The 66515-nt window shown below is 41.2% G+C and overlaps 4 protein-coding genes and 1 long non-coding RNA gene across 6 annotated transcripts in view; 3 read left to right on the forward strand and 2 right to left on the reverse strand.

Moving 5' to 3' along the window:
• The window catches only part of col7a1l (collagen type VII alpha 1-like), a gene marked incomplete at both ends in the record, with an annotated part of 47110 nt that extends 46917 nt beyond the window's left edge, over window positions 1-193 (forward strand). Inside the window, one exon of the mRNA XM_079454386.1 lies at window positions 1-193. This exon is cut by the window's left edge and continues 4 nt beyond it. Within this exon, the coding sequence (XP_079310512.1) occupies window positions 1-193 (193 nt within the window).
• Window positions 194-3990: 3797 nt separating this feature from the next.
• On the forward strand, window positions 3991-10801 carry copg2 (COPI coat complex subunit gamma 2). The gene is made up of 23 exons (XM_079454437.1): window positions 3991-4149; window positions 4908-4960; window positions 5034-5114; window positions 5246-5317; window positions 5398-5477; window positions 5704-5779; window positions 5950-6042; window positions 6314-6400; window positions 6477-6634; window positions 6731-6864; window positions 6974-7041; window positions 7130-7318; window positions 7478-7573; window positions 7713-7956; window positions 8069-8144; window positions 8269-8372; window positions 8618-8743; window positions 8910-8978; window positions 9065-9376; window positions 9461-9558; window positions 9643-9781; window positions 9936-10034; window positions 10203-10801. Exons 1-23 carry the CDS (start codon window positions 4113-4115, stop codon window positions 10331-10333), a joined length of 2622 nt encoding a protein of 873 aa, XP_079310563.1. The 5' UTR covers window positions 3991-4112; the 3' UTR covers window positions 10334-10801.
• A 6378-nt stretch (window positions 10802-17179) lies between these two features.
• On the forward strand, window positions 17180-19097 carry LOC306893002. Its single transcript, XR_013786518.1, has 3 exons — window positions 17180-17287; window positions 17364-17473; window positions 17549-19097. It is a non-coding gene; the product is annotated as an uncharacterized lncRNA (long non-coding RNA).
• Window positions 19098-21651: 2554 nt separating this feature from the next.
• Window positions 21652-27548, reverse strand: LOC306893474 (uncharacterized protein). Its single transcript, XM_079455310.1, has 3 exons — window positions 27237-27548; window positions 25183-25344; window positions 21652-21902 (listed from the first exon to the last, which is right to left on the reverse strand). Exons 1-3 carry the CDS (start codon window positions 27348-27350, stop codon window positions 21780-21782), a joined length of 399 nt encoding a protein of 132 aa, XP_079311436.1. The 5' UTR covers window positions 27351-27548; the 3' UTR covers window positions 21652-21779.
• Window positions 27549-36087: 8539 nt separating this feature from the next.
• mest (mesoderm specific transcript) lies at window positions 36088-57050 on the reverse strand. Of its 2 annotated transcripts, XM_079455213.1 has the most exons (13): window positions 56893-57050; window positions 56246-56493; window positions 55983-56166; window positions 55505-55584; window positions 55220-55297; window positions 55003-55139; window positions 54747-54805; window positions 54570-54610; window positions 54410-54480; window positions 54142-54243; window positions 53509-53585; window positions 48869-48932; window positions 43478-43890 (listed from the first exon to the last, which is right to left on the reverse strand). In XM_079455213.1, exons 2-13 carry the CDS (start codon window positions 56321-56323, stop codon window positions 43773-43775), a joined length of 1089 nt encoding a protein of 362 aa, XP_079311339.1. In that variant the 5' UTR covers window positions 56324-56493; window positions 56893-57050; the 3' UTR covers window positions 43478-43772. The 2 variants fall into 2 exon arrangements, with proteins under 2 accessions (XP_079311340.1, XP_079311339.1); XM_079455214.1 differs by lacking the exons at window positions 43478-43890; window positions 48869-48932; window positions 56893-57050 and adding an exon at window positions 36088-36190 and having other exon boundaries at window positions 56246-56455.
• Between the last annotated feature and the right edge of the window lie 9465 nt (window positions 57051-66515).

Consider the following 66515-nt stretch of genomic DNA (forward strand, 5'->3'; position numbering starts at 1 on the left):
GGCCGCTGATCCGTGCCTTGAAACCATGTCTGAGGGACTCTGCACTGAATACGTCCTGCTCTGGTACTACTACGCAAATTCGGGAGAGTGTCGACCCTTTGTGTACGGCGGCTGTGGAGGAAACAGGAATCGCTTCAGCTCCAAACAGGACTGTCAGAATCGATGTGTTCTGGGCAGGAGAGGTAAAGAGTAAACAGTGTCCAATGTGGGTATTTCTAAAGATGCTGGCAGTAAAGATAATAAGCCATTCATATCTTTCAGAAGTGAAATCCTTTCTATTATAGTTCATCTTTAATTCCAATTTTCCTTATTCCTACAGATGTTGGATTCTGATAATGGAAGATGTGCTAATAACTCATTTTTACAGTCACCTAACAATTATCCTATACTAAAAATGCTATTTATGTACATTTTTGACATATGTATATTAATTCTTATCAAAATTGTATATGCCAGAAACAATTGTCTGAAACTTGTATCTTGTTTAATCTACAATATGTTTGCATTTTACTTGTATAAGAAACTGTTGCACTGTTTTAGTGATGACTACTGTTTTTATGCCTGATCTCCATGTCCTTGACTTTTTAAGAGTTTAATGCACTATTAATGTGATCATTCACCCATAAATAAAAATGGTGTCATTACTGCTCATCCTTATATGACGACGGAATATTCTGTTTTGGATTAACTGTCTCTTTAAGAAAGGGGTTCACCATTTTGCACTAATGGCGTTGTTATAAAAATTTTATGGTTACACTGACTGACTTTTAAAAATATTATATGATTCAATAAAAGTGAACGAATACACAGATTTTTGAATGGGCTGCTTGGCGCCTTCGGGGGCAGGAGGATGTGTGGTATGCATGTGGGTGTGTGCGTGAGAACATTTTAACATCGTGACCTCTGATTTTGGAAAGTGCTCTCTGAGCTTGGGCCTGTGTTGTGTATAAATGCTGCCATATTGGCTTTTCTTCAACCATGATGGTCGAGTCGTGTCTGGACAGTGTCTCCCGGGGGCAGGCAGAGAACGTGTGTGTGTTCAGAGCAGTGGAACTGACTAGCTTCATTTGTGGGTGGCTTATATGATCATTTGTTTTGTGTGTGTGTGTGTGTGTGTGTGTGCGTCTGTATCCTCCCTCGCTATTTTTACTTTTTTTTTATTTTACCTCTCTTTACACTCTTTTTTCAGTCTTCACGGCTCTACCCTCCCTGACATTTACTGTTTTCTATATTCTCTAACCAAGCTGCTCTCAGTTTGTATCCCGATGATTTTGGGTCTTTACATATGTCCCAGCTATGGGGGGCCGTTTAACAGGCTGTCGTCCAGTTTATGGCACATTGAGAAGACTGTGGTACAGAAGTCGGGGGACAGGACAGGACGCTCTTTACAGTTTGTCTTAGGGAATTCCTGAGTGAACTTTATAATGTACACTGTCAAGATTCCCTTTAAGCCAGCAGTCTTTCAACTTCATGAGAAATAAATACATTATCGTTCAATCCAACTCACAATGTTTCTATGTATAAAGGTTAATGAGGCTTAAGAGCTTTTGATGAAAGCAAATTAATCATTATGCTCATTATAAGAAAGTCAATAAACTCAAACTTAAGAGCAGTGAATGGTCACAAACTCACAATTAACAATGAATCACATTTGATATTGTTATTAACCCTGAAAGCTAATTAAACAGTATAACAGAATCAAACGTTTCTACACGTGCATTATTCGCGGCTGAGCTCTCCGTGGTGCTGAAATCCCATTGTGACGCTTGTGAGTGAGCTGAAGATTTGTTTGATATTTTCCATCTCGCTATGTCAGGTAAATTACACTCCATATTAGCTCATCACGTCCATCAAATATTAAACACAAAGTAGGCTATCTATTTAATACGGCGACAGTAAACGCGCCTCGGGAGCACGAACGCATTAATCACCGCCTCATTTTACTGGGAGGATCCCGATTAATGACAGACATATGACGTTATTGCTGGCGTACGACTGCAGCGTAATTGGACTTATACTAAATGAATCCACATCCAATGGGCAAACAGTCCACGCAGATATCAATGCTCTGTATATGAGCAGCCTGGTAGATATCAAAGCATTTCCATTATTCGTATAATTCAGTGTGACATTAAGTCGAGTTGTTAAGCTGCTCGCCTTTTTATAACATTTCGGATTCAAGATCCCAAAGTTCTGGTGGTCCTAACAGTGCTTTACTTTAGAAAACTCTCTTCAACCAAACGGTGCAGGTAAGATCTTGTGTACTTTTGCAACCGTAACATTTCCGAGCTATAATTGCGCATATGCGTGCCAACAACACAACAATAAAGTTTATTAAGGCAAGTTTTCTTTGAATCATTACGCATGTTTGTTTCTTCAAAGAACATAATATAATGTTTGTCTTCTGGTTGCTGTGTTGTGCTAAAACGAATAACGTACATATTATCCTTCGTCTCCATTCAACAGGGCACAACAATGTGGCTCGCTCGAATCCTCCTCGCTCTCGCAATTCTTTGCGCACCCGTTTCCAGTCTCTGCATACCGACATACGACACCGAGTCCAACTTTCTCTGCAACAGCGAGATCCTCTCCGGTACAACTGACGGGCAACCCACACAGTCCCTGCTGGACACTTTAAACCTCCTGTATAAGTCCGCGCACGTGCTTTCCTCCGAGGAACCGCGCGAGAGGAGGACAGTACCAGCGTCCAAATACAGATTCCTGAGCCAAACGCAGCAGAGGAGTAAACTGTACCGCAACAGTGCGAAGAGTGACAGACGCAGTCAGGTCACTCTCTCCCTAGATGTTCCTACCAATATCATGAACATCCTCTTTAATATCGCCAAAGCCAAGAACCTGCGCGCGAAGGCAGACGACAACGCGCGCCTACTGGCGCAGATCGGGAAGAGAAAATGAACTGTTGGTAGTGTCATTAACTTGACTGTGTTTTTTTGTAACCAACGGAGGCATGTTATCTCTCATTTAATATCATTATAATAAATGTATTTGAGTGGCATAGCAACTTTAGCAATATTGAAAATCAATGGGACTGGTAGGAGATATAAAAAATGTTGTGTAAATGGTTTTGGAACGCACAGCTGTTTGATAGCAGTATTGTTCAATTGGTTCAAATATATCAATTATAAATCCCTCATTTTCAAGGATAGCCAATTTTAAGCAGTTCAAAAATAAATTGTTTTAAAATGATTCTGTAGGCTGTTGCATTGAGGGTGGTGTGATTTTTGAAGGCAAAACAATGCTGAGACTTCGAATGGTCGAAACGATTGGATTATCTTGTTGAGGATCACGCCGGGATTCATGACATCCTGCAGCATGCTCATCTAATTTAACACAGACATTTATGACCCAAGTCTACAAAATAAGTCTACTTCTTGTTAGAAAACTACAGCTCTTTATCAACTAAGATATACGGAAGGGGTGAGATGTGCCTAAATTCTGAAAACTTTGGGTTGATCGGCAGTTGAATATTTTTGTACTGAAAATCATTATTTTTCGTTTAATAAATAAATGCAAATGAAAACTAAATGTCCCTTTGAATGTCTTTTAGTATTTATATAGGCAAATAGCTATATGCGAAATTAGTTTTGGGAAGTGGAACATATACAATCTTAATAGGTAGCTTGTAAGTCTTGGTATTTAAGATCATTGAAACAATGTTTAAATGACTGGTATTAGGAATACACAAAAACAATATAAAAATATAGTGTAATTATATACAGGATCACAATTTATAAAAATGATTAATACATAATATGCAATGAAATTATATAAAACTGCGTGTGTGCGTGCGTGTGCGTCTTTGAAAATTAAAATGTATGATACTGTAAACACGCACAAATAAATGTTTATGATTCAAGTTTTTTTAATAAACCTCAAAAATCGTGTTTGACTATACAAATCTCGAGTAAGAACCAAACCAACGTCATCAGTTTTACAGACTTTTAAATGTTGACTTTTATTTTGAAGTGTGATACGCTTTGCGCCATCTTTCTGTCCGCCAGCTCACGGCATACGTCACACCGGTTGACGTGGAGGAAGAGTGCGAATGACTGTGTGATCGTCTCGTCCACTGCTCTCAAACATTCCGCAAAATGATCAAGAAGTTCGACAAAAAGGACGAGGAGTCCGGTAAGATCTTCATAAAATACATATTGCTGTATTATAAACATTCCATAGTTAATGACGTATTTGCAGCGTATGTTGGCTGGCTGTTATGCTAGGGAAGAGCGTATGCAGGCCATAGCGCAACATCTTTTCACGTAACATAAAGGTTTAATTCGCGTGTCTTATTTTTGTACTCGTTTTAAAAAGGAGACATTCATCGGCACCAGTTGTATGGTTCTACAGAGACCAAATAACGTTAGAGTGGGTTTTTGTTTCAGGATTTATGGGTTTATGAAGCGCCTGCTGTATTTACATACACGTCTTAAATTCGCCGACACGTCAGTTTAGATCCGACCTTTCCCGAGTCTTTTCTCGCCACGAACGTTGATATATTGCGTTATTTTCTGATTTGATCAAAATGACGTTGATAAATTGACAGCAGTGAAAAACGACGTAACGTATGTCCTGGCATAACAACACAATACGTAAAACACACATGTGAAATGAAACTGCTGTTAAGAAGGTCCAACAATTAGCTTTTTGATTGCTTTGAAAGAATTGTATATGTTTGGTATATGCGATTGATGCTCGACTTTTTGGATAGCGTTGTGTAGATATAGCTTACACGACCTCTGTTATAACTTGGTCCCCGTGATTAGGACATCAAATGCAAGATTTAACTTCATGTTTTTGTAAGTTAATAAATTACCTTATTAAATCTGAATACAGGCACACGCCCTTTAAATGATTGACAGCTCTGTTCTGATGTTCTTGATGTTTAGGAAGTGGCTCGAACCCCTTTCAACATCTGGAGAAAAGTGCTGTACTGCAGGAGGTGAGTTTGATTCCTAAAATATATTAAACATTTCTTATTAGTGCTGTACATGACTGAGAATTTTGATTTCAAGGCTCGGATCTTCAACGAGACGCCCATCAATCCAAGAAAATGTCTGCACATCCTGACAAAGATCATCTACCTGCTCAACCAGGTCAGATCTTTAATATTAATCTTTTTCCAGCTGCATTTATGTGAAGATTACAGTTATATGTTTACTGTATAGCATTTTTGTGCTCAATGTCCACTGTTGTTAATGCCCCACTCACTTGTATCATTTGACAGGGTGAGCACTTTGGAACAACAGAGGCCACTGAAGCCTTTTTTGCCATGACAAGACTGTTCCAGTCCAATGACGTAAGAAACTTAAAATACATCTCATTAAATGTTTTTATGTAATATGCTTTGTATGATAATTTCGCTTTTTCCACATTTAGCAAACCCTGAGAAGGATGTGTTACCTGACCATAAAGGAGATGGCAAACATCTCCGAGGATGTGATCATTGTTACCAGCAGGTATATGGTTTGCAGTGTCTCTGTGTTTTTTTTCCATATCAGAGTAGTTAAATTATTTATTTTTGGTCAATTAAAATAACACAGCTTTTTTGTCCATACAACGATGTGACTTGTTTGTAAATCATAGTTTATGTGTAAAAGCTCTCATGCAAATTCTCTTATCTTCACTCATTCTGCTGATATGCTCTCTGTTAAAGATGCTGACTAATGTTGTTTTGTTTCTCAGCCTGACTAAGGACATGACCGGTAAGGAGGATGTGTACAGGGGTCCAGCTATCAGAGCTCTGTGCAGGATAACTGATGTGAGTCTTAACTGTGAGCCAACTCCTCTGTGTACAAGAGACTTAATTCACAATGAGTGAGCCTAAATCGTGTACATGTACTAAATTAGAATGGAAATGTTGTGGCTTTGTCAGCAATGGTCCTAGTATGCTAGTGTGGTAATTGGGACCTCTTCCATTCTTTCCACCAGACCACCATGCTGCAGGCTATTGAAAGATACATGAAACAAGCCATAGTGGATAAAGTGCCCAGTGTCTCCAGCTCCGCTCTGGTCTCTTCACTGGTAAGATCCTATTCTTGATTGTTTAAGGGTTGTTTTATGACCACCCGTTAATGCCTGGTACTCACATCCCCACTAAAAAACTGGCAGTCTTGCCTTTAACTTAAAAAGAGTTGTCACTGCACATTAAGCAGAGATGATACAAATTTTAGCAAGGGGAAAAATGACTTACCTTCCCCTTTATAACAGTTTATGTATTTAGAAGTGTTTCAATGCATTGTGATGGGTAATGGTTTACTCATAATAAAATAGTTGTTTGCTTTTCATACTTCAGCATATGGTGAAGATGAGCTTTGATGTGGTGAAGCGCTGGGTTAATGAAGCTCAGGAGGCAGCTTCAAGCGATAACATCATGGTTCAGGTTGGTAAGCACTGCTGTCTTCTGTATTCTGATTGTCTTTTGTGCCTATAATACAGCAACATCTTTCTCTCCATAGTACCATGCTCTGGGTCTTCTATACCATCTGAGGAAGAACGACCGTCTGGCTGTGACCAAAATGCTCAATAAATTTACCAAGTCTGGCCTCAAGTCTCCATTCGCTTACTGCATGATGATCCGTATCGCCAGTAAACTGCTGGAGGAAACTGAAGGAGGGTATGTCACGTGTGTTGACGTTCTCAGGCTTAAGCTAGCCTATATTGAAAGTTAAAAATAAATACAAAGAGTGTTAATAGTACGTTGCTTTAACAGGCATGACAGCCCACTGTTTGATTTTATCGAGAGCTGCTTGAGAAACAAACATGAGATGGTGGTTTATGAAGCTGCCTCCGCCATTGTCCACATGCCTAACTGTACCGCCCGTGAGCTGGCACCTGCTGTCTCTGGTCAGTCTCATGTCGTCCTTTCTTTAACTTTAGCTCTTTTTAACATTGTTTTTGTCACACCATAAAGAAAGTCCTATATATTTTCAACATCATCTTTGTCTTTTTGAAGTTCTCCAGCTTTTCTGCAGCTCTCCCAAGGCAGCCCTGCGATACGCAGCAGTGCGGACCCTTAACAAGGTCAGATTTCTCTTTCCGTCAGATGTTATTTACTTATTAGTATCACCTATTATAAGGGATCATGTTTTTATGTCAATTTAATGAAAAGGTGGCGATGAAGCACCCATCTGCTGTGACCGCTTGCAATCTGGACCTGGAGAACCTGATTACTGACTCCAACCGCAGCATCGCCACCCTGGCCATCACCACTCTCTTGAAGACTGGCAGTGAGAGCAGCGTGGACCGCCTCATGAAGCAGATCTCCTCCTTCGTCTCTGAGATCTCTGATGAATTTAAGGTGACTGAATCTCTCTTACAGTGAATCTTAACAAACACCTGTTCTTTTTGTCTGATTTTGTCTAGTCAAAGAAATGTTAAGTTGCACATAACGTAATGTTTCAGACACATGATCCAAGTGCACTTAAAATACATTACTTCTTATCTTTCTGTTTCCTAGGTGGTTGTGGTCCAAGCGATAAGTGCCCTTTGCCAAAAGTATCCCAGAAAGCACGGTGTGATGATGAACTTCTTGTCCAACATGCTGAGAGATGATGTAAGTTCATTCATAGGAATTCGTTCTTCTGTGGAAATCCTGTAAATCCACAGTATTGTACTTGGATTTAGACGTAGTGTTCATTTTATCCTTAAAATATGTGTAGATCAAATTGTTTAAATAGTTTTTCTTTCTATAGGGTGGTTTTGAGTACAAGCGAGCCATCGTGGACTGTATCATCAGCATCATAGAAGACAACCTGGAGACTAAGGAGACAGGCTTGGCCCATCTATGTGAATTTATCGAGGACTGTGAGCACACGGTCCTGGCCACCAAGATTCTCCACCTGCTGGGGAAGGAGGGTCCACGCACCCCCACCCCCTCCAAATACATCCGCTTCATCTTCAACCGAGTGGTGCTGGAGAGCGAGGCTGTGCGTGCAGGTGAGTTTTTGTTGCACAGTATGTTTATTCAGATTTTATATAGACTGGCCTGAGCTTAGCTGTGTTAAAAAGCGTAATCTGATCGGACTCTCTTCTTACATTTTCCTCAAAGCCGCCATCAGCGCTTTGGCCAAGTTTGGGGCTCAGAATGATGACTTGTTGCCCAGCGTGTTGGTCCTGATGCAGAGGTAGGCCTTTAATGACAAAAAAAGAATGTGTTAAATGCATATCTCATTAAACTGAGCATTAAACCAGTTAGGAGCGCATTAATTGATAGGTTCAAGAACACAGCATGTCTTTTGTATATGGTAGGTGTATGATGGACAGTGATGATGAGGTTAGAGACAGAGCTACGTTCTACGTGAATGTTCTCCAACAGAAGCAGAAGGCCCTGAATGCAGGTTACATCTTAAATGGTAAGAGTTTGTGCTGCAAAAGCTGCTTTATGTGTATTTCTGATTTAGTTGACATGAGTGATTTGTACTATTATGGTCATTTAAAAGGAGACATACTCATACTGTAACTTTTTTTGCACGCCCAAAAAGAGTGTTGCATTAAATGAAGCCGTAAAACATATTAAAGTAAGAATGTTGGGAGACCCCTTTACAGCAATTGTATTGTTTAATACATGAAAAAGATTATTGGATCTGTTTGTTCTCAGGTCTGTCTGTATCTGTTCCTGGACTGGAGAAATCTCTCCACCATTACACGCTTGAACCGTCTGAGAAAGGGTTTGACATGAAGACTGTTCCCTTGGCAACCGCACCCATCTCTGAGCAGAAAACAGGTATAGATGTGTGTGAATACTACCTGAACTCCCCAAAAACTGAGCATGATCCAGTGCAAGATATTTTCGTATTTGTATGTTCTTATGGAAATGTATGATTTTCCGTGCAATCATTATTTGTCCTGTGATCGGATATTCATCTTAACGTCAATTTCTGGTTTGCCAGAAATCACACCTGTTGCAACAAGCAAGTTACCTGAAAAGCTTGCACCTTCACGCCAAGTTATTTATCAAGGTAAGAAGAATAGACCTAGCAAAATCATGTGTGGGGGATATATACCATGTGTTTCATCCACCATACATTGTTTTTTGCCCCTTTAGAGCAACTTGCAGCCATTCCAGAATTCAAAGGCCTGGGACCACTGTTCAAATCTTCCGAGCCGGTTCAGCTCACAGAAGCAGAGACCGAGTATGTGGTCCGTTGCATCAAACACACTTTTACAAATCACATGGTCTTCCAGTTCGACTGCACAAACACGCTCAACGACCAGCTGCTGCAGCGGGTTTTGGTTCAGATGGAGCCTTCGGAAGCCTACGAGGTGCTGCATTCCGTACCGGCGGCCAGCCTCTTCTACAGTCAGCCCGGCTCTTGTTATTGCCTGGTGCGGTTACCTGAGGACGACCCCACAGCAGGTCAGACACTCGAATAAAAGTGTGATTTACCTTGTGAAGTACATTTAGCTTGGTACAATGTAAACATTTATTTTTTTCTCTTAGTCTCTTGCACGTTCAGCTGTACGATGAAATATCTGGTCAGGGACTGTGATCCTAACACAGGAGAGCCTGACGATGATGGTTATGACGACGAATATGTGGTATGTGATGTGAAAGTGCCATCAGATAAAAACAAATACAAGAATCTTGATTTATTGACTCAATCTTTTGATTTTATTTGTCAGCTGGAAGATTTAGAGGTGACAGTAGCTGACCACATACAGAAGGTATTAAAGCCAAACTTCGGCGCAGCTTGGGAGGAGGTCGGAGACGAGTTTGAGAAAGAAGAAACATTTGCTCTGGCTACGGTCAGAACTCTAGAAGGTGAGTTGATGTTATTAATGTCAGTTACCTTTAAAAGGATCTATCAAAAGAAGAATATCAGAAATGTTTGTATTGATATGACATATGGATAAGTTTTGCATTTGGAGTTGCTGTTCTTTGTGTATTAAAGCATTGAATGTTTACATCTTAACAGAGGCAGTAAATAACATCATCAGCTTCTTGGGCATGCAGCCCTGCGAACGGTCCGACAAAGTTCCTGAAAGCAAGAACTCTCATGTTCTGTTCCTAGCTGGTACACACAGTTTATCAGTATTTCAATTCTAAGTTGTCTTGTAATATAAATGCTGTACATATTTGGATCACTAACTTTTTTTTAACTTCCTCCGCACATAGTTTGAATGACTTAGACTTGATATGTGGGTGATTTGAACTGATATTATGGTCGTATGTCTTTCTTAAGGTGTTTTCAGGGGAAGTCACGATGTGCTGGTGAGGTCGCGACTGGCCCTGGCCGACGGGGTCACTATGCAGGTGACGGTTAGGAGCACGGATGAGAACGTGGTCGATGTCATTCTGGCATCTGTCGGCTAAATGAGCGACCTGGTCACATGCCAATCGGTCTTGGTCAATGTACTTTTATATGTCTCTTTATTAGCTGCGCTCCCCTAATACATGGAGTATATGTGATTTAACATTTAAACTTTCTCACTACCATCTCTCTGTGGCTCAAGACAGTTTGAGAAAATAAAATGAAAGTAATGGCACTCTTGAAAGACCATGTTTATAAACTTGACCTGTTGTTGGTTCTGCATCGGAGAGATTTTTTTGAATATTGTGCCACTTTCAATTGTGGAAAGATATCTTGACGTGATTTTTGTTTCTCTTGCATTCAAGTTTGTTTGGCATAATGACCGCAGTTGTGGGAAACGAATATTACAATGCATTACAATAACTTGTTTATCAATAAAACGGTGCAAAGCAGGATGACGTCTTTTTTTTTTTCCAAACAAGACGGTTCATAAACACATCTTTCATTAAACAACATTTGAGATTTAAAGTAAAAGTGAGTTATTGACAATTTAATCATTAATATTGAATCTAAATGAACTCTCTTCGTGATGATTATCATGGTCATTTGATACAATACTTGAATAATACGCATGACTGATGAATGATAGCATGTCCATGTCTACACAGACAGAAAGAGGAGAACAAGATATGGAAAGAGAGAGTTTGCTGCAGAGCGTAAGAGACGGTCAATGAGCTGTCTGTCACATGCAGACTCCTACAAAATAAGCTTAATACTGTACAAATAATTGTATAAAGCTATATACAAAGTAATGTTAGTAGAGAAGAGATTCATAAATATATTCTTCACATTAGGGTACGGTAGGTGGCGGTATGGCCCTGTTAAGCTCACAAAACTGAATCTAGAAGCTTAAGCGACCAAGTGACTTTTAGACGCAGCAGTTCATATACTTTAACTTATATTGTTACCAAAAAGTGAAGTCGACGCTCCAATGCCGCAGTGGCTTAGTGGTAGCGCTTTGGTGCTTTGAACGTGAAACTTGAAGTTTGAACCCAAAAGCATTTTATTTTTTTTACCAATATTAAACCGGGATTGTTACCAAAGATTTACATTATCACATCACTTTTGCAGTGGCTTAGTGCTAGAACTTTCATGCTTTGAACGTGAAACTTGAAGTTTGAACCCAAAAGCATTTTAGCTTTTTTTACCAATATTAAACAGTGATTGTTACCAATGATTTACGTCATCACATCACTTATGCAGTGGCTTAGTGATAGAACTTTCGTGCACTACACGTGAAAGTATTGGTTCGAACCCCCTACATTTAAGGTTCTTTAGGAATATGAGACAATGCAGGGATTGTTACCAAAAAGTAAGCACGACACTACAATGCCGCAGTGGCTTAGTGGTAGAACTTTCGTGCTTTGAACGTGAAACTTGAAGTTTGAACCCAAAAGCATTTTAGTTTTTTTTACCAATATTAAACAGGGATTGTTACCAAAGATTTACGTCATCACATCACTTTTGCAGTGGCTTAGTGCTAGAACTTTCGTGCACTACACGTGAAAGTATTGGTTCGAACCCCCTACATTTAAGGTTCTTTAGGAATATGAGACAATCCAGGGATTGTTACCAAAAAGTAAGCACGACGCTACAATGCCGCAGTGGCTTAGTGATAGAACTTTCGTGCACTACACATGAAAGTACTGGTTCGAACCCCCTACATTTAAGGTTCTTTAGGAATATGAGACAATCCAGGGATTGTTACCAAAAAGTAAGCACGACACTACAATGCCGCAGTGGCTTAGTGGTAGAACTTTCGCGCTTTGAACGTGAAATTTGAAGTTTGAACCCAAAAGCATTTTAGTTTTTTTTACCAATATTATACAGGGATTGTTACCAAAGATTTACGTCGTCACATCACTTTTGCAGTGGCTTAGTGCTAGAACTTTCGTGCACTACACGTGAAAGTCTTGGTTCGAACCCCCTACATTTAAGGTTCTTCAGGAATATGAGACAATGCAGGGATTGTTACCAAAAAGTAAGGTTGACGCTACAATGCCGCAGTGGCTTAGTGATAGAACTTTCGTGCACTACACATGAAAGTACTGGTTCGAACCCCCTACATTTAAGGTTCTTTAGGAATATGAGACAATGCAGGGATTGTTACCAAAAAGTAAGATTGACGCTACAATGCCGCAGTGGCTTAGTGGTAGAACTTTTGTGCATTGCACGTGAAAGTATTGGTTCGAACCCCGCTACATTTAAGGTTCTTTAGGAATATGAGACAATGAAGGAATTGTTACCAAAAAGTAAAGTCGATGCTACAATTCCAATGTATCTAAAACGTAAAGCACAAGACGAACACGCCTGGAGAACTGTCTTAAGTGTGCAGGTCACAGTGGCTCAGTGGTAAGAGCACTGACAGAGGACCAGGTGGTTCAGGGTTCAAGTCCAGGCTGTTAAGAGTTTGTATGCTTCTGCATTTTCCCCATGTATCTAAAACGTAAAGCACAAGACTAACACGACTGGAGAACTGTCTCAAGTGTGCAGGGCTCAGTGGTAAGAGCACTGACAGAGAACCAGGTGGTTCAGTGTTCACGGCCAGGCTGTTAAGAGTTTGCATGCTTCTGCATTTTCCCCATGTATCTAAAACGTAAAGCGCAAGACGAACACGCCTGGAGAACTGTCTCAAGTGTGCAGGTCACAGTGGCTCAGTTGTAAGAGCACTGACAGAGGACCAGGTGGTTCAGGGTTCAAGGCCAGGTTGTTAAGAGTTTGCATTCTTCTGCATTTTCCCCATGTCTCTAAAACGTAAAGCGCAAGACGAACACGCCTGGAGAACTGTCTCAAGTGTGCAGGTCACAGTGGCTCAGTTGTAAGAGCACTGACAGAGGACCAGGTGGTTCAGGGTTCAAGGCCAGGTTGTTAAGAGTTTGCATTCTTCTGCATTTTCTCCATGTCTCTAAAACGTAAAGCGCAAGACGAACACGCCTGGAGAACTGTCTCAAGTGTGCAGGTCACAGTGGCTCAGTTGTAAGAGCACTGACAGAGGACCAGGTGGTTCAGGGTTCAAGGCCAGGTTGTTAAGAGTTTGCATTCTTCTGCATTTTCCCCATGTCTCTAAAACGTAAAGCGCAAGACGAACACGCCTGGAGAACTGTCTCAAGTGTGCAGGACACAGTGGCTCAGTGATAAGAGCATTGACAGAGGACCAGGTGGTTCAGGGTTCAAGGCCAGGTTGTTAAGAGTTTGCATTCTTCTGCATTTTCCCCATGTCTCTAAAACGTAAAGCGCAAGACGAACACGCCTGGAGAACTGTCTCAAGTGTGCAGGACACAGTGGCTCAGTGGTAAGAGCGCTGACAGAGGACCAGGTGGTTCAGGGTTCAAGGCCAGGTTGTTAAGAGTTTGCATTCTTCTGCATTTTCCCCATGTCTCTAAAACGTAAAGCGCAAGACGAACACGCCTGGAGAACTGTCTCAAGTGTGCAGGTCACAGTGGCTCAGTTGTAAGAGCACTGACAGAGGACCAGGTGGTTCAGGGTTCAAGGCCAGGTTGTTAAGAGTTTGCATTCTTCTGCATTTTCCCCATGTCTCTGAAACGTAAAGCGCAAGACTAACACGCCTGGAGAACTGTCTTAAGTGTGCAGATCCCAGTGGCTCAGTGGTAAGAGCACTAACAGAGGACCAGGTGGTTAAGGGTTCAAGGCCAGGTTGTTAAGAGTTTGCATTCTTCTGCATTTTCTCCATGTCTCTAAAACGTAAAGCGCAAGACTAACACGCCTGGAGAAGTGTCTCAAGTGTCTAGGTCCCAGTGGCTCAGTTGTAAGAGCACTGACAGAGGACCAGGTGGTTCAGGTTTCAAGGCCAGGTTGTTAAGAGTTTGCATCCTTCTGCATTTTCCCCATGTCTCTACAACGTAAAGCGCAAGACTAACACGCCTGGAGAACTGACTCAAATGTCCAGGACACAGTGGCTCAGTGATAAGAGCATTGACAGAGGACCAGGTGGTTCAGGGTTCAAGGCCAGGTTGTTAAGAGTTTGCATTCTTCTGCATTTTCACCATGTATCTAAAACGTAAAGCGCAAGACGAACACGCCTGGAGAACTGTCTTAAGTGTGCAGATCCCAGTGGCTCAGTGGTAAGAGCGCTAACAGAGGACCAGGTGGTTCAGGGTTCAAGGCCAGGTTGGTAAGAGTTTGCATTCTTCTGCATTTTCACCATGTATCTAAAACGTAAAGCGCAAGACGAACACGCCTGGAGAACTGTCTTAAGAGTGCAGATCCTAGTGGCTCAGTGGTAAGAGCGCTAACAGAGGACCAGGTGGTTCAGGGTTCAAGGCCAGGTTGTTAAGAGTTTGCATTCTTCTGCATTTTCCCCATGTATCTAAAACGTAAAGCGCAAGACGAACACGCCTGGAGAACTGTCTTAAGAGTGCAGATCCTAGTGGCTCAGTGGTAAGAGCGCTAACAGAGGACCAGGTGGTTCAGGGTTCAAGGCCAGGTTGTTAAGAGTTTGCATTCTTCTGCATTTTCACCATGTATCTAAAACGTAAAGCGCAAGACGAACACGCCTGGAGAACTGTCTTAAGTGTGCAGATCCCAGTGGCTCAGTGGTACGAGCGCTGACAGAGGATCAGGTGGTTCAGGGTTCAAGGCCAGGTTGTTAAGAGTTTGCATTCTTCTGCATTTTCCTCATGTATCTAAAACGTAAAGCGCAAGACGAATACGCCTGGAGAACTGTCTCAAGTGTGCAGGTCTCAGTGGCTCAGTGGTAAGAGCGCTGACAGAGGATCAGGTGGTTCAGGGTTCAAGGCCAGGTTGTTAAGAGGTTCCATGCCTCTTCATTTTCCCCATGTATCTAAAACGTAAAAAGCAAGACGAATACGCCTGGAGAACTGTCTCAAGTGTGCAGGTCTCAGTGGCTCATAGGGTATGAGCACAGACCCAGAACCAGAAGGTTCAGGGTTCAAGGCCAGATGGCTGACCTGCACATCTTCACCGCAATCCGTAACATGCAGGGTGGCTCACCCATGTGTGAAGTACGTACTCCATAAAAGGGTACCCATAGAAGGGGGGAAACACCGGAGCGTGTGTCTCCCCGAGATTCCGGAATGTGTAAACAAGGGGTTATGCGGCAAATCTCAATATTGTTTGCGAAGAAAAAAAAATAATGACCCTAAAAAAATATTTTACCAAACCACCCCCCTCCATTCTTCATGCGGCGCCGCTCGAACCGATCAGCGAATGACATATCAGTACCGCGAGAGAAATTAAAAAACCTCTCTTGCGGTAATGTGATGTCATCTGCCAATCGGTTCTTGCGAAGCCGCATGAAGTCAAACACACCTGATGACTATACTTACCTCCTCCAAGGTGCTGTTCCTCCTCCCTGGTGTCAGGCTCCTCCTCTTGGTGCAACAACAACTCCTTGGCTCCGGCAGGCTGCTGCTCCTCCTCCAATCTTTACCACCACTCGCATGCAGGTCAACACCCTGGGCTCTTGATCTAGGGCCAGTGCAGATCTCCTGCAACACATAAGAAATGTCAGAACACTCAAACAAGTTAGGCTTCAGTGCCACTTCTCATACATCTGAGCCACTTGAGTCAGCATTTAATATTTTTCTTAATACCTTCATAAGAAATGTTAAAAAGCCCTCAAATTTATTATACAGACACCAGATGAAAGCTGCAGATGGCACTGCATTGATTTAGTGGCGAAAATTTCAGTCATTTGTGTCAATAGATGGCTGAACAAAACAGATTCTAATATTCATTAAAAAAATTATTACTCGGGGGGATAAGAAATACGTATTCCTCAGTGGGATGGCCAACATAAATTCCATTTATTTTTATTCGTGACTGGGTTTTGCAGTGGGGTGTTTGGCAAAAAACTGGATCCTTTCTGACACAGGTTTATCAAACAGTCAAACCACCTGTATGCCAGCAGACAAATACTGAATTTATATATAAATCTGTACTTATAAGACTTTGAAATAGTACAAAAACGCCTTCTTGTTCTTTTGCGTCACGTTATTGCCGTTTCTTTCCGCTACAGACGGATAGCTTCGTTTTGAACCCATGGCCATATGTAAAGATGCACCATCAAACATCATCACCTGCACGCACTGCATGATGTCCGAGTATGTCACACAGTAATTAAATAAATTAAGTATTAAAAAGGAAATTTCCAAATGATTCCTGTAAAGTTTGTGACTGAACAATCTGCGTCTACATCAAATCTGTTTACATTAGTGTTTACAATAGTGTTTTTTGATTCAGTAATCAAATCAAGGGGTTCAGGGGCCCTTGACAACTTGCTTTGTTTGAAGGTGAGTAAATGAGTTTTCATTTTGCATGAATTATCCCTTTAAGCAAGAGTTTAGCTTTTTCTATAATTCAATCAAATTGCTTATCATAACAATGAGGATACATCTGTCTTATGCTATTTTAGATTATGGACGTAACATTATGAAATTTTATGCATCTCACTGAACTTCAAACTAAAGCAAGGACCCACGCGTACCTGACGTTACGTTGGATACAAACATCTGGTTACACTGATAGATCTGACAGTTCTTCACGCTTTTTTAACCTCTCTCATCATTAGCCAAAAGCTGATGAGAAAGAGGCTCACCTCCTCAACAGCCAATGTTGTCATGGCCTCTAGGTTTCTGATGCTGGGCATTCTTCCAAAGCCTGCTCTTTCTTTTCACCTCTAATGCCAGTGCCAGCAGAGGCGATTAACAGCACGACTACATGTTTGTTCGATTCAACTGCGATTCACGAATAAACATAAATCGATTTTAAAGTTATAAATAAATGTAGCGGGTACGACCGAAGGCGTTAACCAAGAGAAGGGGCGTGGCTGGAGGGATAAAGGCAGCCGGTAGGAAGGAGTTGTGAGTGTGTCTGTTGCTGGCCGGCAAGAATAGCGGGTGACACACCGACTCTCAGGTGGATGTTGTTGCGTGGTAGACGGGTCTTGTGCAACACTCAAGTGGAACTTCGAAAAGGTAACCCGTCTGATTATGGTGGTGTATAGGATGGTGGTTTTAATAGGATAAAGTTTTAACGTGTTGTATATTGTAGTTTGGTGACGTCGGAAGTAGGTGGATGTGCATGCCGGAATCGTGGAAGTGTTTGTGCGAGACCGTGTGCGAGGGCGCACATGGGCGGGGCTCATTGGACTAGTTATACGGGTATGGAGGGTTGTATGATTAGGGAATGTGGAACAAGGTTTTAATATAATAAAGTGGTTTGTTTTTCCTTTGCAGTGTGGCAACAGCTATTTGGACTCAGTGTGGCCTAATCGTTGCTCTTGTTATTCCTTTATTTTTGGGGTTGTTTTTCAGTTTTGATGTATGATGATGTTTCCTCTAGTCCGCCAGTAAAGCAGGGTATTTCGGCCTAGTATGGTGGCCCAGGCGGACTAGTTATTTCTTTGTTTGTTTGTTTGTTCTTTTGTTTCCTGTCAAACTCCTCTCACTGTGTGAGTACCACAGGGATGGACGGTAAGGTGCTGTAGGCAGAGATGAGCCATCTATTAACCGTATGCAGAGTGTTTCACTATGGTGTTCCTTTGAAGTTATTTTATGATTTGTTTGTATCTCTTTTCTTCAATTTGGTTTGCTGTGCTGTGGATGTATGTGAACGCTCATCTCTGCTGAGGTAATTTGGGGACCATCCTTGTGTGTAGCCTTTGTGTGAGTGCCACCAATAAACTCTGGCAACTTTTACCTGAACCGGTTGGGTGTGCGAGTATTCATTGTAACATAAATACAATAACGTGATGTCATCGGAACAAAAAAGGCGTAACCGCGCGAGAGAGCTGCAGCACCCGGTCCAGTTAGAGAGCGCACACATCGGACATACACGATCAGTAGAGAAAGAGAAAAACTTTCAGCCACGTTGTACTAAACTTCAATATAACGAAATAAATGTCAGGACGGTCTTTCTCTACATCTACACTGTGCAGTGAGCGGCAGAGAGAAACAGCGTGTTCAATTCACCATACCGCAGCTGCATTGTCAATGAATGCAATCAAACTTTTCCCAAAACCTGTCACTGTTTAGACTTAACAACATGATCATACTTCTGTAAATATGCAGTTTGTTAGCCAGCTCACATGCGCTGATCGAGACAAATACAGTAATATTGCCAAAACCACTTCTCTTGTGTGTATGACAGAGGATGTGTCAATTCGTGAGTGACTGGCGTTTAGCATGTGGCACTAACGAACCGCGTGTATTTACTATTATACACTTGCTTTAAAGGGGTCATGTGACACGGCTTAAACGAATATTATCGTTTGTTTGAGATGTAATGCAGTGTTTACAAACGATTCAAGGTTCATTAATGCTGTGTTGTCCACATACCTTGCATGTTTGTATCTCCTCTTTGCCCCGCCTGTTTTTTTGAATAGACCCAGACAGAGTGCAGTCTGGACGATGGGGCGGGGCAACACATTTCCCGCCCACTTCACTTTTCATTGGTTCATGATCAGAAAGAGCTTATAGGTGTAAAGCTTTTACAGCTTATTACATTTATTGACAACACTGTGACCCTATGCTATGCCTATTTATATGTGTTGTTATAAAATGGAAACATGTACATTATTTACATTTATGCATTAGCAGAATCCATAGCGTCCAAGCTGTACGTTTTTACCAATGTGTGTGTTCCCTTGTTCCCATCTACCACTGAGCCACAGGAATACATAAATCCTGTTAACTATGCATGTACAGTATGAACAACTTATCCTGCAATATCAGTGTTCTCAATTATGTAAAGCGCAAGTAATATAATAAACGACTAAACTATTTCGATTCTGCATCTCTTTTTGTGTGTGTCATAAAGTATTGAGCTGTGTGGCTAGGCATATAAATTGCTGTCAAATGCAGATTCCTACATACAGTATACAATATACAAATACATACAGTAGGCCTATATCCACACTGCTCGAATATCACTTTCGTTGCGGTAGCTTTTTGATGTAACCAGAACACTGTTTGTATTTGTGCGTATGAATTTCTTTAATGTTTGCTAGGAACCCCAAAATTGCTTTATTGTTTACATTTTTACTAAATGAAACATTCCATATATTATCGTTGGTTCTATGATTGTCGCTGTTGTCTTCTTCCTCATTCAACTTGTCCAAAGCGACACATCGTCGACACATCGTCCAAACTGCACTCTGGGGTACTTGAATTTTATACCAAGCTCATCCATCTGAAATGCGAGGTGTGCTATAATTGTAATCCAGTTAACCAGTGCGTAGTGATTGGTCGAAAAACGCAAGCGTGTGACAGAAATGTAACTCCTCTTACCATATTTGGAACATCGGGTTCTTGCGTATACATTTGTGCGGTCTTAGTCAAATCAAACCACGAACTGACGCAGATTTGTGGGGGTGTGGTTACATGAGGCATTTCAGGCAGGTCTGGGTGAGCATTCGCTTTTAGATAGAATGCTTCTTTTGTTCCGACACTTTAATTTAAAATGTCTAATACATGCATCGGCAACTTATAACACCAAAGACAGAAAAACACATATTCACGCCATATGACACATTCAATGAATGGCTTCCGAGATAGAAGCTTCTAATTATTAGCAGACTGTGATTCTTTTTTAGAACTAGAAGGTTCATATTATTTATTTATAATAATCATTTTAAGTTTATAAGAGACTAAGAGTTCATAAGCAAAAGCCTCTGAGTGCCATCGGACATCCTCTGAAATTATTTTCTTAGGCTCTGATGTTTATATTAAAATATTTTTTAATTTTAATCGGGAAGAGGACCTATTCCTTGCAATTTAAGTGAAATCTGAATCTGAACCTTAAACCAGATGAAAACACGATTTTAGAAGAATTGAAGAAATAAATTGCACCCTAAGGGCTCTTTACTTGTTCCCCATATTATTTCTGTTACATGAAATGTTCTTGAAATGTAAAGATTTTAAAACCGACTGTTTTAAAAAGGATCTAAAAACACAACTTTTAAAAAAGTTTTATAATGTCTAGTTTGTTATTGTTCAAATTTGATTTTGTATTTTCTTGTAGCACTTTGAGATTTTCTTAAAATGTAAAGTGCATTACAAATAAAATGAATTATTATTATTATTATTATTATTAAAGAGATTCAGTATCTTAAAACGGCTCAGAATGAAGATAGAACCTTATATTTCCAAGGTGACATTTTTTTACATCTTAAGTGTGTAAAAGGATTTCTATGACACCAAAAGAAATTGCAATGTTTTGACACATTTCAAAACATCTATTAGCCTTCTGGACAGAATAATGTACAGCATTGAGTCACTCAAGTGTTGAGACACTCTTAAAGTAATTGAAATTAACTATTTTTCACTATTTCTATTGAGCTTTCATTGTCAGATTATTTGTGCTGTGTGCTCGTGTCAGACAATCAAGAGACGTTACGATAACCATGGCAACAGCAATTACAGCATTCACCACACCTGTGACTTTCAGCCTCGCTGTGCAGCATCATGTTCTACTCCACAAACTTTGATAGTTTTTAAAGACGTTTATAGTGTTGAGAAATAATTGTTGAACTACAATGTACACGCTCGCGCATCAAAAAAAATGTTTCATGCGCGCACGTCATAACGGAACACAAACGCGTGCCAACACGAAGTAGTGGCAGTAACGACGCGGCACAGTTTAACAGTTTACAGAAAAGTATGTTTTGTTTATGTACTTGAAGAACCGAGCTTTATTTGACAATGTCACGTTTTCCCCCCTTTACGTTATGTGTGTTACAGTAAATGTTGAATGAGTTATTTACAATCGGCATGCGCATTTTTTCTCCTACACTTACGCTAACCGTAACTCAAGCAAAACGGTGATACATCAAAAATGACACGTAGGACCTAACTAAACAGGTAAGTATCTGTATACGAAAAGGTATTTTACCTACCGCTCCCAACTGTTTTTGTAGCTTATGTTCTTATTTTCGCATAGATTTAGGTGACTCATGTACAATATCTCAAAATGCAAAATCTATCATTTTTATGTAGTTATTATTTGCATTGTGCTTTCTATTTCTATACTAGGTGTAATATTTGCGTAGTGTTCATAATATCTACATAATCAATATCTGTTCATTTTTAAACAAACACACAAACTATTACTTTCGATGTAAAATATACTTCATTCTGTCAGAATTCAAAATTTTACTTGCTGTTCATAATTCATATCTAAATAATCAATATCTGTTCAGTTTGTATAGACGTTTAATGGCAAATATACATTATTTTTCAGAACTAATATAAATAGAAAATAAAGTCCTGAATTTCTTATATGAACAAACATTTCAACAAAACACACTCAAACAGAACAAATTTTAAACATTTTAATAGATGTATAGTATATTCATAATTGCAACAGAAATAAGAAACACTTTGAAATTAAGCTTCTTAAAAAGAAGAAATGCTTCATGTCTTCCTGGAATGAAAAAACTAAAATGTAAAGGGCTTTCTGGAACCTTCCTCAAGAACACAGGAGGGATTGAGAAAGAGGAAAACTGTCACAAATGTGTAGGACACAGTGGCTCAGTGGTATGAGCACTAACACCAGCTCAGAAGGTCCTGTGTTCAAAGCCCCGTAGTTGACCTGCCGAAAGAACACAGCACGATGTGATGAAGAGCTTTCTTATGCAGCAACGAAGAAAACAAGAGATAAAATAACCAGGAAAACTGTCAGACATGTGCAGGACTCAGTGGCTCAGTGGTATGAGCACTAACACCAGACCAGAAGGTCGAGTGTTCAAAGCCTGGTGGCTACCCTGCACATGTACGCTGGAGGGTGGAGCAGAAGCAAGAGGAGGAGACTGATGACAAGGAGGTGGAGTATGAAGACAGGGTGAAGAGAAGGGAGGTAGAGAGAAGAGAATGTAGAGAGGTACAGGTACAGACAGGGCGGTAGGGAGAGAGAAAGAGACAGGTAGAGAGAGAGAAAGAGACATGGCCAGGCAGAGGGACAGGTAGGGAGAGAAAACGAGAGGGAGAGAGAAAGAGACAGGGCCAGACAGAGAGGTAGGCCCAGACAGGCGTAGGGAGAGAGAAAGAGACAGGGCCAGACAGAGAGGTAGGGAGAGAGAAAGAGACAGGGCCAGACAGAGAGGTATGCCCAGACAGGCAGAGGGACAGGTAGGGAGAGGGAGAGGGAGAGAGAAAGAGACAGGGCCAGACAGAGAGGTAGGCCCAGACAGGCAGAGGGACAGGGACAGGGACAGGTAGGGAGAGGGAGAGAGAAAGAGACAGGGCCAGACAGAGAGGTAGGGAGAGAGAAAGAGACAGGGCCAGACGGAGAGGTATGCCCAGACAGGCAGAGGGACAGGTAGGGAGAGGGAGAGAGAAAGAGACAGGGCCAGACAGAGAGGTAGGCCCAGACAGGCAGAGGGACAGGGCCAGGTAGGGAGAGAGAAAGAGACAGGGCCAGACAGAGAGGTAGGCCCAGACAGGCAGATGGACGGGGACAGAGAGAAAGAGACAGGGCCAGGTAGGGAAAGAGACAGGGCCAGACAGAGAGGTAGGCCCAGACATGCAGAGGGACGGGGACAGGTAGGGAAAGAGACAGAGGGCCAGACAGAGAGAAAAAGTCCTTTCTAGTTCTCCTCTGTCTGGCCCTGTCTCTCTCCCTCCACCTCCTCTTCTCTCTCCCTAGCCCTGTCACTCTGCCTGCGTCTCTTTCCCTACCTCTCTGGTCCTGTCTCTCTCCCTGTCTCGTTCCCTACTTCTCTTCTCTCAGCCTACCTCTTTCCCTTCTTCTCTTGCCAGCCCTGTCTCTCTCCCTCCACCTCCTCTTCTCTCTCCCTACCTCTCTGTCTAGCCCTGTCACTCTGCCTGCGTCTCTTTCCCTACCTCTCTGGTCCTGTCTCTCTCCACCTCCTCTTCTCTCCCTACCTCTCTGTCTGGCCCTGTCTCGTTCCCTCCTTCTCTTCTCTCACCCTACCTCTTTCCCTCCTTCTCTCTTCCCCTCCTTCTCTCTTCCTCCAACTCCTCTTCTATCTCCCTACCCCGTCACTCTGCCTGCGTCTCTTTGCCTACCCCTATCTCTCTCCCTCCACCTCCTCTTCTCTCTCCCTACCTCCTTCTAGTTCTCCACCTTCTCCTCTGTCTGGCCCTGTCTCTTTCCCTCCTCTCGCCAGCCCTGTCTCTCTCCCTCCACCTACTATTCTCTCTCCCTCCACCTACTATTCTCTCTCCCTCCACCTACTATTCTCTCTCCCTACCCCTGTCATTCTGCCTGCGTCTCTTTCCCTACCTCTCTGTCTGGCCCTTTCTTGATTCTCCACCTTCTTGTCATCAGGCTCCTCCTCTTGTTTCTGCTCCACCCTCCAGCATACATGTGCAGGGTAGCCTCCAGGCTTTGAACACTGGACCTTCTGGTCTAGTGTTAGTGCTCATGCCACTGAGCCACTGAGTCCTGCACATGATTGACAATTCTCTTGGTAATTTTATCTTTATACATTAAAGGTTCTTTAGGAATATGAGACAATGAAGGGATTGTTGGCAATGGCTTAGTGGTAGAACTCTCATGCTTTGTCCATGAAAGTTCATGTTCAAATCCTAGAGCTTCCATTCGGAATTTTCCCCATGAATCTAAAACGTAAAGCACAAGACGAACACGCCTAGAGAACTGACTCAAATGTCCAGGACACAGTGGCTCAGTGATAAGAGCATTGACAGAGGACCAGGTGGTTCAGGGTTCAAGGCCAGGTTGTTAAGAGTTTGCATTCTTCTGCATTTTCACCATGTATCTAAAACGTAAAGCGCAAGACGAACACGCCTGGAGAACTGTCTTAAGTGTGCAGATCCCAGTGGCTCAGTGGTAAGAGCGCTAACAGAGGACCAGGTGGTTCAGGGTTCAAGGCCAGGTTGGTAAGAGTTTGCATTCTTCTGCATTTTCACCATGTATCTAAAACGTAAAGCGCAAGACGAACACGCCTGGAGAACTGTCTTAAGAGTGCAGATCCTAGTGGCTCAGTGGTAAGAGCGCTAACAGAGGACCAGGTGGTTCAGGGTTCAAGGCCAGGTTGTTAAGAGTTTGCATTCTTCTGCATTTTCACCATGTATCTAAAACGTAAAGCGCAAGACGAACACGCCTGGAGAACTGTCTTAAGTGTGCAGATCCCAGTGGCTCAGTGGTACGAGCGCTGACAGAGGATCAGGTGGTTCAGGGTTCAAGGCCAGGTTGTTAAGAGTTTGCATTCTTCTGCATTTTCCTCATGTATCTAAAACGTAAAGCGCAAGACGAATACGCCTGGAGAACTGTCTCAAGTGTGCAGGTCTCAGTGGCTCAGTGGTAAGAGCGCTGACAGAGGATCAGGTGGTTCAGGGTTCAAGGCCAGGTTGTTAAGAGGTTCCATGCCTCTTCATTTTCCCCATGTATCTAAAACGTAAAAAGCAAGACGAATACGCCTGGAGAACTGTCTCAAATGTGCAGGTCTCAGTGGCTCATAGGGTATGAGCACAGACCCAGAACCAGAAGGTTCAGGGTTCAAGGCCAGATGGCTGACCTGCACATCTTCACCGCAATCCGTAACATGCAGGGTGGCTCACCCATGTGTGAAGTACGTACTCCATAAAAGGGTACCCATAGAAGGGGGGAAACACCGGAGCGTGTGTCTCCCCGAGATTCCGGAATGTGTAAACAAGGGGTTATGCGGCAAATCTCAATATTGTTTGCGAAGAAAAAAAAAATAATGACCCTAAAAAAATATTTTACCAAACCACCCCCCTCCATTCGGCGCCGCTCGAACCGATCAGCGAATGACATATCAGTACCGCGAGAGAAATTAAAAAACCTCTCTTGCGGTAATGTGATGTCATCTGCCAATCGGTTCTTGCGAAGCCGCATGAAGTCAAACACACCTGATGACTATACTTACCTCCTCCAAGGTGCTGTTCCTCCTCCCTGGTGTCAGGCTCCTCCTCTTGGTGCAACAACAACTCCTTGGCTCCGGCAGGCTGCTGCTCCTCCTCCAATCTTTACCACCACTCGCATGCAGGTCAACACCCTGGGCTCTTGATCTAGGGCCAGTGCAGATCTCCTGCAACACATAAGAAATGTCAGAACACTCAAACAAGTTAGGCTTCAGTGCCACTTCTCATACATCTGAGCCACTTGAGTCAGCATTTAATATTTTTCTTAATACCTTCATAAGAAATGTTAAAAAGCCCTCAAATTTATTATACAGACACCAGATGAAAGCTGCAGATGGCACTGCATTGATTTAGTGGCGAAAATTTCAGTCATTTGTGTCAATAGATGGCTGAACAAAACAGATTCTAATATTCATTAAAAAAATTATTACTCGGGGGGATAAGAAATACGTATTCCTCAGTGGGATGGCCAACATAAATTCCATTTATTTTTATTCGTGACTGGGTTTTGCAGTGGGGTGTTTGGCAAAAAACTGGATCCTTTCTGACACAGGTTTATCAAACAGTCAAACTACCTGTATGCCAGCAGACAAATACTGAATTTATATATAAATCTGTACTTATAAGACTTTGAAATAGTACAAAAACGCCTTCTTGTTCTTTTGCGTCACGTTATTGCCGTTTCTTTCCGCTACAGACGGATAGCTTCGTTTTGAACCCATGGCCATATGTAAAGATGCACCATCAAACATCATCACCTGCACGCACTGCATGATGTCCGAGTATGTCACACAGTAATTAAATAAATTAAGTATTAAAAAGGAAATTTCCAAATGATTCCTGTAAAGTTTGTGACTGAACAATCTGCGTCTACATCAAATCTGTTTACATTAGTGTTTACAATAGTGTTTTTGATTCAGTAATCAAATCAAGGGGTTCAGGGGCCCTTGACAACTTGCTTTGTTTGAAGGTGAGTAAATGAGTTTTCATTTTGCATGAATTATCCCTTTAAGCAAGAGTTTAGCTTTTTCTATAATTCAATCAAATTGCTTATCATAACAATGAGGATACATCTGTCTTATGCTATTTTAGATTATGGACGTAACATTATGAAATTTTATGCATCTCACTGAACTTCAAACTAAAGCAAGGACCCACGCGTACCTGACGTTACGTTGGACACAAACATCTGGTAACACTGATAGATCTGACAGTTCTTCACGCTTTTTTAACCTCTCTCATCATTAGCCAAAAGCTGATGAGAAAGAGGCTCACCTCCTCAACAGCCAATGTTGTCATGGCCTCTAGGTTTCTGATGCTGGGCATTCTTCCAAAGCCTGCTCTTTCTTTTCACCTCTAATGCCAGTGCCAGCAGAGGCGATTAACAGCACGACTACATGTTTGTTCGATTCAACTGCGATTCACGAATAAACATAAATCGATTTTAAAGTTATAAATAAATACAATAACGTGATGTCATCGGAACAAAAAAGGCGTAACCGCGCGAGAGAGCTGCAGCACCCGGTCCAGTTAGAGAGCGCACACATCGGACATACACGATCAGTAGAGAAAGAGAAAAACTTTCAGCCACGTTGTACTAAACTTCAATATAACGAAATAAATGTCAGGACGGTCTTTCTCTACATCTACACTGTGCAGTGAGCGGCAGAGAGAAACAGCGTGTTCAATTCACCATACCGCAGCTGCATTGTCAATGAATGCAATCAAACTTTTCCCAAAACCTGTCACTGTTTAGACTTAACAACATGATCATACTTCTGTAAATATGCAGTTTGTTAGCCAGCTCACATGCGCTGATCGAGACAAATACAGTAATATTGCCAAAACCACTTCTCTTGTGTGTATGACAGAGGATGTGTCAATTCGTGAGTGACTGGCGTTTAGCATGTGGCACTAACGAACCGCGTGTATTTACTATTATACACTTGCTTTAAAGGGGTCATGTGACACGGCTTAAACGAATATTATCGTTTGTTTGAGATGTAATGCAGTGTTTACAAACGATTCAAGGTTCATTAATGCTGTGTTGTCCACATACCTTGCATGTTTGTATCTCCTCTTTGCCCCGCCTGTTTTTTTGAATAGACCCAGACAGAGTGCAGTCTGGACGATGGGGCGGGGCAACACATTTCCCGCCCACTTCACTTTTCATTGGTTCATGATCAGAAAGAGCTTATAGGTGTAAAGCTTTTACAGCTTATTACATTTATTGACAACACTGTGACCCTATGCTATGCCTATTTATATGTGTTGTTATAAAATGGAAACATGTACATTATTTACATTTATGCATTAGCAGAATCCATAGCGTCCAAGCTGTACGTTTTTACCAATGTGTGTGTTCCCTTGTTCCCATCTACCACTGAGCCACAGGAATACATAAATCCTGTTAACTATGCATGTACAGTATGAACAACTTATCCTGCAATATCAGTGTTCTCAATTATGTAAAGCGCAAGTAATATAATAAACGACTAAACTATTTCGATTCTGCATCTCTTTTTGTGTGTGTCATAAAGTATTGAGCTGTGTGGCTAGGCATATTAATTGCTGTCAAATGCAGATTCCTACATACAGTATACAATATACAAATACATCGAGTAGGCCTTTATCCACACTGCTCGAATATCACTTTCGTTGCGGTAGCTTTTTGATGTAACCAGAACACTGTTTGTATTTGTGCGTATGAATTTCTTTAATGTTTTCTAGGAACCCCAAAATTGCTTCATTGTTTACATTTGTACTAAATAAAACATTCCATATATTATCGTTGGTTCTATGATTGTCGCTGTTGTCTTCTTCCTCATTCAACTTGTCCAAAGCGTCACACTTGTCTAAACCAATAAGCTGTTCCAATGAACCAATGCAAGTTGAAGTTGGCGGGGCGACACATGTCGTTCCGCCTAATGTGTCGTACCGCCCCATCGTCCAAACTGCACTCTGGGGTACTTGAATTTTATACCAAGCTCATCCATCTGAAATGCGAGGTGTGCTTTAATTGTAAACCAGTTAACCAGTGCGTAGGGATTGGTCGAAAACCGCAAGCGTGTGACAGAAATGTAACTCCTCTTACCATATTTGGAACATCGGGTTCTTGCGTATACATTTGTGCGGTCTTAGTCAAATCAAACCACGAACTGACGCAGATTTGTGGGGGTTTGGTTACATGAGGCATTTCAGGCAGGTCTGGGTGAGCATTCGCTTTTAGATAGAATGCTTCTTTTGTTCCGACACTTTAATTTAAAATGTCTAATACATGCATCGGCAACTTATAACACCAGAGACAGAAAAACACATATTCGCGCCATATGACACATTCAATGAATGGCTTCCGAGATAGAAGCTTCTAATTATTAGCAGACTGTGATTCTTTTTAAGAACTAGAAGGTTCATATTATTTATTTATAATAATCATTTTAAGTTTATAAGAGACTAACAGTTCATAAGCAAAAGCCTCTGAGTGCCATCGGACATCCTCTGAAATTATTTTTATTAGGCTCTGATGTTTATATTAAAATATTTTTTAATTTTAATCGGGAAGAGGACCTATTCCTTGCAATTTAAGTGAAATCTGAATCTGAACCTTAAACCAGATGGAAACACGATTTTAGACGAATTGAAGAATTAAATTGCACCCTAAGGGCTCTTTACTTGTTCCCCATATTATTTTTGTTACATGAAATGTTCTTGAAATGTAAAGATTTTAAAACCGACTGTTTTAAAAAGGATCTAAAAACACAACTTTTAAAAAAGTTTTATAATGTCTAGTTTGTTATTGTTCAAATTTGATTTTGTATTTTCTTGTAGCACTTTGAGATTTTCTTAAAATGTAAAGTGCATTACAAATAAAATGAATTATTATTATTATTATTATTATTAAAGAGATTCAGTATCTTAAAACGGCTCAGAATGAAGATAGAACCTTATATTTCCAAGGGGACATTTTTTTACATCTTAAGTGTGTAAAAGGATTTCTATGACACCAAAAGAAATTGCAATGTTTTGACACATTTCAAAACATCTATTAGCCTTCTGGACAGAATAATGTACAGCATTGAGTCACTCAAGTGTTGAGACACTCTTAAAGTAATTGAAATTAACTATTTTTCACTATTTCTATTGAGCTTTCATTGTCAGATTATTTGTGCTGTGTGCTCGTGTCAGAAAATCAAGAGACGTTACGATCAGGGGCGATTTTAGGGTCAGAGCTTTAGGGGTGCTGAGCACCCAATGAGCCCCACTGCAAAGCCCCCCCCCCTCCTTTCACACAAAAACAAAAAATGTGTCTATTGAAAAATAACTTAATCATTTTAACATTGATTCGACTAACTCCAAAATCCAGATTTTTTTTAACACCTTTTTTTGCACAACAGAACTCCTTGCATGGCAATCCCTTTAAAGTAAGAACGATAGAACGGAGCTGTTTTAACTAACTAAACCTAAAATACTGAATGAGTGGTCGCTAACACATTCAAACAAGGTTTGAGACCTTTTCAGGACAGCAGCTTAATTGTGAGAGTTCACACAGACAGCCCCCTGTAACAAACACAAAACCTTCTTCACACAGCTTTTCCTGACCCTTAACTCCATATTCCTCCTTCTGTATCAACAGTCATCAGATTGGTTAGATTAGATCTTTATTGTCATTGAACAAAGTAACAGGTACTTGGACAACAAAATGTAATTCACCTTCTGTAAATTATTTACAAATGGCCATCTATATCTGGTCGCACGCCAGTCTGAACTTTCATAAACCAATATAAGTCATCAATAAATAAAAAAATTAAGAAAAGAAGGTAAAGTCCAAAATATCCGGATAATTTACAGAGGTCTTGAAAATACTAAGAAAGAAAAGATATAAAAAAAAGAAATAGAGGGAAATCTTTAAAGTACTTCCCCTGAATCCCCATTTTTGCTCTACTTTGGGAGAGTTAATCTATGTCGCCGCACTTTGAGGCTGGCAAACCTGTCAATGACCCTTTGGGGCGATCACGTTTCCATGACGACTGACCAGAAAAGACGCACGTGACGTCATGTTTACATGACTCCAGACTGTTAAAATGAGTATCAAATGAACGATAAACTTTAACAACAGAGACACGGGTCCGCAGTTTAGTTGTTTTTGTTTCACGCGCTAGCAGTTAATAAACAGAACTGAATGCGTCTTGCGGAAGAACATATTAACCGGCGCTACTTCTCTCCGTTTATGACCATGGACGAGTCACCCAGGTCCTGTGCTACTCCACAGCGGCGGCGACCCGCTGGACTAAAATAGTCCGAAAATAAACACTTGTTTTAGGTGTACCATGGTGATTCAGGATACTGACTCCAGTACTCACCGACATGGTTTCGCAATCGGAACAACTCTTTGTAAAAGGAAAGAAGTGTGAGACAGCTTTGGAGCAACTTAGTTGATTCACAACACTACATAACGTGTTCTCACTCCGCGTGTGTCTCGCGCTGAGCGGTGCAGGTACAGAGGAGGAAGAGAAGAGTAGACACCATTTGTAAAGCGGGGATGTTTCATTTTCATCCTTAACACATACATTTTAATCCAAAAACTACGGAGTATGTTTTGGAAATTATTTAACCTTCTAAAAGACGATTCTTTTTAGAATAACAACACTTCTTACACCAAGTTTTAGGGGTGCCAAAAAGGGGCTAGCTTCGCCCATGGTTACGATAACCATGGCAACAGCAATTACAGCATTCACCACACCTGTGACTTTCAGCCTCGCTGTGCAGCATCATGTTCTACTCCACAAACTTTGATAGTTTTTAAAGACGTTTATAGTGTTGAGAAATAATTGTTGAACTACAATGTACACGCTCGCGCATCAAAAAAAATGTTTCATGCGCGCACGTCATAACGGAACACAAACGCGTGCCAACACGAAGTAGTGGCAGTAACGACGCGGCACAGTTTGCCAGTTTAACAGTTTACAGAAAAGTATGTTTTGTTTATGTACTTGAAGAAACGAGCTTTATTTGACAATGTCACATTTTCCCCCCTTGACGTTATGTGTGTTACAGTAAATGTTGAATGAGTTATTTACAATCGGCATGCGCATTTTTTTCTCCTACACTTACGCTAACCGTAACTCAAGCAAAACGGTGATACATCAAAAATGACACGTAGGACCTAACTAAACAGGTAAGTATCTGTATACGAAAAGGTATTTTACCTACCGCTCCCAACTGTTTTTGTAGCTTATGTTCTTATTTTCGCATAGATTTAGGTGACTTATGTATCAATATCTGTTCAGTTTGTATAGACGTTTAATGGCAAATATACATTATTTTTCAAAACTAATATAAATAGAAAATAAAGTCCTGCATTTCTTATATGAACAAACATTTCAACAAAACACACTCAAACAAAACAAATTTTAAACATTTTAATAGATGTAGCCTATAGTATATTCATAATTGCAACAGAAATAAGAAACACTTTGAAATTAAGACTCTTAAAAAGAAGAAATGCTCCATGTCTTCCTGGAATGAAAAAGCTAAAATAAGTCTTAAAATGTAAAGGGCTTTCTGGAACCTTCCGCAAGAACACAGGAGGGATTGAGAAAGAGCTTTCTTATGCAGCAACATAGAAAACAAAAGATAATGGTATGAGCACAAACACAAGACCAGAAGGTCCTGTGTTCAAAGCCCTGTAGTTGACCTGCCGAAAGAACACAGGACGGTGTGATGAAGAGCTTTCTTATGCAGCAACGTAGAAAACAAGAGATACAATTACCAAGAGAACTGTCAGACGTGTGTAGGACACAGTGGCTCAGTGGTATGAGCACTAACACCAGTTCAGAAGGTCCTGTGTTCAAAGCCCCGTAGTTGACCTGCCGAAAGAACACAGCACGATGTGATGAAGAGCTTTCTTATGCAGCAACGAAGAAAACAAGAGATAAAATTAACAAGAGAACTGTCAGACATGTGCAGGACTCAGTGGCTCAGTGGTATGAGCACTAACACCAGACCAGAAGGTCCAGTGTTCAAAGCCTGGTGGCTACCCTGCACATGTACGCTGGAGGGTGGAGCAGAAGCAAGAGGAGGAGACTGATGACAAGGAGGTGGAGTATCAAGACAGGGTGAAGAGAGGGTGAAGAGAAGGGAGGTAGAGAGAAGAGAATGTAGAGAGGTACAGGAACAGGAACAGACAGGGCGGTAGGGAGAGAGAAAGAGACATGGCCAGACAGAGAGGAAGGCCCAGACAGGCGTAGGGAGAGGGAGAGAGAAAGAGGTAGGCCCAGACAGGCAGAGGGACGGAGAGGGAGAGAGAAAGAGATATGGCCAGGCAGAGGGACAGGTAGGGAGAGAGAAAGAGACAGGGCCAGACAGAGAGGTAGGCCCAGACAGGCAGAGGGACAGGGGTAGGGAGAGGGACAGGTACGGAGAGGGAGCGAGAAAGAGACAGCGGTAGGGAGAGGGACAGGTACGGAGAGGGAGCGAGAAAGAGACAGGGGGAACGAGAAAGAGACAGGGCCGGACAGAGAGGTAGGCCCAGAGAGGGAGAGAGAAAGAGACAGGGCCAGACAGAGAGGTAGGCCCAGACAGGCAGGGAAAGGGACGCAGGCAGAATGACAGGGGTAGGGAGAGAGAATAGGAGGTGGAGGGAGAGAGACAGGGCTGGCGAGAGGAGGGAAAGAGACAGGGCCAGACAGAGGAGAAGGTGGAGAACTAGAAGGAGGTAGGGAGAGAGAAGAGGAGGTGGAGGGAGAGAGACAGGGCCAGAGAGGTAGGGAAAGAGACGCAGGCAGAGTGACAGGGCTAGAAGGTGGAGAACTAGAAGGAGACAGGGCCAGACAGAGAGGTAGGGAGAGAGAAGAGGAGGTGGAGGGAGAGAGAAGAGGAGGTGGAGGGAGAGAGAAGGAGAGGTAGGGAGAGAGGAGGTGGAGGGAGAGAGACAGGGCCAGACAGAGAGGTGAGGAGGTGGAGGGAGAGAGACAGGGCCAGACAGAGAGGTGAGGAGAAAACCAGACAGACTTCCTGGCACTCCTTCTTCCTACCAGCCCTTTTTCTCTTTCCCTCCTTCTCAGTCTGGCCCTGTCTCTCTCCCTACCTCTCTGTCTGGCCCTGTCTCTTTCCCTACCTCTCTGTCTGGCCCTGTCTCTCTCCCTACCTCTCTGTCTGGCCCTGTCTCTTTCCCTACCTCTCTGTCTGGCCCTGTCTCTCTCCCTACCTCTCTGTCTGGCCCTGTCTCTCTCCCTACCTCTCTGTCTGGCCCTGTCTCTCTCCCTACCTCTCTGTCTGGCCCTGTCTCTCTCCCTACCTCTCTGTCTGGCCCTGTCTCTCTCCCTACCTCTCTGTCTGGCCCTGTCTCTCTCCCTACCTCTCTGTCTGGCCCTGTCTCTCTCCCTACCTCTCTGTCTGGCCCTGTCTCTCTCCCTCCACCTCCTCTTCTCTCTCCCTACCTCTCTGTCTGGCCCTGTCTCCTTCTAGTTCTCCACCTTCTCCTCTGTCTGGCCCTGTCTCTTTCCCTCCTTCTCTTCTCTCATCCTACCTCTTTCCCTCCTTCTCCCCCTACCTCTTTCCCTCCTTCTCTGTCTGGCCCTGTCTCTCTCCCTACCTCTCTGTCTGGCCCTGTCTCTCTCCCTACCTCTCTGTCTGGCCCTGTCTCTCTCCCTGGCCCTGTCTCTCTCCCTTCTCTTGCCGGCCCTGTCTCTCTCCCTTCTCTTGCCAGCCCTGTCTCTCTCCCTCCACCTCCTCTTCTCTCTCCCTACCTCTCTGTCTAACCCTGTCACTCTGCCTGCGTCTCTTTCCCTACCTCTCTGGCCCTGTCTCTCTCCCTCCACCTGCTCTTCTCTCTCCCTACCTCTCTGTCTGGCCCTGTCTCCTTCTAGTTCTCCACCTTCTCCTCTGTCTGGCCCTGTCTCTTTCCCTCCTTCTCTTCTCAGCCCTGTCTCTCTCCCTCCACCTCCTCTTCCCTCTCCCTCCACCTCCTCTTCCCTCTCCCTACCTCTCTGTCTAGCCCTGTCATTCTGCCTGCGTCTCTTTCCCTACCTCTCTGTCTGGCCCTGTCTTGATTCTCCCCCTTCTTGTCATCAGGCTCCTCCTCTTGTTTCTGCTCCACCCTCCAGCATACATGTGCAGGGTAGCCTCCAGGCTTTGAACACTGGACCTTCTGGTCTAGTGTTAGTGCTCATACCACTGAGCCACTGAGTCCTGCACATGTTCGACAATTCTCTTGGTAATTTTATCTTTATACATTTAAGGTTCTTTAGGAATATGAGACAATGAAGGGATTGTTGTCGAAGCTCCAATGCCGCAGTGGCTTAGTGGTAGAACTCTCATGCTTTGTCCATGAAAGTTCATGTTCAAATCCTAGAGCTTCCATTCGGAATTTACCCCATGAATCTAAAACGTAAAGCACAAGACGAACACACCTGGAGAACTGTCTCAAGTGTGCAGGTCCCATTGGCTCAGTGGTAAGAGCACTGACAGAGGACCAGGTGGTTCAGGTTTCAAGGCCAGGTTGTTAAAAGTTGGCATGCTTCTGCATTTTCCCCATGTCTCTAAAACGTAAAGCGCAAGACGAAAACGCCTGGAGAACTGTCTCAAAAGTGCAGGTCCCAGTGGCTCAGTGGTAAGAGCACTGACAGAGGACCAGGTGGTTCAGGGTTCAAGGCCAGGTTGTTAAGAGTTTAAATGCGTCTGCATTTTCCCCATGTATCTAAAACGTAAAGCACAAGACTAACACGCCTGGAGAACTGTTTCAAGTGTGCAGGTCACAGTGGCTTAGTGGTAAGAGCACTAGCAGAGGACCAGGTGGTTCAGGGTTCAAGGCCAGGCTGTTAAGAGTTTGCATGCTTCTGCATTTTCCCCATGTCTCTAAAACGTAAAGCGCAAGACGAACACGCCTGGAGAACTGTCTCAAGTGTGCAGGTCCCAGTGGCTCAGTGGTAAGAGCATTGACAGAGGATCAGGTGGTTCAGGGTTCAATGCCAGGTTGTTAAGAGATTGCATGCTTCAACATTTTCCCCATGTCTCTAAAACGTAAAGCGCAAGACGAACACGCCTGGAGAACTGTCTCAAGTGTGTAGGTCCTAGTGGCTCAGTGGTAAGAGCACTGACAGATGATCAGGTGGTTCGTGGTTCAAGTCCAGGTTGTTAAGAGTTTGCAAGGTTCTACATTTTCACCATGTTTCTAAATGTAAAGCGCAAGACGAACACGCCTGGAGAACTGTCTCAAGTGTGCAGGTCCTAGTGGCTCAGTGGTAAGAGCACTGACAGAGGATCAGGTGGTTCGTGGTTCAAGGCCAGGTTGTTAAGAGTTTGCAAGGTTCTACATTTTCACCATGTTTCTAAATGTAAAGCGCAAGACGAACACGCCTGGAGAATTGTCTCAAGTGTGCAGGTCTCAGTGGCTCATAGGGTATGAGCACAGACCCTGAACCAGAAGGTTCAGGGTTCAAGGCCAGATGGCTGACCTGCACATCTTCGCCGTAATCCGTAACATGCAGGGTGGCTCACCCATGTGTGAAGTACGTACTCCAAAAAAGGGTACCCATAGAAGGGGGGAAACACCGGAGCGTGTGTCTCCCCGAGATTCCGGAATGTGTAAACAGGGGGTTATGCGGCAAATATCAATATTGTTTGCGAAAAAAAAAAAATAATGAATATATTTAACTAAAAAAATATTTAACCGAACCACCCCCTCCGTGCGGCGCCGCTCGAACCGATCAGCGGATGACATATCAGTAAAGTGAGAGAAATTAAAAAACCTCTCTTGCGGTAATGTGATGTCATCTGCCAATCGGTTCTTTCGAAGCCGCATGAAGTCAAACACACCTATTGACTATACTTACACCTATTGACTATACTTACCTCCTCCAAGGTGCTGCTCCTCCTCCAAGGTGCTGCTCCTCCTCCCTGGTGTCAGGCTCCTCCTCTTGGTGCCGCAACAACTCCTTGGGTCAGGCTCTACCATTCGCATGCAGGTCAACACCCTGGGCTCAGACTTCTTGATCTAGGGCCATTGCAGGTCTCCTGCAACACATAAGAAATCTCAGAACATTAAAACAAGTTAGGCTACAGTGCCACTTCTCATACCTCTGAGCCACTGGAGTGGGCATTTAATGTTTTCCTTAATACCTTCATAAGACATGTTAAAGAGCCCTCAAACTTATGATACAGATGAAAGCTTCACTTGCGACAGCACTGCATTGATCAGTAACTACAGTTCAGTAACTATTTTGGCAGGAACAAAACAGATTCTAATAGTCATTTCAAAAAAAGAATTATACGTATTTCCCTATGTCTTGACCTCAGTGGGATGTCTGACAATACATTTCATAAATGTTATTTATTTTTATTTGTGACTGGGTTTTGAGGTGGGGTGTTCGGCAAAGTGGATCCTTTCTGCCACAGTGACAGTTATATTAAGTTCAGTTTATGATAGCGCGTAGGTCCTAAGCCGTAGCCTACACAGAGCCATGTACTTTACGCCGTAGCCTGTCGCGTATCTCTCCAAAAATGTAACAACAAGTCAACTCAATGCGGACCCTACACGGATCGCAAGCGCTGTGATTGGTCTGTTTGAACCCCTCCCTCAGGTCAAAAAACTCTGCGATACCATCATGTTTAATCAAACGCATTTCCGAATGAATTGTCTAGGTAAATTATTTGTTTTTCTGTATTTAACATCTCAAGCTGCAACAAAATTTACTTTTACGTTTACTTGCCGCTATCACTGCTAATGCTTCTCAAAACGAGCTTCGTCTTCTTCAGCTCTTGTCTTGGTTACACAAGCAACACGCATGTGAGCACTGGCGCCTAGTGGTCATTGCCTGTCGATGCCGACAACTACGCAGAAGTAAAAACTGACACAAAATAAAGGACATGTGGTCTGCCTTAATGACCACATGTCTGATGTCTACTAAAATATAATAAATTAATTTATCATTAATTTGATACTGAATTACTAAAATGTATTTTTCAATACATTTATTTGATGCTAAGCATACTGCAAATACATGCATTTACATTATTAAAGTTACAGTTTGTAAAAAACGCTGCTAGAGGGCGCACAATCAAAACAACAATAATGGCGTAGCTTGATGACGCTGTGAAGGAGCATGGAATGATGGGATCTGTTGTCTTCAACTCCACGGCTGATGGCCATCAATCAGACAGGAACGAGAAATCATTTTAGCGGATGAGGTAAACTAATAAAGTTTTATAAATTTTGCATATAATTGCGGTCCATAAATATGATAAGACATTTATAAAACTTTTTTAGTTGACCTCATCCGCTAACATGATTTCTTGTTCCTTGTCCTGACTGCTGGAAACAAGCTAGTGGCTTGCTAGATGCTAGACACTACTTCCAAATTTGTCCATGACACTGTTGTCATGCGGTTTCTACGTCGGTAAAGGCGGTAACAAAGGGTAACGCAGATATGACGCAATTGAGAGGCGAATGAACATAGCCCTGTGTCACTGTTTAGAATGGCGATTTTCTCACGATTTACAAGTAGTTGGAAACATTTGAGATATTGTAAGTAGTCAACTGAACAAAATATATAACACTGGCCTAGTGGTTTTTGGATATTTTACTGCAAAATAGTTGCAAACTGTACTTTTAATAAATACATATGCGATTGTATTTTTGGTATAATAAATCAATATACTTAAAGTGTGCTAAATTGGAACAACTAATTTTGTACTTAAAGCACTTTAATTGTGCAAAAGTAGTGCTAAGGTCCAACTAAAGATAATCCTGAAGTATATTTGATTGTGCTAAAGTGAAACTATTCCAAGTATACTTCAGGTACACATTAAATATCTCTTTGACTGATATCGTTTTCAAAAATCATACAATCCGTGTCAAACGTGACATTAAAACACATTTTAGGCTTAATATTAGGAAATGTACATTGTGTTCAAGTAGTATAATTTCAGTAAACAGCTTACTAAATTCAGTTCAAGCCATGCATTTACCGTTTTAGTTACTGGAAAATAAATCTATTTATGTATGTAAATCCGGTGCCTCCGGACAAGAACCAGCAGATTAAGAAACTGCTTTTTTTCCCAGAGCTGTTTCATTATTGAACTCTGCCCCCCACTGATTCCACTACCTCTCTTACCTTGAACTCCAAGCTGCTATAACATTGTTTACATTGCACTACAGGGCTGCATGCATGACTGAACTGTACACACCAGTACTTCATGTTATCTGTTCTACTGGACTGTTTACACACGCACAGCATCATTTGCACTCTATACTGCTCACTTGCACACCAGGAATATTTAACTGAATGCTCATTTGCACTAATGGACCACTTTCATAACTGCACTAACTTATCTACGGCACTGTAACCTAATTAACTGCATTAACTCATCTTCTGGACTGCAACCTATTATTAACTTGTATACTGCACCGTAACTTTAATAACAGCATTGCACACTTAAGTCACTTGCACTATTGTTTAGTCTAAATTATTATCTGCTCATATCCACCTGTACATTAATGTTCATAGTGTTAATGTTCATAGTATATAGTCATCTGTATATATTGTTCATAGTACATACCTACTGTCGTATTTTCATAGAACATACCTACTGTAAAATATTTTCATAACTGTATAATATTTTCTCAATATTGTATTCTGTATTTATTCTAATTGTATATCCTGCACTTGCTAACTGCACTTCTGGTTAGACCTAAACTACATTTCGTTACACTGTACTTGTATATGTGTAATGACAATAAAGTAGAATCTAATCTAATCTTATTCACAGTTAAGATCAAAAATTTATATTCCCATGCAGAATCTTAAACCTTGAAAATAATCCTTAATTTTCAGAATGTCTGAGTCTTAAGCAAAACACATAGTTGGTTAAGTTCTTCATATTTTAGCACTATCTTTTGGCCAGTCTCTCTTAAAGGGAAACTTCAGCCAAGAAACAAAAATTTCCCATATTTTACTAACCCTCAAGGCATCCTAACTGAATATGACTTTCTTCTTTAAGAATACTGCAGTTAAAATACGACATATTTTTGTTTGTACATTTTGATTCATGGCTGAAGTATCCCCCTTTAATGCGTATACATATGTCTGGCCTTCATAAACAAATAATACAATAACTCCTAAACATTTGTATATTCTACAAGTATTGTTTAGCTCTTTGACAAAATGTTAAATGCTTTCGATAAAAGCGTCTAAATAAATAAATGTAAACGTATTATTATTTATTAACAAACAGGCAGCATATATCATTGAGGTGATTAACTGCCATTACATGATCTGCCTCAGGAGATGCTTGGGGTGTGTGAATAACTGAGACGATTTCTGTCGCACATCTGACAGACCACCGTAACTGACGGAGAACACTCACCGACTAATTGTGCTGTTGACACTTTCCAGGCAAGTATTTAATTCCTCCACTTCTCATAGATACTTTCGCTTATGTTTCAGCTGCGAAACTTTCAGCGCTAGACAGGGAGGTTATCTGGATCTACCTCCGCCATTGTTTTGAATCGACTCTCTCTGCCAATCGACCCGCCTTCCTGTAACTCTGATTGGCCCTGGACCTGACAGTATTACACAAACCAATCAAATCGATGATGGCAGCGAGTATTAGCGGAATAATACATGCTACAAACATGTTGTTAATGTATTCCCTTCTCTTAATACTTGTATTTTTGCTTCAGTTAATACTTATTGTATTAATTATATTAATGAGTGCAAATTTATTTTTATCTGCATAATACAAATAAGTATAAAAAAGAGATTAAAGCATGCTATCTTTAGTTGACAAAAACATTTATACAGTCAGTAGGTTTAACTTGTGTTGCATGGGTATCAAGAAAAATCTAATATTACCAGGACAACAGTCTCTGACCAAAAGGTTGGTGGGGTTGTATGTAACTCGGGCCCTGTGTGTAGGCTGGCTTGTTTGAATGTTCCAACTTTTCTTTTCTGTTGCAGATGCCACAATTACCAGGAGAACTGACCTTGGTGTGCAGCCTCAGTGGATAAAGAGGTATGAGCAGTGGCACTGAATCTCCTGATCGTTTTTTCCAGCCTGGTTTGAATGCTCTGACATGTCTTATGTGTTGCAACACCAAGAGTGGGAGGAGGAAGAGGAGCTGCCTGACACCGGGGAGGTGAAGCAACACCAGTGAGAGGAGGTAAGTGGAAGCAATAGCTGTGTTTGGCTTCATGCGGTGCCGCAAAAAATATTGGTCTCTGGCACATAACCCCCTGTTTACACACTACAGACTCTCAGGGAGATATACTCTCCAGTGTTTCCCCCCTTCTTTGGGTATCCATTTATGGATTCTGCACTTCACACCTGGGTCAGCTACCCTGCGTTTTGGGGCTTACGGTCAACCTGTACTGGTCAGCCACCTGGCCTTGAACCCTGAACCTCCCAATTCAGCATCAGTGCTCATACCACCTGAGCCACTTAGTCCGGCACACTTGAGACAGTTCTCCAGGCGTGTCTTATTTCTCCTGGCTTTACCATTCGTACATAGGAAAGATACGTAGGAAAAGCGAACAAGCAAAGTCTAATCTGGTCTTGAACCCTGAATCAGCCGGTCCAATGTCAATGCTTTTACAATTGTGCCACAGGGTCCTGCTCACTTTCATTTTAAGATTAACGTTTTAGATACGTAGGTCAAATATAGAAGCTTGCAAAGTTTACCCTGGTGTTGAACCCTTAACCGCTTGTTCCATTGTCAGTGCTCTTACCACTGAGCCACTGTGTCCTGCTTGCCTTCAGCCTTCGGTTTACGTTTTAGATAGGTAGTTAAAATTCAGAAGCATGCAAAGTTTAATCTGGTCTTGAACCCTGAACCACCCGGTCCACTGTCAGTGCTCTTACCACTGGGTCCTGTCCGATGTCATTGCTCCGTTTACGTTTTAGATAGGTAGTTAAAATTCAGAAGCATGCAAAGTTTAATCTGGTCTTGAACCCTGAACCACCCGGTCCACTGTCAGTGCTCTTACCACTGAACCACTGGGTCCTGTCCGATGTCATTGCTCCGTTTACGTTTTAGATAGGTAGTTAAAATTCAGAAGCATGCAAAGTTTAATCTGGTCTTGAACCCTGAACCACCCGGTCCACTGTCAGTGCTCTTACCACTGAACCACTGGGTCCTGTCCGATGTCATTGCTCCGTTTACGTTTTAGATAGGTAGGTAAAATGCAGAAGCATGCAAAGTTTAACCTGGTCTTGAACCCTGAACCACCCGTTCCACTGTCAGGGCTCTTACTACTGAACCACTGGGTCCTGTTAGCTTCATAGTTCCTTTTACATTTTAGATAGGTAGGTAAAATGCAGAAGCATGCAAAGTTTAACCTGGTCTTGAACCCTGAACCACCCGGTCCACTGTCAGTGCTCTTACCACTGAACCACTGGGTCCTGTCCGATGTCATTGCTCCGTTTACGTTTTAGATAGGTAGGTAAAATGCAGAAGCATGCAAAGTTTAACTTGGTCTCGAACCCTGAACCACCCGGTCCACTGTCAATGCTCTTACCACTGAACCACTAAGATATGTTAGAAAGCACTTGTAATTCATTTTGCTAGGTTCAAACCCTGGCCCTGGCAGATACAGTTCCCTTATACTCTGGGCCACTGGGGCTTTAGAAATGAAGAACATTTTCATGGAAAATCTGATTTCAAATCTCACAGCATGTCAGATTCAAGGGCTGAAATTTTGTTTTTTCATACTTAAAAAGTATTCATTCAAATCCCAGGTTCTAGTTTTTTAATACATCTAAAGAGGAATAAACTGGGAGAATGTATTACCTGGATGTAGAGGTCTTTAAACCAGGTGCACTACAATGTTAAAAAGACACGTAATGAAACTCCTTATTAATTTTTGCTGCAGTAAATTATTGTGATTGATCCTTAGTGATAACACCTGCTGTCAATCAGCAGAGTCAGGGGGCAGAGTAAGCCTAGTTCAACAGATTTCCTTTGTGAATCTGTGGTGAACTATGGAACTGCAGTATGTCCTATTTGACTGAAGTGTTGGAAATTTGAATTCTTAGTGATTCGGATTCCATTGCTTAAAAAATTCATCCACTGATTTGTTCAGTGGCCGTTTCTTTACATTACACAAATATGCCAGCAAGTTTTTATGAATTCCACAATGTCTCCATTGTCTCAATTCCAGTGTTTGTCTTTAATTCTAGAGTTTACCTCAACATACATGATAACTAAGCAGAACTCCCTTGTACTGAAATGCTTGACTTGATCAAGCCAGATGAAATAAACTAAACTGATTTAAGTAAACATTTAAATGGTCAATGCTACATTATAAGGTTTGCATTCTGAGATACCATTATTGGCTTGTGTACTTGAAGGCTATGCATCAACACCAGAACGGCACCCTCAGGCTAAATGCCACTCACACTCTGTCTACAGTGTTTTTGCATTCAATTGATGACGCTGCGGTGATTGGACCATACATTTTAAAGCGGTTAATCAAAATCCAGCAATATGACACAGAAGCTGAATACGCGCGTGAAATTCGCGCCATGGGAGAGGCTTCTGCCAGGTGGCTCCCGTTTAATCGCCAAATGCTGGACATGGATTTTGTTGAGTGTAACTGCGCATTATGTGCCATGGAAGGTTGAAGATAGCCATATAGACTCTTTCGGCGCCGTGTCTGGTTCCATCAAATCCTTCGGAGGCGCAGTCCTTCATTGTTGTTTCAGATTTCTGCCTTCGCTCGCTATGTCATAATCACGTCACTACTAGAGCAGGCTCCTGATTGGTTAATGCGGCGCAAATTTTCGCCAAAGTTCAGATTTTTCAACTCACGCATATAACGATCAATTTGCGTCAATCGCGCAGCCTCATTCGCCCGAATCGCACCGCAAGTGCGTCTATCGAGTCTTTGCAGTGACTTAACATGTAAATCACTTGCGCTTAACGCTTCATTCGCGCTTGGTGTGAACATCCTATAACTATCTTGAAATTTCGCACGTGATTGTTGACTTCAGCCATCAAAATATTACCACTAAAACACTGCCAGATACAGTGAACTCTGGAATTTGATCAAATTGAAAATCAAAAAAGATTGCCCAAGCATCTTCAAATGGTGCAAAATAAATGCATTGTGAAATACAGTAACCTAGTATGGTTAAGATTCTCAGCTAATTCTCTAAAGCAAGATAACGAACCTTAAACAAGATGCTCCTTTACATACAAGAAGCAGGAAATCACTATTGGTTAGCTGGGCAAGCATTCAAATCGTAACAATGGTGACAATTGATGTCAAAACCCGACTGAAAAGATAAATGCTGCATTGCATGCTGGGTGCCAGCACCTTTTTTATTAGTGCAGTGCTAATACAAAACAGACACAATTCATAAAAAGACACTTTTAATGACAATTTTGCAATAAGGAATACTGATTTTTGAATAAACGCTCTTATGTTTATGGTCATTTGGACGTGATGCAATACTTGAATATTTCAGTTACATGCATTTTAACACATGACTGACATCTGTGGAGGATGTTTTTATCCCGAGCATCCTTTTTCAGACAATATTCCAAACTTCTGATTTCACCAGGCCACTCTCACTGGTCCTGGTAAAAGGCAGTTGTTCAGAATGAGTTGATAAAGCTGAGATAGGCATTTATGAAGCCTGTGGGATCCTCCAGCTGTGGATAATGACTGATATGTTCATCTAGAACCGATATTGTGGATCTTTGGACAAGTTTGCTGTTAAAAACAAACATAAGGATAAATATATACAAATACTAAGAAACCATAGCAGGTGGTTAAAGGTTCAAGCCCTGTTTGCTTGCCTGCATATTTAAAGATGTGTTCTGGGAGCTCTAACAAAAGCATGATGAAACGAATGGCTAAGAGGTATGAGCACTAACACCTCATCAAGTGGTTCAGGTTCACCCTGCTAGAGTTTAACTGCTTTGTAATATTGCTTATGCAGATAGATATATTAAATGGTATGAGCACTGATGGTGGCACAAGTTTGCGGGACCCAGTGGCTCATGGGATGTAAGCAGTGACAAGGGGTCAGGAGGTCCAGGGGTCAAAACCAGGTGGCTGACATGCACATGCAGACTAGAGGACGTAATGCAAGATGGCCGGAGGGCTTGACCAGATCAAGAAAGGTTGGCGACGGAGATGCAATTGCTATCCCACAGACGTGCCAGCAGTCCAGCAGCCAAAAGAGGAGGAAAACCCAAAGTGAAGTGTGCAGGGAGTGACCAGATACCCCACCATAAAAAAGGGGGAGGCTTTGGAGTTTGTAAACAGGGGGTTATTAAATTAGATTCAACTTTATTGTCATTACACATATACAAGTACAGTGTAACGAAATGTAGTTTAGGTCTAACCAGAAGTGCAATTAGCAAGTGCAGGATATACAGTTAGAATAAATACAGAATACAATATTGAGAAAATATTATACAGTTATGAAAATATTTTACAGTAGGTATGTTCTATGAAAATATGACTGTAGGTATGTACTATGAACAATATATTCAGATGACTATATACTATGAACATTAACACTATGAACATTAAATTATTAGCTGCTCATATCCACCTGTACATTAGACTAAACAATAGTGCAAGTGATTTAAGTGTGTATAGATTATTGACATTAGCTGTTAAAGTTGCAATGCAATAGGTGAGTATTGTTGAAGTAACAGTGTAATAGATGAGTAGATGCAGTTAATAGAGTTACAGTGCAGTAGATAAGTTAGTGCAAATGAGCATATTTCAGATGTGCAAGTGAGCAGTATAGAGTGCAAATGATGCTGTGCGTGTGTAAACAGTCCAGTAGAGCAGATAACATCAAGTACTGGCGTGTACAGTTCAGTCATGCATGCAGCCCTGTAGTGCAATGTAAACGATGTTATAGCAGCTTGGTAAGAGAGGTTCAAGGTAAGAGAGGTAGTGGAATCAGTGGGGGAGCAGAGTTCAATAATGAAACAGCTCTGGGAAAAAGCTGTTTCTTAGTCTGCTGGTTCTTGTCCGCAGGCACCGGAAGCGCCTACCGGAAGGCAGGAGAGTAAACAGTCTATGAACGGGGTGAGAGGAGTCCTTGAGAATGCTGCGAGCTCGACGCAGACAGCGTTTCTTCTGGATGTCCTCAATGGGAGAAAGTGTAGTCCCTGTGATGCGCTGGGCTGTTTTCACCACCCGCTGCAGTGCCTTGCGCTCAGCAACAGAACAGATCCCGTACCAGACTGTGAACCAGTTGGTCAGGATGCTCTCTATCGTGCAGCGATATGAGTCCCCAGGAACTTAAAACTGGAAACACGTTCAACAGCCATCCCATTAATGTGGATGGGGTCGTGTGTGCCTCCTTTCGCCTTCCTGAAGTCCACGACCATCTCCTTTGTCTTGGAGGTGTTAAGGAGCAGGTTGTTGTCTGAGCACCACGTGGCCAGGTGCCGGACCTCCTCCCTGTATGCAGTCTCATCGTTGTTGCTGATGAGACCAATCACCGTTGTATCGTGGAGTTAGATCCGTTCACAGGCCTGCAGTCGAGTGTGAAAAGGGAGTAGAGAAAGGGGCTCAGTACGCAGCCCTGTGGTACACCAGTGTTGAGGGTGGTGGTGGTGGAGCAGATGTGGCCTAACCTAACAAGCAAGGAAGTCCATAATCCAATTGCAGGGAGAGTTATTAATGCCTAGGTTTCCAAGTTTGACGATTAGCTTGGAAGGGATGACGGTATTGAAAGCAGAGCTGAAGTCTACAAACAACATCCGTGCGTAAGTGTCCTTATTGTCCAGATGTGTGAGCACAGAGTGCAGCGCCATGGACACTGCATCATCCGTGCTCCTATTGTTGCGATAGGCAAATTGGTATGGGTCCAGTGTGGGTGGTAGGGAGACCTTTAGGTGTGCCAGGACCAGCCGCTCAAAGCACTTCATAACAATGGGTGTAAGTGCTACAGGGCGGTAGTCGTTAAGGCATGTCAGGTTCGAATGTTTTGGAATGGGCACAATGGAGGTGGATTTAAGACATGCTGGAACCACTGCTTGGGCGAGGGACAGATTGAAGATGTCCGTGAAGACCCCAGCGAGCTGCTCCGCACATGCCTTGAGTACACGACCAGGGATGCCGTCTGGGCCAGCAGCCTTGCGCGCGTTGAATCGGCTTAGTGCAGTGTGAACATCAGTGGAGTTAAGTGTGATGATTGGGTGGTCAGCAGAGGGTGTGAGCTTGGTAGCTGTTTCCTTATTGTCTCTCTCAAAGCGAGCATAGAAGTCATTAAGCTCGTTAAGGAAGACAGCATCTGTGGCTATGGGGGTGGAGTGTTTGGGTTTGTAGTCACTGATGGCCTGGATGCCCTGCCACATGCGTCGAGGGTCAGAATTGGAAAAATGCTCCTCTAGCTTCAGCTTGTAGCAGTGCTTGGCCTTTTTGATGCCCCTCTTCAGATTTGCCCTAGAAGTACTATAGGCCTGAGCATCATCCGATCGGAAGGCAGTGTTGAGTGCTTTCAACAGGAGGCGCACTTCCTTGTTCATCCATGGCTTCTGATTGGGGTACGTGGTGATCTGCTTCTGGGTTGTGACACTATCAATGGTGGAATTGATGTAGTCCAATACAGAGGAGGTGTAACTGTCGATGTCCGTGTGAGAGCCACTGGTGGCCTGAGAAGCAAACATACTCCAGTCTGTGTGTAGAAACCTTTCCTGGAGTGAAAAGTCTGCCCCCGCAGGCCACACCTTGATGGTCTTCACTGATGGCTTCACACGATTAATGAGATGAATGTACTTGGGGGTGAGGAACAAAGAAAGGTGATCAGATTGACCCAGGTGGGGGGGGGGGGGTCGCGGCATAAGCTTCAGCTATGTTTGTGTAGACATGATCCAAACTTTTGTTTCCTCTTGTGTGGCAGGAAACATGCTGATGAAATTTAGGGAGCACTGTCTTTAAGTTTGAGTGATTAAAATCTCCCGCAACAATAAATGCAGCCTCAGGGTGAGCAGTCTGTTGTTTACTGATGGCTGCATGAAGTTCTTTCATAGCAAGCTTGGCATCAGCATCCGGTGGAATATAAGCTGCCGTTATAATGGTGGAAGTGAATTCCCGTGGCAGATAAAACGGTCTACATTTAACCATGAGAAACTCAAGGTTAGCCGAGCAGTGTCTCCCGACAATAACAGAGTTCATGCACCAAGCTTTGTTGATGTAAATGCACAATCCACCTTCTCTTGTCTTACCGGATTCCTCTGCCGTTCTATCCGCCCGGTGTGTGTTGTAGCCCGCTAACTCAATAGCGTTGTCCGGTATGCCGCTGTGTAGCCATGTTTCCGTGAAGATTATGACATTGCAGTTCAAAAGTCTTTTGCTGTTGATGATGCAGTCTCGAATCCCATCCATTTTGTTCACTAATGATCGAACATTTGCAAGGAAAATGCTGGGTAAAGAGAGCCGGTGTGGTGTTAGCTTTAGCCTAGCTCCTAGACCTCCGCGCTTCCCCCGCCTTTACGATCTCGACGCCGCCGACGAGCACTTACGCCCGGCCGTGTGGGGTGCGTTGCATCGGTTGTTCTGACGATCTCAGGGACGAGTTGAATGTTGCTGATGCAACTTCCGGACATGCGTAAACTGATATCCAAAAGCTCCTGCCGGGTGTACGATGTAAATGCACAACTGTTCTGGACGAACAGACCCAAGATGAGCAAGAAATACACAATATAAATGCTAAAACTGGAGAGACGCTTAGCCTCGCGATGTTCACGCGCCGCCATCTTGGTCGTACCATTGGGGACCAGACCCCAATATATTTCCCTCCAACAATTAACAAAGCACACAATACACTTTTCAGGCTGCCTCATCTGATCTCTTACCTCCTCTCACTGGTGTCACTTTACCTCCATGTTGTAAGGCTTTCCATCCAGGCACTACTACACCTTCAGGATGTCAGGCTCACCCTGATACAGCTCTTCCACCTCCAGCCACCAGGTTCTACTGCTCATCTTGGGGTTGAAACCAGACTACACCAGTCTTCACCATTCACACGCAGGTCAACACCTGGCCTCAAACCCCAGACCTCTTGATCTAGGGCTAGTTGTCCTTACCACTGAGCCACTGGAAACTTGCGACAACTCTGTGGGTAATTTTAATAAATATGAGAGCTCACCCAAAGCTGGGCTTGAACCTTGAACACCCATGCCCAAGATCGGTGCCCACTACCCCAGGCCACCAGGCAGAGGAGCCTACAGCCACTTCTTGTAATTTTATATTTTTTCTACACACCTGCTTATACAAGAAATACTTCAGAACAAAGCTGGACTTGAACCCTAAACCACCTAGCCCAGTGCTAATTACCTCTGAGCCACTGGGATCTGGAAATTATAGACAGCTACAGAGAAACATGACAACACAGCATGAAAACATGAAGTTTAGTGCCTCCCCTTATAACTCAGAGCCATCGGCCCTGCATAATGATCTTAGTTCTGGTAATTGTATACTTTGGCATACAGTACAAACCGTGCCCAGCTAAAAGATGTAAAAAAGCGTTGTTTTTTTGTGCAAGTAGTGATAATGTTATCAATATCTACGTTGCTTTTAGCGTTTTAATCTTACAACCTTTTAAAGGAAGCTCTTAACTGCAAATCTCAGTTTATAAGATACTTTAACAAAACCTTTGCTATTTCAGGGGCTGAAATTTTGTCTAGCATACTTGAAAATACTGGTTTTAAATACTTACATGTAAAGCTGGATAAACTGGGGATGTGGATTAACTGGATCTAGTGGTCCATAAATCATGTGCACTACAATGTTAAAAAGACACAGTTATGATTTTTTTTTTAATCAACATTTGCTCAATACTGAAACATGTGGTGTGACTCCATTAAAAAGCAGGAAAGCTAGGACACAACAGGGCATTGGGTCTTAATGTGTTGCAATTAATTACAAAGTGATTAACCATTATTGATTACACCTGATGCTAATAAGCAGAATGATGGGTCACAGGGAGCTGAGCTCAACAGCACCCCACATTCTACTGTGGTAATCTGTGGAACTGCTTCGTCCCCTAATTGGGTGGTGGAAAGTTTGATTAATTGTACTAATTCGGCTCTTTTGAATCTATTCACCATGAAGATTCATCCACTGTTTTGTTCAATTGCCGTTTCCTTATATTACACAAATATGCCAGCAGATGGCAAAATCAAATGTTATACGTGTTACAGAAATCGATTTATTACAAGTCTCTGTCTATGAATCTCAAGAGTTCACATCACACATGATAACAAAGAAAAACAATTGTTCTTCCATTGTGCTGAGCTGCTTGACATTTTCAAGCTGCATGAAACAAACAGATCTAGCTGCAGTGATTGAAATATACAACTCAAACTTGTTAATCATGACCATGTATGAGAAAACAATTGTATAATAATTTTTAAGAGAATTGTGCTGTTTTGTATTTTGTTACTTTATGTTTTGCTAATAAACCATGACCAAAAGTTAAATTAATTAATAATCTAGCAATATGATCCATTTAGAAAATCTAAATTTGCAGTCAGTGAAATGGTGAAATGGGTTCCCCCTGTGATCGGGTACTTAACATTTTTTAAATCTGGCATGGATTTAGTTGTTTAGTGTTCTAAGAAATTAAACTAATATCATTATTGCTGTTAAAAATAGCATCGTTTGGAGGAAGCTGATCGATATAAAAATATTATACATGTTCCTTATTCCTTCAAAACTAACCCTAGAATGGAGAGAATTTCCAGCTGACCACAGAAAGAGAATTTAGCAATAACGAGCTTGAAACAAGGTGAATTAAACCACCGCTGCGCAATGACACAAGAGCTTTCTGACACATAAAAAGCATAGACATGAGAATTTGGGCTGCAAATCCCAACAATGGTGACAATTAATAAGCACAACTACAAAAAATGCTGCAATGCATGCTGGGTGCCAGCAGCCTCAATTATACCATGAATAAACTATTCAGCTGAACTATCTTAGCTGGTACCACTTGCCTTAAATACATAATGTGGACAGTTCTGTATATCGGTAACACCATATCACTATACAGTCAGCATAACAGCAAAGACTGAGAAAAACCCAATATAATGCAGTAATAAAAACACCCATGGTGTCATCTAAAGACCCAAGTTATCCGAAAAAATAATTGGCAAAGTGCAAATTGGCAAAAATAAAAATTTAATATAAAACACCTGATGCAACTCATCAATCTCCCTGCAGTACTGTGTATTGCCAGTTGACACATTAATCAACTAATAAATTGAGTCTGGTGTTTCACCAAGCTTAAGAACTTTTACCGTTTGCAATCATACTGGTGTGTATCATTTAATCATTGCAGCATATCTAGAAAAGACTCTTGAAGGCAACTAGCTAAAGGAAACACCAAACAACACGATGGTGACTTCAAGTTTAGCTGAAATTACCATTTTAAAAGGGATAAAAATGCTATCAATGAAATATAAAGGCTTTGTTTATGGAGCTCATCTTCTTAGAGGCTTTTTTCTGTTTTATATGAAGTCAATGGACATAATGCTGTGTCATAATTGTTGTCTACTTGTATGATGTATTTGTCTTTGTCTTTTTCAGCGATTCCCCTTGTTAACAGCAGGGAAGGTACTTAAGAAAGCAAGGTTGACTTTTTGTCAGATAGCTTGTCATTTTCAGTTGATTAAACCAACATTGCTTACACCCGGTGTGCCTTTTAAAGAACCCATGTGAGGAGGGAGCATCATTTAATATAGTAAAAACAGCCTTTACATGAGAGCACTCTTTTTGTTAAAATAGGATTGTAACAGAGATCTTTCATTTGTGGAGTTGTTATTATTTTCATGGAAATGTCTGCTGTGAAAGTGATGAGATAATTGGAAAGTTCCAACTCACCCACAGTGACAAAACTGATGTGACTTTTATTTTTTGTGTGACATTTCCCCCTATACAGAATGAGAAAGGTCCATCTTATAACGGATATAAAAAATGTAATTTTGTGGTCCATGGGGAGGGGGATTCCTTGAGAAGATTTAACCATCACCTGTATCGTTCAGTTCTTCAATATTATGGTAAAGGCCTATCAGAGGACATATGCTGCTTATGTTCCAAAGTGAATATAATTTTTTTAATGACCCAGGGTATCATTATCTGTACTGTGTGTATAATTCTGTCAGCTTTATTTGAGAATCTGGCTAAATAATATAATAACTTGCAATACTTTGTGCATAATGTAAAACCTGCCCATTGCATCCACAATGATTATAAACTAGAATAAATGAAATATTACAAAGTGGAGAAGAAAAAGGAGATGCAATGCATTGCTTAACGCATGGGCCTTCAACCGGGGGTCCGCAGTGGAACTGCAAGGGGTCAGCTAATTACTGTTTACTCCAATGTTCTCTTTAAGCTGCGCATGTCCGTGGCCCGCAGACTCATTGAGGCTCCCGCACATAACAATTTTAACCTGCATGCGGACAAAACCATCCATTCAGGCACCAAAAATAACACGGAGCCTTTGTATGTTGCTCTCCTTATGATGCTCTGCCGGAAAAACTCAGACAACGGAGCTTAGAATTATAAAATAGCGGTGTGTTCTTCAACACAGATAAGTGGGAAAAGAATTATACGTATTAAACTAAAATGGCTTTTACAACAGAATGCATAATCTGCACTGATTTCTTTCGCATACAGAGACAACCTTTACTTCCTCTAGATTATTCTTTGTGCCATTAACCAGGGTCAGTCATCTCATTGGAGCCTTCATAAATAAAAACTTAGGTTTAGGACAAGTAAATGTTTAACTGTCCATCTCACAATCAAATTAAAATGTATGATGCTGCAAATCCCTTAAAACAATCAATCTATATTAACAATAAAAATAATATACAGAAAGTATGTATGTGTAATAATAACATGCATAATAGTGCTAATGTAATGTCTTAACATAATATTACTGTGACAATAAGGGTTCTTTCTTTTAAAATAGCTCTGTTTACACATTTTGTATAAGGGGGTCCCTGCTCCATGAATCTCCCATCTAAGGGGTCCTTACCCCGAAAAACGTTGAAGACTCCTGACTTAACGTGATAGTTCACCCAAAAATGAAAATTCTGTCATTATTTACTGAAGAAAGATATTCTGAAGAAAGTTTGTAGTTTACACCCATTCACTTGCATTGGTTGTGTGCCCTTACAATAGAAGGTACATGATAAAACAACGGCAATACCATCCATCCATCCATTTTCTACCGCTTATCAGGGGCCGGGTCGCGGGGGCAGCAGTCTAAGCAGAGATGCCCAGACATCCCTCACCCTAGACACTTCCTCCAGCTCTTCCGGGGGGACACCGAGGCGTTCCCAGGCCAGCCGGGAGACATAGTCCCACCAGCGTGTCCTAGGTCTTCCCCGGGGTCTCCTCCCGGTCGGACGGGCCCGGAGCACCTTCCGGGGAAGGCGTCCAGTAGGCATCCGTAACAGATGCCCAAGCCACCTCAGCTGACCCCTCTTGATGTGGAGGAGCAGCAGCTCTACTCCGAGCTCCTCCCGGGTGACCGAGCTTCTCACCCTATCTCTAAGGGATCCCACCCTGCGGAGGAAGCTCATTTCAGCCGCCTGTATCCGGGATCTTGTCCTTTCGGTCATGACCCAAAGCTCATGACCATAGGTGAGAGTAGGAACGTAGATTGACCGGTAAATTGAGAGCTTCGCCTTGCGGCTCAGCTCTTTCTTCACTACGACGGACCGGTACATCGACCGCATTATTGCAGAAGCTGCACCGATCCGTCTGACACAGCAATACATAATCAATCAAACCATATACAGCATCATACAACTGAATTAAGATAAACTCATAATTATTTTATTTTTTATATGAAATACAAAATGAAACACGGACCTCAGCATGGAAAACAACCAGAGCGCATTTTGTTTGAGTAAATGCAATGGCTACTAACATACCATGACTTTTTTTTATTACATTAACAGCTTACTCTGAGGTAACTTATCTGGGCAATTCACTTAACTTGCTTTCTGGAATACCACCCAGAAGTTCATTGTACACTGGTAGAGATAGTACTGTACACTAAGCAGAATTAAAGTAAGCATCCTTTTTGTTGTGTATGAGAACACTTAAAAACAATTAAAAACACAATGAAAACTAAAATCTGTTGTCTTTTATGTTATCTACCACACTCATTGTCTGGGGTGCAGATGGGCTAAGCAGCTTTCAATGTAATTTACCAATGGATTAACATACTTTGCCTTAATGGCGCTACAACCGTGGCCTAGATTTTAAGTAAAGCAACCGAATCAGATGGTCCTGAACCGTGTTTGGACCATGTACTGCTGACTAAATGGTGAATGTACTCACAGGGTTTTGAAGTTGAGGTTAAAGCTCCCACCCATCTGTCTCTGTGTTTCAGTCTCTGGTTAATGTACTGCAGGATACTGGGCAAGACACACAACAGATGTTTGTTGGTCCAGTGCAATATATAATATTGTAGCACTTAAAACCAGGCACTTTTCCACAAGACACGTCTCCTGAACATTGTCTAAGTATTGTTTTGGCCTATTTAGGACAATCCAATAAGGATTGTCCTAAGAAAAACACAGACCGCCACATACAATCCCTTTAAGGCATAGTTCACCTTCAAATAATAAAAAGTTATAATTTACATGACCTATTGTCATTTCAAACCTGTATAACGTTTTTCTTCTGCAGAACACAAAAGAAGATATTTAGAAAATGTTTAGTTATATAAAACTTTTGGTCCCCGTTGACTTGCACTGGTTTTGTGTCCACACAAAGTCAATTGGGAACAAAAGTTTTATATTACTAATATTTTAAAAAATATAATCTTTTGTGTTCTGCAGAAGAAAGAAAGTCATACATGTTTGAAATGACAAGAGGGTGTGTAAATAATAATTTTGAAGGTAAACTTTTCGTTTAAGAATTCAACAAACACAACAACATAGACAACTGTGAACACGTTATGAGAATAACCTGTCCATGACCAGATTTCCATCATTAAAGCGAATGCCTGTCCACATGTCCCAGAAATCTGCTTCTGTTGGTTGGGTGTAAGGTCCAAAGACATCCCCTATTCTGTGAATTGGAGTGCACACAGACACAATTCTGACTTATTGAAATTATACCTTCAAAAACAACCATTTCCATTTATATACCACTGGTAACACAACAAGGACTCATCAAACCTGCTATGTAAAATAAAGCAAGTAGATGTATTAACATGTTCATATAGACCACTTACCCTCTAGAAAAGAACTGGAAGTTCATAAACCGAGTAAGTATGGGTGAAATAAAGCCATAATCTTTTAGAACCTGTAGATGACGAAAGACTGGACATATCACATCACATTTATTATTTAAGGATGAAAAAAAACCATGTCTTTATAAAGAGTCACACTCACCGTCTGAATGAATCGTGGATAATGTGTTTCTGGGAATATTCCTTTGAAGGTTAAAAACAATAATTGGCCCTATGTAATATTTGATTTCTTAATAAAGTTTATTAATCTCTAGAATTGTATTAACATTCATCTTAAAAAAAGTTCTAATGAGAAAAATAAGAGGAAACATTATAGTACCTCCATTTGAAAGGCAGAGGCTGGTTATGGTGATATGTCCTGTCCTGTTACGGTCACTCCTGTGTGTTTAACTGTACGTGAGAACCATCCAGATCATATTGACAGGAACATTAAACTGTGTTCATCGGTCCGAACCTAGAGTTCAGTGGTTCATTGGCCCTAACTAAGAGTTCAGTGGTTCCATATAATATATTCTTGTGTGTCTTCATATCGTGAGAGGTTAAATGATTCAAAGAGACGTTAAACAGATGCTCACCTGTACAGCAACTCAAGAGCTACGGTGTCTCCATAGTCATGTGACAGGATGTTGATCCTCTGCCCTGAAAGACCCAACTGAGCAACCAGGGCCTCCACCAAACTTGCCTGCTCAAAGATGGAGTAACGGTGTGGTCTCTGGGAAAAAAAATACTATGAAGATAGATGTTTGGGGAAAAGAGGTGGTAATGTAATGACATGCACTGGCTGCATCTCACCGGTTTGTCTGAAAAACCAAAGCCCAGAAAGTCAAAGGCAATGACTCTGTTAAAGCGCTGAGTCAGAGAATCCCAGATCTATAAAACGAGAAGAAAAAAGTGAACAAACACAGAAGAACATTATGAACAATGAAAAGCAAATGCAAAGCCGAATGTCAAGTATCCAGATACTGTCTGTTAATTTCTCTCAGGCCGTATCATATTTAGTGAATGTAATGAATAGGTTTAATGTTGTTTAGATTTTTTTCATGTGTGACGTTTGCGACGGCTCTGTGTTCTTCTCACCATACACCAATCATAGCTGGATGTAGGAAAGCCATGAAGCAGCAGGACAACATCAGAGCTTCCCACAACACCGATCGACTCTATTATCAAATATGAATAGTCCATTATTTGCAGGCAACAACGACAAAAGAGAAAACAAACAAATTTTATTTTTAAATACTATTTACATTGTTTATATAATTTGGACTGTAAAGCACAGATTTTCATAAAGCTCCCATAAATCATCTTTAGTTGCGGCAATGCAACAATCAATGAACTAAGAACCAAGAAATCCAAAATGTAAACAACATACGAAATAAACCTTTAAAATAGATTACGGTGTATATCATTATTAAATAGAAGGCTATAAAATAATTGTATCTTAACATATGTGCATGTTAAGTGCAGTATGCAACTATATAACATGAAAAAATCATTTCAATATGCAGTTCATTTTAGATGTTGGTGGCATGATCAATAATCCAGGCAGAGACAATACCTTTATAGAAGATGTCATGGCCTCTGAATTTAAAGATGTGTCCGGAGGACCGCCAAGTGTTCAGTGCAGGTGAGAGCTGTGGAGACGGAATGTGTAAATACACCGCGAGCAAAGGAATGCACAACAGACCTACGTGAAGCCACCACTCCCTGCGCACGCGACGGGCCGATGCGGGTTCACTCTGCTGCAGAGAGCGAGAGAAACACAGCAGCGTTACATCGATGCTTCAACAAAGGTATTACATCCATACAGTAGTTACTTACATGAAAGTCTCGCGTCATGCTAGATTCCTGCGCTGTGTCGCGCGTGTCGGTCGTGTTTGTTGTCGTGAGGTTGAACATGTGCCGCTGAACGTGAGTCAATGAGCTGCCACATGCAGGATCTGTACTTAAATAAGATTAAGAAGTTACTGTCCAAAGGTTTTGCGGCGACTGTTATCAAGCGTCATGTTGCCAAGGATCCGGGGTGGTAGCGAAGCCCGCTAATGCCACCTAGTGGAGTGGATGGCGCACTGAAATTTGAGGGGTAAAAGAAAAGCAGTATGTGAATTATCAATATGAGAAAATAAGAAAGAATTATATACAAAGTAATGGACCTGAGTAATGACGAAAATCTCAAATATATAAAACCATAATACTTCACATTACAATACGGTAGGTGGCGGTATGGCACCGTTAACGTCACAAAACTGAAACCCCCAAAAAAGTGATCATGTGACGCAGGGACGCTGCAGTTTATATACTTTACCATTACTGATTTTAAACAAATATAAGCTTTTGTTAGAGTCCTGGCAAGCAGTGGAATATAAACCTGTTTTGTTCAATGACCCAAAACAAACCAGCTGATGAGGTAAGACTAAATTTAATATACATTTTATGCTTGATTGTCTAGGGTGACGTAGATACGTTACCTCACTTTTATTGTTGACGCTTTCCCGTTGGTATTTGCAGAAGAATGTTTAGATTTAAATCCGACGTATTTTGTGGCACTGCTTTTTGAAATATCCATCTCACTTTAAACATGTTTTTGTCACAAGTTGGGATTGCGGCGGCGCCGCCATAAAGAACCGACAGGTGGCGCACGAAGCCGCAATTATTTGTCAACTACGCCGATTGGGCAGTGCAGGGCGGGCTGGCAGGCGAATAGGCATACTGCATTTATTCTGGTTAAAAGCGCAATAATGTTTACTTTTCTCTGGGGATTTAACTGGTTTATAATATATGCGGAGTGCTAAAAATGTAAAAGTTATTGTGCTTTTCTCCCAGTAAAAGCCGCATCTCCCCTGTTTACATCTATGTGTTTATATCGTCTGCAAATCTGCACTGTGATCATTAACAGCTCAAATTATTATTGTTAATCATAATATTTTTGTGTTTCCTGGAATGTAAATATAAGAGAAAGCCAATGACTTGGTGTTATTGTTCTATTGGGCTTTTCTATTAGTACTATTGAACAGAATTTGCAATGAGTTGAAAGTTGAGGTTCGAGAATGTCTATTTTTACCTAAAGTAAGGTTCAATGTTGTCACATTTTAATCGGAAACGTTATTTATTATAATAGCAGTCATAAACAATGAACAGTAATGTCACACAATTTATGAACAATGGTTATTGTTCATTTCTACATACACATTTTCCACAGTACAAAAAGTTCTATTAATCTCTCACAATAATATTTTACTTTATTTTTAAATGGCAATGGCATTTTAATTAAAATATACATTAAACACAAAAATGTCTGTGCTTAACGGGTACATTTGTTACATTACAGCAGTGTAAAACCACAGACTATCAATAAACTGTAAATTGATAATATTATGGATTGTACAATCCAGTAACATATAGGATACAACGTGGCTAAAAGCGTTATTTTATTTTCCTGTAAACCAATACAAGTTACAAAAAAATCTTCGTAGCACATTCCAAAACATGCATTTGTCCCTCTGCATTTGGATAGATTTGGTGCACATTTGATGTTATATTTGATGTTTTTAAAATTTTTGCAGAATTAGGCAGTAAATGAGAATCTCTGAAATTACTCAATAAATGTGAGATGAAGGTCTTGTTAAAGATTTTCGGTTTTGTTCAAGTTAATTAAAGCAACTATTTGCAATAACAGAAGAATATGTAAAAGTATGGTAATTTGGGTTAAAAAGCACCCCTGTTGTTGGGGCTAATGCCCCCCTAAATTAATATGATAAACACCTGGCCAACGTCATGATTAGATTCAGATGGTAAATAATATCATAAATTAAGTAGGAAAATCACCATATACTTATTATGAAACCATTATGTTTAAAGTTTTACAAAACAGTGAGTAACATTTATTTAGGTGTTAACAGAGTTGGTTGTGTTGCACATCACAGAAAACGATGTTAGCAACTAGGGCTGTCACGATTCTGAAAGTTGGCTGGCGATTAATTGCCTAATAAATAATTGCGATTAATCGTCTGTTTGGGGAGCTTTGGCGATTTTGATGATTAATTGTCTGTTTAAGGGCTTTGTCGTTTAATTCTCATAAATATTTGATTTGCCTTTAAAATGAACATATTATTTTGAATATAAGACAGATTCTTGGAAATACATGGTGTCATACATTCAAGGTGTGGGCTTTTTCATGTCAATAATACAACCACCAAATACTTACTAATTGAGTAAATTGATCAGGAGTGAATTGAAGCAACCGTTAAAATGCTATTAATCATAGAAAAGCTTCTAGTCTGTTTTTTCTTAATTTACAAGTCAATGCAAAGACGCGATAGACCTACTTGCGGTGCGATTCACGCGAATGAAGCGGCATGAATTGAGCGTTCGCGTTATTCGTTCGAGTTGAAAAATCTGAACTTTTTCACAAACAAAAAAATCTAGCATCGGTGTTGGTATTGGCGAGTACCAGGGAAAAAGTATCGGTATCGTACTCGATCCTTAACAAGTGGTATCGGTGCATCCCTAATTAAAATGGTGAATAAATTGTTTTAATGAAGCCACCACCCTGTATATAAAACTTTAAACACACTTGGGCATATTGAAACAGAACAGGTTATTTTACATTTAAGATACAATATTACATAAAAAATGCACAAAATTAGCTGTAAAGAGGGGATGCAATCATATGAACTGCTGCCTTTTATGTGAAGGTTATGCTCCCTGTTGTAACATCCAGCCGGTGTCAAAAGAAAGGATAGTTGTAGCAATAACATTCACAATAAAGAATATCCAATGCGTGCGGAAATATATATGAAAAAAATCGACCGCATTTAAAAAAAACGATTACTCGATTTTTTTCGTCCAGCCCTAATTAAAACCATATTATTTTATATGAAGTATTTGTATCAATACTGTGTGTCCCCCTTCACAACCTCAAACATTTATATTTTTTAAATTGCTCTCTATAAATGTTTAATACAAACATATATATTTTTATTTATATATAATTTATTTAATTATTTATAATAATTTATTTAAAGTGGCCATAATACACAGAGCTTCCGCATATCTCATGTTAATCTTGAGTATTTACAGAATAGTAATACGAACGTAGTTCTCTCTTTCTCGCTGCCCATAAGTGAAAGTGACTTGTGCGCATACTCCTTCTCCAGCTCTCCTTGGTTGAGGCGTTGGCGTGCCGCTTGCTTCTCTGGGAGAATTGTCCAATAAGGGACTAAGAAAAGTTGTTACGTAACGATTTTTCATGTTCGGAAAAAAACTTTCCGAAACCTGTTCGAACGCTGGGGGAGTGTATTGAGCACAGAAATACTACCTCATACGTCCAACAAAGTTGACCATGTCAAGCATGAGTAGACAACACGTTTAACATTGTAAATAACTGCACGAAACACCGTTGCATGGCCGCTTTAATTTAAATAAAAACTTGTAATGATTTATTGCTACAAAATCATTAGTAATTTTTTTTACTGTTACTAAAAACCTTTAATGTTACTCATCCAGACGTTGCTTCCAGGTTTCTGGTAGTAAATATCCCAAATCCAGTATTTACAAATGTGTCTGAAGGTGCTGAATCACTACATGCATTAAAACATTAGTAGGTATAAAATCCACAGTTTGAGGGCCTCTTCCATTTTTTTGGACCATACAATGTTAAATTCCACACATTTTTAAAAGTAATCATTGTGATAGTTGGTGAACATTAAATGAAACATCAAGTAGTGATTGGCGGTATACCGTTTCGTACCGAATACCGGTGTGTATTTTGTGTGGGTGGAAAGCGCAGGCGCAATCGCTTGAGCTGTTTCTTATAAAGGCAGAAACAACTTAAAAAGATCTCTGTGATGATTTATGTCAAACAGATATGACTATGAGTACATCAATAGATACTGCAAAGTTTGCCACTTTTAGTCGTTCTTAGCTTTTTATACTGTGCTAGGCTTTAATGGACTAGTTTGATGCACTTATGTATTTTGTGGCCTATGTTGTTATAATTGCTTCCAATGTTTCCTCATCTGTAGCTCGCTTTGGATAAAAGCGTCTGCTAAATGACTGAATGTAAATGTGTGCAAACTTGCAGACAAATGCTGCGAATCGACGCAGGTGGATCACGACAGCATCCACCTGCACACGCAGTTGTAATTTAAGTTTAACGTTAAACTTCTGAATTCTACACAAATGTTGAGGGCTGTTTTATTTGTTTACATCCACAAATATTCACAACATCATCATTATGACAATAAACTGTTTCCATCACCCCATTTGAACTAGGTACACTCAAGATAAAGTCCCATTCAATTTCTTTGATAATTCTGAGATTATCTTTGCAAATTCGTTTCCATTTAGGCTTTTTTTATGCGCATTTTCAATACATCTAAATAGTTATATAGAAAAACCCTAAAGATAGCACATTCTGTTACTTCTCCCCACCTCCACTAATTTGCCGGATCTGCCACGCCCCCTTATTCCGGCACCTCGGAAATGACAAATAAAGCACTGAGTAAAACCATAATGTTGCCATAAGTAATCATTACATCAAAAAAACATGGTTACTACACAAAAAACAGGGTACAATTTCGTAAGGGCGTAACTTTTAGGATGGCAACATGGAAATACCTTTAACTGTAAGGAGTGCTGAGAAATTAAGTTGTTTGTGAAAACAACATCCTGATATGACATTTTAATGTTAACAAACAGTAAATAACGAACAACAAATCTTATACACAAACTAAAACCGATCACATCCTTTTCATTTTTTCACTACGTTATTTTAACACGGCCATCAAAACATAGGTTACGCCTATGTCATGCAACATCAGCTAACGTTTACATTTATATGAATGATTTAGAGACCTCAATATTGCTCATCAAAAATAGATAAATCCACGTTTATTCATATTTTTTGCGTAATTTCACAAGAGCCCTATGCGTTTGTGCTTGCATTGCACTTTAAGACAGCGCAGAGCTGCTTCAAGTCGAACACACCCTATATTGATATTAACGATATTGTTTAATCCTGCATCACAGGGAAAAAAGATATAGATATATCTTAAAACTTGATATATCGCCCAGCCCTAGTGCGTGTGCACTTATTAGGTCTATCAAAACAAGCGCATAATGACAACACAAAAGAACACAGGGACTATTACGACAGATGGTCAAATTTCATCAAACTGATTTGAGTGCTGATGGATGTCCTCTTTATACAAATGCCGGCCTCTTTGCGTACCTGAGCCAATGGCCTTTCTTACTGCAGCGCTTCTCTGCCCTCCTCCGCTTGTCATTTTGACAAAAATAAATCCTAAACCTAAAGCCTGAAAAATATTCTGCGTGCACATATGGGCATAATGTTTAACATGGGTGGGGCTGTAAATTGACTCGCTGCATTTTAATGTTAAATATTTTTATGAACAACTGACATTTGATAACAACTAAGTCCCTAATAAAAAACTAATAAAACATTAAATGGATTTACCCGAACAGAAAATTTGAGAATTTTAATACTAGCTTTTTATCCTTTTCAGCCCATAATTAACTATATCAGCAAAGTTCTCTTGTGGTTCACTGAACATTGAATGATTTGCTGATCTCTTACATTCTGTTTAAACTAATCGGTTCAAATGCGTCACTTTTTCTAAGTCGTTTTGATCGCAATGTGCGTTCATACTGGCGAACTCGCTTTGTACAGTGTATAATAGTGCAACATTTGTTAAACAAGCCAAATATTGTCAATAGAAACAGTTATCGCCTAAATTTCTGACTATCGTCCTTCTATCGTCTATTCTTATCTGCATACTACACTAACTGACACTAACGTTGTCAATGGTTGACATCAGACATATGTTAATGTTTGTAATATTACTTTGCAACATTTATTTGTAAACTAGACAAATATAATCAACTGAAACAGTTATCGCATAAATTTCCATACATTTTTGTCTATTTCAGTAAATAGTTTTTGGTAATTCTTATCTGCTTGCTTACGTTGTATAGGGTTGACATCAAACGTTTATAGGCCTACAGTCCGTAGATTTAACGTACAAGTACACAGATTATAGTACAGAAAATAGTTCTTGCAAGCCTGGCTTGTTATAAATGTTCAGACATTTCTTCTGTGTTGCAGAGGTATGAAGAAAAAGACACAATTACCAGGGGAACATGCACGGATCAAGGGGTCTAGAGCAGCACCAGTAAGAGGTTGGAGCAGGAGCCTGTCTGACAAGATGAGGTAAGTGTTTGAAGCTGTGACGCTGGTAGGGTTGTATGTAGCTGTGGGCCGTGTTTGAATGTTCCAAATGTTCTTATGTGTTGCAGATGTATGAAGAAAAAGCTACAATTAGGAGGAGGAGGAGCAGCAGCAGCAGCAGCACCACCACCACCAGCAGCCTGACACCAGGGAGGCGGAGCAACTGCAGTGAGTGGAGGTAAGTGGAAGCAAGTGTGTTTGACTTCATGCGGTGTCGCAAAAACCGATAGGCGGATGACATCACATTACCACAAGAGAGTCAACTGCTTCTGCTTTTGAAAAACTCTCATGGTACTGCGATGCCATGTGGCAATCGGTCCGAGCGGCACCGCATGAAGAGTGCAGGGGGGCGGTATGTACAAAAAATGTTTTGGGGCATTTTTCTTTATTTTAAAGAGAATTTTTGTAATTTGGCTCATAACCCCCTCTTTACACGCTCTGGAATCTCGGGGAGAGACACACTCCGGTGTTTCCCCCCTTCTTTGGGTACCCATTTACCGCACTTCACGCCTGGCTCTGCTACCCTGCGTGTTACGGCTTCCGGTCGACATGTGCAGGTCAGCCACCTGGCCTTGAACCCTGAACCTCCCGATTCAGAGTCAGTGCTCATACCACCTGAGCCACTTGGTCCTGCACACTTGTGTTATTTCTCCGGGCATCTTTATCTTTCGTACATTGGAAAGATATGTAGGAAAAGTGCACAAGCAAGTAATGTCTAACCTGGTCTTGAACCCTGAACCACCTGTTCCACTGTCTGGGCTCTTACCACTGAGCCACCTGGTTCTGCACAGGTGTGGTGTTTTTCTTGGCATCTGCATCTTTTGTTTTACGTTTTAGACACGCAAGTATAATGCAGAAGGTCCCGGAATTTAATCTGGCCTTGAACCCTGAATCACCCGATCCACTGTCGGTGCTCTTACCATTGAGCCACTGTGTTACCATTGTGTTAAGGAAAACATCCCTCAGAATATGCTAAATATCAGAATATTTTAAATCTTTTTATTCTTAAAAACCATACACGATACTTGACAAGTTTAAAATGTAACCGTGTTGAATCACGATATCCATTTACACTGCGCAAGATAAACAGACATGTTCTTTTATTTCCAAACGTTAAGATAACAAAAAGGAAAAGCGTCCTTAAAACAGTTGGATAAACAATTATTCCTATTATAGGGAAGAGCGTTGTATTTCTCAGTGTGGCGTCTTCCTCTGCACCCATGTCATCGATGAGGGGATGTGAGGCTCCGAGTCCTCTATCCAGAACTCCGGTTGGGTCATATTAGAGATGGATTGATCCTAGACTTTTCCAAGACCTCAAGTCAGTCAGTTTTACCGCACACAGAAACCTACTGCTCCACCACACAGACACACACACGTACGCAGGCATATAAAGTCAAACAGGTAAAACCATGACCAAATGGGACTGTTTAATTGATGAGCAGTGAGGTTAAAGCACCAAAACCGTCAGTGTGTGAGCTGTCAGATGTCGTGCAACAGAGAAAGAGAGAGAGACAGCCTCGTCTGTAAATTGAGAAAGGTTCATTATGTTTTAGTAAATATTTAGTTTGAGAGTTGATGGAATGAGTTTTTTTGTTATTATTTTTAGAGAGCGACACTTGGATACAGTTTTCTTCTGGGACTGGAGGAAAAAAATCTGTCCTGGAATCAAAGTATGAGGACTTTGACAGAGGGATTTCATTGTACAAGACCAGAGGTAAGTTAAGAGGTTTGCACTGTAATTGCCAAGAAGTGTTAATGAGATTAGATTTCCAGAGCCACGTGAACTCCCGTGTTAGTGGATCGGTTGCGCTTTTTTGTAGTTTAGCTTGTCGTTTTTGGTGCGTCGGACGCGAGTAGATGGTTTAGCCGTTGAGCTGCATGTAACCGGGGTGAAGACTAGGATTGAGTTTATTTAGTTGGTTTATTAGTAAGATAAGGAGCAGCTCTTAATTTGTGTTTATTTCACTCTCGTCAGCAGATCAAAAAGATTATAAGATCGTGAAAGACGCGGTTTCAAAGGCTTATTTATTATAATATGTCCCTGAAAGTTATCAGCCACAGTTAGGACTTATCTTTTCAATCCATTCCTGTTCGATCTGAAAATAGAGTAGATATTATGAGCTTGAGTGACTCAAGATGAACTATTGTGACTCTGACCTGTGAAATTATCCCCTGGCAGGATGGCACATTTAGTTGCTATAGTTCAGGCAGTGTTGAGGTTGTTGTCGGTTACCATGCAGGCCATGATTTACCAGGATGGTATTGTGGACCTGAGCAAGACAAAAGTGCATATGAACAATTGAGACTAATTGGGATATTATTTATTTCACTCTCGTCGGCATAACATTACATTAGAGATGCCCACTCTTTGGCTGAAGAACACAGATCTGTGTACTTCGAAGTCTGAATGCTAATATGACTAAGGCTCATACCTCTGGTCTGACGGGGTATTCGATGCCCACCACGCAAATACATGTGAGCCTGGTTAGAATATCACCCTTGTTATGACAGTCTGGTTGACCTTCTGGGGCAGGGAAGTCCCTCTAAGCCAAGCAGATGGTCCTCAAGCCCTCTGAAGCCATGGGTTCGATCACTCTCTTTAAGATGTCATCTCTGCCCTTCGGACGAAAAACCAAAACCTCACCAGGTTATCATAAAAAATAAGTTAAAGAAATAAGTTAAAAAAAACATTAAAGACAATATTAACAAACATTATCAAAGTAAAAAGAATAAAAATCAAAGTTGAGTCCCTTTCAGAGTCCCTGCATAAACAGTGGGGGTTATGAGCCAGACCCAAAGACCTCTGGCTTATAAATATGCACAGGGCCCACACTCAGCAAAAACAAACTAGTGAGGGGCACCGAGAACTCTAGCCTGCAGCCAAATGCCAAGTGCATTTAAAGGGACAGTTCACCCAAAAATCACATCATCATTAACTCACCCTCAGATTGTTCCACACCTGTATAAATGTATTTTGTCTGTTAAACACAAAAGAAGATGCCATCAGATCTCATCCCCCATTTACTGCCATAGTGAGCATAGCATAGCAGCATAATAAAGATATCTGTGTATGTTCATCAAACACTCACTGATATGAAAGGAATTGTGTTCTCTTATAAGAGTCGTTTACAACAAATAAGAGTAGCAGAAAGTAATTCAGTTGTTAAATATGGTAAGTGTTGAAAGAGTTTACATACAAATCATTGTTTATGATTTAAATTGTATTTATTTGTAATTGATCTATTAAACATGTTTGGATATAGTTTAAGGTTTTTTTTCTTGCTTTACCCCACAACTCTTTTAATAAAGGGCTGGTGTCACCAACTGTATAACTTGGTAGCACCAGTGCCACCCCTCTCAAATGTTAGTCTAGAGTACTGTACTTTATTTCTATTAACCTGTACAAATGTTTAGTAAAGTTTGTAATGTAACGATTAGTTTTAATGTTCATGTTTAGCTGTGATGTTGTCTAATGTCTCTTGTGTTGTTCTCACCTTACACCAATCATAGCTTGATGTAGGAAAGCCGTGAAGCAACAGGACAACATCAATCGACTCTATTAACAAATGTGAATAATACAGCAGTCCATTATTTGCAGGCCAAAACGTCAAGAGAGAAAACAAACATTTACGTTTTATATGAAGCTCCTGTAAATCATCTTTAGTTGTGGCAATGCAACAATCAAAGAATGCACAACAGACCCACGTGAAGCCACCACTCCCTGCGCACGCGACGGGCCGATGCGGGTTCACTCTGCTGCAGAGAGCGAGAGAAACACAGCAGCGTTACATCGATGCTTCAACAAAGGTATTACATCCATACAGTAGTTACTTACATGAC

The sequence above is a fragment of the Barbatula barbatula genome (genome assembly GCF_947034865.1).
Source record: "Barbatula barbatula genome assembly, chromosome: 4".
In the NCBI taxonomy this organism is placed as follows: Eukaryota; Metazoa; Chordata; class Actinopteri; order Cypriniformes; family Nemacheilidae; genus Barbatula; species Barbatula barbatula.

Bases quoted from the DNA above. Each gene is read 5' to 3' on its own strand.
- LOC306893474 (XM_079455310.1), bottom strand. From the start codon at position 27,350: ATGAAAAGTGAAGTGGGCGGGAAATGTGTTGCCCCGCCCCATCGTCCA. The intron at 25,345-27,236 runs GTATGTGGACAA...TATGTGTTGCAG, and splicing joins AGGAGATACAAACATGCAAG to GAGATCTGCACTGGCCCTAG. The intron at 21,903-25,182 runs GTAAGTATAGTC...TTCTTTCGGCAG, and splicing joins GGAACAGCACCTTGGAGGAG to GTCAACTACGGGGCTTTGAA.
- mest (XM_079455213.1), bottom strand. From the start codon at position 56,323: ATGTTCAACCTCACGACAACAAACACGACCGACACGCGCGACACAGCG. The intron at 55,585-55,982 runs GTATTGTCTCTG...ATTTGATAATAG, and splicing joins CCATGACATCTTCTATAAAG to AGTCGATCGGTGTTGTGGGA. The intron at 48,933-53,508 runs GTGAGTACATTC...TTAACATTGTAG, and splicing joins AACCTCAACTTCAAAACCCT to TGCACATGATTTATGGACCA.
- copg2 (XM_079454437.1), top strand. From the start codon at position 4,113: ATGATCAAGAAGTTCGACAAAAAGGACGAGGAGTCCG. The intron at 6,865-6,973 runs GTCAGTCTCATG...GTCTTTTTGAAG, and splicing joins GCTGGCACCTGCTGTCTCTG to TTCTCCAGCTTTTCTGCAGC. The intron at 8,373-8,617 runs GTAAGAGTTTGT...GTTTGTTCTCAG, and splicing joins TGCAGGTTACATCTTAAATG to GTCTGTCTGTATCTGTTCCT.